Genomic DNA, 72089 nt, shown 5'->3' on the forward strand with positions numbered 1-72089 from the left:
ACACAAGAGATGGCTATTTGTGATTTATAACTCTTTTGAACAAACTGTCCTTTGGGTTCGATCTCCAATTAGACCTATACTAGTTGTGTTCTTGAGTATAAATTATTGTTGATTCGGTGTTGTGACGACCTAGACCCTATCAACAAGCAAGACGGACCGTTAGATTTATGTGTTAATTTGTAATGTACTTGGTTATAATTCTTACATTAAAATTCACATGAATTGCCATAATACGTTTGGTTGTCATGTTCAAGTTGGTTTCCTAGGAGTTTTCAATGACTATAAGGGAGTAGGTAGTTAAGTTTTCTCCATTATGTTGGAGTTGGAAGCTGTTATGGAGTTTGAAACTTAACCAAACAACCTCCAAAAATCCCGAATTCCCATGAATATATTGGGTAAGTTGTTTTTATTACGTAAGTTAAATTAAATTACATCATGTGTTAGAGTTCTGCTCCACAATTTCCTCTAATCCCATTGTGAGACCGTCTCATAGAAAAGTTTGTCAAATTTTTCTAAGCATGAAACTCTCTTTATAATCCTATTTACCATCCCGTTGGAAGATTAAGAAGCTAAGAGCAATGCATTTTTTTATTTTAGTGCGTCCAATAAGTTCCAACTTTCAAGCTAAGTTATCCTATTCACCATTAATTCGATTAGGCCCTAAGATTATTCCCGGCATATATTCAACTTGTGTACGTGGACCAGAAATCACCAATCTCTTCATCAGCCTTCTTCTTATATACTCCGTAGCTTTGTTAATGTCAAATAGTATTGGTGCAAGCTCTTAATTTAATTATTTACCCAGCCTTTAATAAGGTCTCTCTTGACGAATATATGAGCCAGGCCAGGGCCGTCTAATACATGTTTTAAAAGGTTCTCAGAATGAAAATAATATGGTACTGACATGAGATTTTATATGTTGAATGTTTGTGCATGATAAATTAACAACATAGGACATTTGAGGGTGCCGATACACGATAAACGAATCTTGGACAAAAATCAGATACTCTGATAAGATAACAAATTATGTAATTATTCAATAATATATCCTAATCTAACTTAGTATTTATCTTAATTTAACCAGAATGTTCATTCCTTCACAATGAGTTACCTAATAGTACCCAAACAAACCTTCACCCATGCTTATCCGTCTCTCATCTTCACTACATACTCCATTACATATTGTACTTCATTAACGACATCGAGTATACGACTTCTGAGGCATGCTTGTCCATAGTGGATTCCTGTGAAAACAATGTAGACACGATCAACAAAGCTCGGGAATCATGGACATAATGAATTACACAATAACCACTTATGTAATATAATTATAATTTCAAGCATAACATTAAAATATTAGAAAGGCTAAAAAAGATGTTAAATTTGTCGAATCAACTATTAAACTTTCGTAAATTTATAGGCTTAAAATATTGTAGGTTTGTTTCCCATCACCAGTTAAATACTCTACCTAATTAGGCTTAGAAGATAGAGATTTAACCATATTCTTATTTATTACTATATTATTATAATAAAACTTTAGTATTTTTTAAAAGTTGCTAGGCTTAGAAGATAAGATTTAGCTATATTCATGTTACTAGATTAATTAATATAATAAAACTTTAGTATTTCGTAAATGTGACTTTCTGTAATCACTCGAAAAAGTTTCCTTTAATAATATAGATTGATAAATAAGATAAATAGATATAGATATTGAATATTGATGAGTGCTAAGACCTTTATGTAATACTATGGAATTCCTTAGGCTAGTACTCGGCCGAGTAGAGCCTACTCGACCGAGTAGTGTAGTTAATGTAGTCTGCTTTGCTACTGCCGAAGAATACTCGGCCGAGTATGATGAATACTCGACCGAGTATAGGATACTCGGCCGAGTATCCGGTCTGGCAAGTAATATTTCAGCGGTTTGATTCGGGAGTAATTAGGGATTATATATTCGATAATCAGTTTCTAAAACGTCATTTTGCAAACCTAATCAAATTTACGACACTCTAATCACTCCCAAATTTCTCCTCTGTGTGTGTGGACATCGTATCTATTGCATTCAATCTTTCATTCTTCCGTCGGTAAGTCGTTATCCCTATGTTGTTGATGATTAATTCTAGGGTTTGTTTTATCCCTGAATTGGGGGAAAATGGGATTGTGCAATGTGTAATTGTGTTATGTGATTATTGTTTAGGCGAGGACTTCGTAGAGGAGCCATTCTAGTGCTTGATTTCCATCATTGCTGGTTATTGCTAAGGTAGGGTTTCCCTACTCAGTCTCTGTTTGTTGATTTAAGATGTGGTTGTATTATAATTGTTGTTATCTGCTGATCATCGGAGTGTCAGTGTTGTGATGGTTGATGTGATGTTGTGGTGTAGTGACGATTGTGATTGTGATTGTGATTGTGTTGTGATGGTTGTGGTGGAGTCACTTGCGGGAGTGGCTTCACGCCCTAGTTCGCCCTCCGTGGAACCCGTCACGGGAGGGGATGTGCACATTAAGGGACAGGGATATCGCTCGTTGATGAGCGGGATTTAGGTGGGGATTGGCTGTGGTCCCCCACTGGCGGCGAGGATTATGTTGCGATGGGTAATCTGGCAGGGCTACACACTTCGGTGTGTAGTCGGTTACTGTGTGAGATAGAGGATTGGGGTTGGAGGATGATCAGCTGGTTACCTTGTGTATTTGTCTTATCTTGATTGAACAGTACTGACCCCGTTGTTGTTTTGTAAAATCTGTCGTGATCCATTCGAGGATGGTGAGCAGGCTGTGACAGGTATTGCATTTGGTTAGCTTGGGCGGTCATGGGAGAGTCGTCACACCAGTTGTAGTATCACAGTTGCGAGTCTTAGTTATGGCTATGTAGTTGTTAACATTTGGATTCACTTTTGTTGGATTTTGGATTATTGTAACCATTTGTATTTACAGTACTTTTAATAAATGTGTTTGGGACAGACGCTTTTGATATATACTAACCTCGGGTAACCGAGATGGAAACATCCTTTCATGCTAGGGTGGTCCTGGTAAGGCACCTTGGTATAAGGGGGTGTTACAAAGTGGTATCAGAGCCGACGATTCCGGCACCTAAAACAAATGAACCCAATGAACTTAGGGAGTCTAAATAAAATGAACCCGAGGAGAGTTGTTTGGAGCTACCGCAAGGACTCGGGAGACGTCCCGGAGTCGCAATATGGCCCTCACTAACTCAAGCCGGTCACTGGGGAATGTGCTGAGAGTTGCTTAATGCATGTGTATGTATGTTAAAGTCTAATGGTTGGAACATGTGGTAGAAGGTGAATGTGTGTGTGAAATTGGTGAAAGAATATTGAGAATTGGAAACGAAGTGAAAAGAATTGTTATGTGAAATCTTGGAAAACGGTTTTAGCAACTAAATGATTGGCATGATACATGTTTATTATGTGGCATTCAGATTTCTATCGTAATATGTGTGATTGTTGGGATAGAAAGCATGATAGGAGATACTGTGTATTATTTTTAGCTCGTTTTGGCATGACTCGGCCGAGCAGGGCAGGTACTCGACCGAGTAGGGGGTACTCGGCCGAGTAACCAAGCACTCGACCGAGTGTTGTTTGGCAATGAGTAGCAATGGCTACTGGATGTGTTTACTCGACCGAGTACTTAGGTGTACTCGACCGAGTAGGGAATACTCGGCCGAGTGTGGTTTATACTCGATCGAGTATGATTCTTGTGAATTTGACGTTGGCTACTGGAGTGGATTACTCGACTGAGTATCAGTGATACTCGACCGAGTAGTCCTTACTCGACCGAGTATTGCTGGATACTCGGCCGAGTGCTTCTTTGGCGGAGGGTCATTACATTTTGAGCCGTAGGCTTTTGTGCTTACGTTTCCTTGTTTCTTATCAGCTCAAAATGCCGCCTAAAATAACTGTCGCGCAAATTCAAGCTTCTGAGATGACCATTGATGAGATTGCTCGTATGATTGAGCAACAAGAGGCTCTTCTTGAGGCTCTCAAGAATGTGGGGAAGGGGGGGGAGAAGCCCGTGGATGCTACTCAGCTTAGCATCAACATCGCCCGCTTCAACCCACCCACCTATGAGGGCGTTGGGGAACCTAACTTGCTTGAGAAGTGGCACCGTGAGATAGAAAGTCTCATGGAGGTGTTCAAGTGTCCACGGGATATGATCGTCGAATAGGTGGTGTACTACCTGAGAGGTGAGGCCGCCGTGTGGTGGCAAAACGCCAAAGAGGATTCTAGAGCCTACTACCAAGCTGAGGGTTTAGGGGCTATTCCCTGGTCAGGTCTGAAGAGTGCCATGAGGGAGCAGTTTGTGCCGGAGCACATCCGACACAAGATGAGATCAGAGTTCGATTCCTTCACCATGACCGATGATATGACAGTCACCGAGTACTATCACCGGTTCCAAGAGTTGTCTCGTTATGCTGAGGATATGCAGCTGGGGCAGAGGGGTTTGGCTCTTCGATTTGAGAAGGGTTTGTCCGCTAAGATCATGAACCGTCTACCAGCTGGAGTCGTCACTGATCTTAAGGATGTGTACCTGAGAGCTGGTCAAGCTGAGAGAATGGTAGATCTCTCAAAAGAGGTTACAGAGAGGACTGCTGCGGAGAAAAGGAAGGCTGATAGTGGAAACAACAACCAGTCGGGTAACAAGAAGGGAAACTTCAACCATGCTAAGGCTTTTTCCGGTGGGGCTGGTTTCTCTGGGGGTTCTCATGGTTGGGGATGAGGTGGTGGTCGGAGTACGAGCGACATCTCCAACCTTACATGCTTCAACTGTGGTGGTGTAGGCCACAGGAGGCGAGAGTGCACAAGTGCTAAGACTGGGGCAGGTTCGGGAGCTTATCAGGGGAGCTTCTCTTAGGGGCCGAGTCAGAGCTTTGCTAGCAACCGGCCGGGTGGATTATGGGGCAACCGGGGTGGACATAGCAACAATGGCGGTTATAACCGCAATAGTGGTGGATCTTATCAGCGCCAGAACAACAATGCCACCCAGGATTCGACAGCCAAGTCGAGTACTTCCAATGCTTCAGTCCAAGGAGGAGGGCAGAAAAGCAGTGGAAAGCTCTTCATGATGGATAAGCAGGAAGCTCAGGATGATGCACATGTAGTCACCGGTACCTTTCTTGTTCATAATGTACCGTCTTTTGTTTTGTTTGACTCGGGGGCAACACATTCTTTTGTGTCTAGGAGTCATGCTTTATCTATGGGGTTGGGGGAGTTTGAACTTATAAAGGATGATGTGTTCATACCTTCTGGGGAGTCTGTGTCTTGTTTCAAGTTGTATAGGGGAGTGTCTATGATAGTTGGAGGGGTAGATTTACCAGTAGACCTGCTAGAGTTTCCTATGGATGGGTTTGAGGTGATTGTCGGGATGGATTGGTTGGGTAAGTATGATGCCAAGATAGATTGTCGGCAAAAGAAAGCGTCTTTAAGGGGTCCAAAGGGTATGAAGGTGTCTTATAAAGGGTTTGTTGTTAGACCTAAGTGTAAGTTCATAGCTGTGATGACCTTAAAGTCATGTTTGAGGAAGAAGTGCCCCTTGATTCTTTGTCATATGAGAGATAGCCGAGTAGGGTCACAGACAGCTGTTGAGATACCAGTAGTGGGAGAGTTTGATGATGTCTTTCCTGAGGAGATACTGGGGTTACCGCCAAAGAGGGATGTTGATTTCAGCGTGGAGCTCAAACCAGGAACAGGTCCTATATCCAAAGCACCATACCGTATGGCACCTAAAGAACTAGCTGAGTTGAAGAAACAGTTGCATGAGCTGTTAGACAAGGGTTATATTCGGCCAAGTGTGTCACCTTGGGGAGCTCCAGTATTTTTTGTGAAAAAGAAAGATGGGAGCATGAGGTTATGTATCGACTACAGGGAGCTTAACCGTGTCACAGTGAAGAACAAGTATCCTTTGCCTAGGATTGATGACTTGTTTGATCAGCTGAGTGGAGCAGGTGTGTTTTCCAAGATCGATCTGAGGTCAGGTTATCACCAATTGAGGATAGCAGATGAGGATATTCCAAAGACAGCTTTCCAGTCTCGTTATGGTCATTATGAGTACGTGGTGATGCCTTTTGGTTTGACCAATGCACCAGCAACTTTCATAGATTTGATGAATCGGATCTTTACACCGTTCTTGGATAGGTTTGTGGTTGTTTTCATCGACGACATCTTAGTCTATTCCAAGACTAAGGGAGAACATGAGGAGCACTTGAGGATGGTTTTGCAGACTCTGAGAGAAAATCAACTTTATGTCAAGCTATCTAAGTGCGAGTTCTGGTTAGAAGAGGTGGCTTTTCTGGGTCATGTGATATCTAAGAAGGGGGTGTCCATGGATCCTAGCAAGATTGAGGCTGTGACCAAGTGGAAATCACCGAAGAGTGTCGCCGAGATTCGGAGTTTCTTGGGCCTTGCTGGCTACTACAGGAGGTTCGTGAAAAACATTTCTACCATAGCACGGCCTATGACAGCTTTGATGAGAAAAGAGACCAGATTTGTTTGGGATGAGAGTTGTGAGACGGCGTTCCAGACGTTAAAGGAACGTTTGACCACAGCTCCTGTCCTAGCTTTGCCAGAGGGATGTGAGAACTTTGAAGTATATACCGATGCTTCAAAGAATGGTCTGGGTTGTGTTTTGATGCAGGCAGGGAAAGTTATAGCTTATGCTTCAAGGCAGTTGAAGCCATATGAAGAGAATTACCCTACTCATGATTTGGAACTGGGTGCAGTTGTTTTTGCTCTTAAGATTTGGAGGCACTACCTTTATGGGGCAACCTTTAAGGTGTTTTCAGATCATAAGAGTCTAAAGTATATCTACACTCAGAAGGAGCTTAATATGCGGCAGAGGCAATGGATGGAGTTGATCGGAGATTACGATATGGAGATCATCTATCACGAGGGTAAGGCTAACGTTGTTGCAGATGCTTTGAGTAGGAATAGCGTTCATTCGCTATGTACGGCCATGTCCTTGCTGAAGTTGAGGGAGGAGATGTCCAAGATGGGGATCTGTATGATAAGGAAATGGGACACAATCGGGGATTTGACGATTGAGCCAGACCTGTATGAGAACATCAAGAGTAAGTAAGAGCTCGATCCTAAGATCCAAGAGTGGAAGTTAAGGGTGGAGAGCGGCACAGCTTCCAGGTTTTCTATCCACACATATGGGAGTGTTCGTTTTGATGGGAGATGGTGTGTTCCTGAGGATGCAGAGTTGAGGAGAGTGATCCTAACGGAGGCTCATTGCACTCCATATTCGGTTCACCGAGGTGATGGTAAGCTTTACCAAGACCTTAAGAAGAATTTCTGGTGGCCAAACATGAAGAGAGATGTAGCTGAGTTCGTGGCTAGGTGTTTGACCTGTCAGAGGGTCAAGGATGAGCAGCGGAGACCACAAGGTAAAATTCAATCCCTGGAAGTACCTGAGTGGAAGTGGGAGTCGATATCTATGGACTTCGTGGTCGGGTTACCTAAGTCGCATCAAGGTAATAACATGATCTGGGTAATTGTTGATCAGTTGATAAAGTCAGCTCAATTTGTTCATATGAAAGATACCTGGTCTAAGATGCAGCTGGCCTTGGGTTATATGAGGCATGTGGTTAGGCTGCATGGCATACCTAAGGATATAGTGTCTGACCGTGATGCGAGGTTTATATCCAAGTTTTGGCAAGAACTACAAGAGCTGATGGGTACTACCTTGAAGATGAGCACAACTTTTCATCCAGCAACTGATGGTCAGACGGAGAGGACTATCAAGACCTTAGAGGACATGTTGAGAGCATGTGTTATGGAGTTTGGGGGCAGCTTGGAGGACAGGCTAGATCTGATCGAGTTTTCATACAACAACAGTTATCATACGATTATCGGGATGGCACTTTTTGAGGCTTTGTATGGTCGGAAGTGCCGTAGTCCAGTGTGCTGGGATGACAGTTCTTAGGCAGTGGTTTTAGGACCACAACTGATACAGGATATGGTTGAGCAGGTTCGGGTAATTCGGCAAAAGATGAGAGCAGCTCAAGATCGTCAGAATAGTTATGCCGACTTGCACCGCAGGGACATAGAGTTCGCAGTAGGTGACGAAGTCCTTTTGAAAGTGTCACCTATGCGGGGTGTGATGAGATTTGGAAAGAAAGGCAAGCTGAGTCAGAAGTTTATAGGTCCTTACAATATTTTGGACCGCATAGACGAGGTAGCCTACAGACTAGCTTTGCCACCGGCTTTGGATAGAGTCCACAATGTCTTTCATGTTTCACAGCTTCAGAAGTATGTGAGTGACCCGTCACATGTGCTTGAGGTCGAGAACATCGAGCTTGATGAGTCTTTGTCTTATGCTGAGGTTCCTAAGGAGATCCTATATCGCAAGGTACGCAAGACAAGGAATGGTGACACCGTCGTACTCAAGGTACTTTGATCCAATCACAATGTGGAAGAGGCCACATGGGAACCAGAAGAGGCTATGCGAGAGCGTTTTCCTAACCTTTTAGATCAGGTATGGTTGGTTACGGGGACGTAACCGTTGTCTTTTAGGGGGGTAGAAGATGGTCGCATGCGTGTTTTTGTCTTAGTTTGAGTCGGGTTAGTCGAGTTCATGATGTTTTAAATTGGTATAATGTTGGTATATGTGAGTCGGGATGTCGTTTGTTTGTGTTTGTTTTGCGTAGAGTATGAAATTTAGGGACGAAGTTCTTTTTAAGGGGGGAAGACTGTAATACTACGGAATTCCTTAGGCTAGTACTCGACCGAGTAGAGCCTACTCGACTGAGTAGTGTAGTTAGTGTAGTCTGCTTTGCTACTGCCGAGGAATACTCGGCCGAGTATGATGAATACTCGACCGAGTAGAGGATACTCGGCCGAGTATACCCTATACTCGACCGAGTATCCGGTCTGGCGAGTAATATTTCAGCGGTTTGATTCGGGAGTAATTAGGGATTATATATTTGATAATCAGTTTCTAATACGTCATTTTGCAAACCTAATCAAACCTACGACACTCTAATCACTCCCAAATATCTCCTCTGTGTGTGTGGACATCGTAGCTATCGCATTCAATCTTTCATTCTTCCGTCGGTAAGTCTTTATCCCTATGTTGTTGATGATTAATTCTAGGGTTTGTTTTATCCTTGAATTGAAGGAAAATGGGATTGTGCAATGTGTAATTGTGTTATATGATTATTGTTTAGGCGAGGACTTCGTAGAGGAGCCATTCTAGTGCTTGATTTCCATCATTGCTGGTTATTGCTAAGGTAGGGTTTCCCTACTCAGTCTCTGTTTGTTGATTTAAGATATGGTTGTATTGTAATTATTGTTATCTGCTGTCATCGGAGTATCGGTGTTGTGATGGTGGATGTGATGTTGTGGTGACAATTGTGATTGTGATTGTGATTGTGTTGTGATGGTTGTGGTGGAGTCACTTGCGGGAGTGGCTTCACGCCCTAGTTCGCCCTCCGTGAAACCCGTCACAGGAGGGGATGTGCACATTAAGGGACAGGGATATCGCTCGCTGATGAGCAGGATTTAGGTGGGGATTGGCTGCGGTCCCCCTCTGGCGGCGATGATTACCTGTTGCGATGGGTAATCTGGCAGGGCTACACACTTCGGCGTGTAGTCGTTTACTGTGTGCGATAGAGGATTGGGGTTGGAGGATGATCAGCTGGTTACCTTGTGTATTTGTCTTATCTTGATTGAACAGTACTGACCTCGTTGTTGTTTTGTAAAATCTGTCGTGATCCATTCGGGGATGGTGAGCAGGCTGTGACAGGTATTGCATTTGGTGAGCTTGGGCGGTCATGGGAGAGTCGTCACACCAGTTGTAGTATCACAGTTGCGAGTCTTAGTTATGGCTATGTAGTTGTTAACATTTGGATTCACTTTTGTTGGATTTTGGATTATTGTAACCATTTATATTTACAGTACTTTTAATAAATGTATTTGGGACAGACGCTTTTGATATATACTAACCTCGGGTAACCGAGATGGTAACATCCTTTCATGCTAGGGTGGTCCTGGTAAGGCACCTTGGTATGAGGGGGTGTTACACTTTATTTCATTTTTTTATAGTATTTCCCGTTAGTAGTAGACACTTGTAATGTCTATCTTTTTCCAAATTTTAAGTCATGAGGTTGGCTATACGCCTGTACTCGGCCCTGAATTTTGCATGAGGCTTAATTTGGATTGAGCTGCTAGCTTTTTTGGGCCGGGTGGCCATGGGCTTAGGACAGTTTGATGAGCTTTAATTTGGATGAGTTTAAAATGAATGGAGTCGTGTTAAGGGAGCCTATTCTTTTTTGGGGTTTTCCCATCTATACCCCCGTGGTTTTCACTTTTCCCAACTGTATCCTCGCGTATCAGAGATTACTAATTGTACCCCTAAGCTTACCTAATGGTTCCCAACTGTGGCTAATCTCCAATTTTCCGTCAAATGTTGTCGTTAATTGCCAACATGGCACGCTTAATGTGCCAATAAGGCATGACTTGGCTGCCAACATGGCATTACTAAAACCCCTTCTACCATTCACTAGTCATACCCTTAATTTCATTATATTGACGGTTTTTCTTATTTATCGTCTCACTCATGCTTTATCGACTTTTAATTATTTGTAATGTCCCGCCTTATTCATGTAATACCCGTCCGTTTAGGGACCCGTTTGTAACACCCAGGATATTTAAGAACATTGTTGACCGTTAATGTTGACCAAACAGACCTTAGGGATGAATGGGTGAGGGATCAGACTTGTTTCATGAGGTTTATAGGATTACTTACTCGACCTAGCTGAGGCTACTCGGCCGAGTATCACCCATACTCGACCGAGTAGAGCCTACTCGGCCGAGTACTCTTGTACTCGACCGAGTATGGCTGCTGTCGACACGTTAATATAAACGCAAGTTCGCGAGATTCATTTCATTTTCTCATTTCTTCGACAGTTCTTCTTTCTCTAACCCTAGCCTATATCTACCCTATCACCCCATATCTTCACACTTTAATGAAATTAGCCTAAACCTCTACCATGGGAATGACGGGATTCGCCGAGAAAGGATGACGGAAGTGGTGGTCGTCTATGTCACCGTCGATGCGTAATGTAGGTAAGTTTCTGCCTTGTGTTCTTGTGAGTGATTCTTTGAGTATAGTTGTGTAATAGGAGATGGTTATCATTGTTAGGATGCTTATTGGAGTCGTGCGTGGCTATAAATGGGAGTCTTGCATGCTTTGCGATGAGGTAGGGTTTCCCTACTCAGTTTACTGTTAATTGATTTAAGATTGTAATTGTATTATGTATGATTGTCGTTTGCTGATCATCGGAGTATGGGTGTAGTGGTGATGGTGGTGTTGTTGTGGTGTTGTGACAGCTGTAAGGCTGTGTGTGTTGTGATGGTGGTGGAGTCACTTGCGGGAGTGACTTCACACCCTAGTTCACCCTCCGTGGAACCCGCCACGGGAGGGGATGTGCATATTAAGGGACTGGGATTATTAGTCGCTCGTTGATGAGCTGGACTAGGTGGGATGGGCTGCGGTCACCCACTGGCGGCGAGGATTACCTGTTGCGATGGGTAATCTGGGCAGGCTATACCCTTCGGGGTGTAGTCGATTCTTGTCTTCGTGCGAGGTCATGAGACCGGATAGAGGATGATCACTGTTTATATTGTTATACTTGTCTTACATTTGATTAGTCGATCGACCCGGTGTTGTTGTTTTGTGAAACTTGCGGTGATCCATTCGGGGATGGTGAGCGATTGGCGTAAGGGTATTGTTGATGATGGCGGCTAGGATTGGACGGATCGAGTCATCACGCTACCAGTCTAGAGAGGCAGAGTCATGAGTGTTATAGTTGTACCTTTTATTATAAAGACATTGTAATGAGTCGTACTGTATAAGATATATTAATGTTTACAATAGTTCTTTTATTGTCTAATTTGATTTACCTCCTCGGGAAACCGAGATAGTGACACCGTCATACACTGGGATGGTCCTTGGTAAGGCATCCTAGCGTACGAGGGTGTTACAAAGTGGTATCAGAGCCGGCGATTTTGGAACCTGAACCAATGAATCTAATGAATATAGGGTGTCAATTAAAATGAACCTGGTGTATGTACGTTGGGAGCCCCAGCCGATGCTAGATTTTGGGTGAGTAGGCGCCCTCATTCCAAAATCATGGCCCCATCGGACTTAAGCCAGACACGGGAAAAGGGTAGCTAGTGAGAGTCTTTGATTGCTTGATAATGATTGTTGTGTGTATCTATTATTAGAGTGATACGTGTTTTGATGTATGTGTGGAAAAGTTGAAGTGTGTGATGGAATTGTTGCAATGTGCGTTCGGTGATAAGTTAACCTATTTGTTTCACGATGAATGTGTTGTGTGTTGGGTTGCTACATTGCAAATGTGATTATGGTGTATATCTGGTGATTTAACGGAATTAGAGATGATGTGACATAAGAGTTAAACCTTGCAGGTACTGTAATTAGATTGTTGAGTATGCTATAAGGATAGAATATAATAGTTTTATGGCAAAGTGAGGAATGAAGGTAGGAGTGATGATTATTCCGATGATGGATGTGATGTTGTTATGTGTTTATGTGGTAGAAATCGGCTTTAATAAAGGATTTGCGAGCCGATGCACGGAACTCCAAACGATATTATTTGATTTTGCAGGAACAATGAAAAGTTACGACTTCTTCTTTGTTTTCGGAAAAACTCGACCGAGTAGATGAGTGTACTCGACCGAGTAGACCATACTCGGCCGAGTATCAAGCTACACAACCGAGGGCCCGTTTTGTGAGAATAATAATCGCTTCTGTTCTTCAAAACTCGATCGAGTAAGAAAGGTACTCGACCGAGTAGTGGACACTCGGCCGAGTATTCAAAATACTCGACCGAGTAGTCGACACTCGGCCGAGTATTTAGGATACTCGACCGAGTATTGTTGTAGCAGGACGTATACGGGTTATACAAAAACCCTATTTTCGCTCCTTTCTTCCTTATTTCCGCCTCCCACCTTTCTTTTCCTTCTCTCTAAAAACTCCATATCCTACCTCCCTCAAGCTTTTAGGTAAAACTTGGGTATTCTACTTGTTCTTGCTTGCCTCAACCCAGTTTAAGGTAAGGTTTAAACTCAATTTTCTCATTTGTTTCCAAAGTTATGGTATACTAGCATGCTATATTTCGATTTTTTTTCTTGCTAAAACAATTGAAATTTAGTCTTTAACTTGTTGATTCTCGGATTCAACAGTATATCAATCTTGTGTATGCCTTGATTGATTAATTTCATGGTTTAAAACTCAATTTCTGAAATCTAGGGTTAGTAAAAACGAATTGTTTCTGAAATCTTCTGGTTGTTGATGATTATTCCCTAATTTGAAACAAATTAAAGCTTGTAACCATACAAATTGTAAGGTAATTGGTGATTTTCTGATAATTTGTCTTAAAAGGATGGTTCTAAAATCGATATACAATTGAAAATAATCCGTCTTTTCGCTAAGAATTTTGTGTCAAATCCCCGTTAAAGAATTGTTTCCTTGCGGTATGGTGAAAACCAGAGGCTTACCCAACAAAAGAACTCGTGCTAATGTTCACTTGAGACTGTCGTCTAGCATCAACCGGTGGTTCCACCGGTGGAGGCACATCCATCGGTAATATTCTCTGATTTCAATCATCGTAAGGCTTTTGTGGCTCTTATGCGTCGTCCTTTTCGCCCCACCCGTTGTGTTAACCCTGGTATCCTTGAGACTTTGGGGATCAAGGAGGACATATTTCATATCTTCAAGATTTTGGGCATGGAAGGGTTGTATCATCCGAGAAAGAAATCCTACCCCCACTTGACCTTAGAGTTTTTGAGCTCTTTTGTTTATGATAAGAAAGGAAAGACCGTCTCTTTTCGTCTCATGAATGAGGATCATGAGCTTACCCTGGACGAGTTGGTGACCATTTGGGTTTAGAGGCCGAGGAGGATGATTACCTTAGTGATGTGGCCAAGAATAGTGGTGCACCTCTTTACCTTCCTTATTTGATGGTAGACCGCCCTAGTGCCAGTGCCATGCATATTAATGATGTTCAAAGACATTTCCCTTCGTATGTTTCGAGGATGATGACTGTTTGTTATACTCGAGAGATGATGTGAGCAAGCTTAATTCTCACGAGGTCATGTTACTTATGTCTTACCTCAACCTACACCGTCGAAACCATTCTACTACAAAGGCCCCTGGTGTAGTGTGCTCTAGTCCTGGAGCGCATGGCACGATCCGAGACCCGACACATTGCTGCGGGGCCATAGTGACCCGCCTAGCTCGGCGCCCGACGATTTTTGAGGCCCCACCTCCTGAGAGGAATGAGTATGTAGAGATTGTGCCTACCATGGACGCTCAGTACTGGTGTCAGAACCGATGGTTGTGGAAGATGGATGATGGGTCGTATGCTTGGAGAGTGAGGGGAACCATGTGGATGGTGCTTCCGGACCCAGCTCATCTCCCTGTTGTTGATCATTTGGCTGAGCGGATCTCCTCTACTTTGGTACTCCGCAACCTACATGAGATGACCCTTAACCAGGGCATAGGGACACAGCTTGCACAGCCTGTCTAGTGGAGGGGACCGGGGGTGGATACGGGAGTATTTCACAGTTATGGGGTTGACTCGAGTTACTGGAGACCTCCGGAGGAGACTGAGTTTGGCTACCTCGCGGGACCGTGGGGAGCCAACTCGCGCGATCGATTAGGAGGGGACTACTCGGCGGCAGCAGCAGCTTTCCAGAGCGGGGAGTTCAGTGCGGTACTTCTGGCGCAGGTGGTGATGATGACATGGAGGAGGGTCCTCGTTATTGATCTTATGTTGTTAGGTTATTTGGTTTGATTTCTTTGATGTTGGATTTACTTGGTTGTGATGGATTTGTTTTGTTGTGTCGGATTTATTACTTCTTCTTTGGATGTTGCTTTCGGAACTTGGTATCTTCCGTTGGATGACTGTATTTGGCCATAAGGCCGTTATTTACTTAATTATCGTATGGAGACGTGTTGAATGTCGTTTATGTTAGGAATTAGTTGTGCTTAATATTGCTGCGAAGAATTTGATGCAGGTTGATTGTGAATGCGCTAGGTAATGTCGTCAAAACGCTCTCTGGTTGTGATAACTCGACCGAGCATAGTTACTACTCGACCGAGTAGAGCTTACTCGGCCGAGTATACAAATATACTCGACCGAGTATAGCTTACTCGACCGAGTAGCCTTTCATACTCGGCCGAGTATTGCGGAAACAGGGAGCTGATGGGAATTAGCTAGGTGAACTACATAAGTTATATGATAATTGAATGAAAGAGTTGTTAGTACCTTATTTTGTTATTTTATACTATAACATGCTCCACAGATGGATTATGATCGTATCACGGATACGTGATTGTTGGAATAAGCTATGAAATGGTGAATGTTTCGTTGTATAACATTGGTTGGTTACCAGAAACTTAAATTGTTTAGGGGAGGAAGACCCGAATCACTAAATTATATGAAAGATAACACCATACTCAGACAGCGTGGTAATTGTAATAAGTTTTTATACGTATATATGTTGGATTACAGTGATAATTGCCTCAACGAGTTACGCATAAGACTGCTATTTCTCATTAAATATACTTTATTTTATATACTACTTGGTTGCTGAAATATTTTTGTCTTTGTAAGTCACAAGCGTGTAATGTCATAAAATAAGGTATGCTACAAGAGTCTATGAGTAATGTCACCGTCATGAGGTATGTATTGGCTTTGGGCACGAGAAGTGGCTAGTGGTGAACTTCGGGGACGAAGTTCCTTTAAGAGGGGAAGAGTAATGTCGCGGAATTAAGTATTTAATTATGTGAAATATGTATTTAATTATACCCATGATTTTTGGAATCACATGTACGTTAGGCATGTTAGCATTCGGAATTTACATTCATGTTTCCTTTAAGCTGTATCCATGTTTTATTCAAGTCATATGAAGGTTATACTGTGCACGGGTGTCTCAACTCAATTTATGAGGGTGGTTCACGGTTGGGTATGGTTTGCAATTGCATATTGGTATGTTTGTTAGTGATGTTTTGAGTATTGCTTCGCATTATTAGGGTATTGCTTCGCATTTGTGTATGGTTGATAGTAGTTGTGTTGCGTTTGGCAAAAGAATGCATGTGAGTTCATTAATTTCCGTAAGAGTATGTTAAGGTTGGTGATTAGTATTGTTTGGAGGAGTAGCTGTGATAGGTGATTAATTGTTTGAGTAAGATGGTAGGATGGTAATGTCAGGATGATGTAAATTTGTACACCTTGGTGTGGGTGGTTAATGTCACGGTACGTAAACCTGAGGAGAGGGTCGTGCGGGCTGAACTTCGGGGACGAAGTTCTTTTTAAGGGGGAAGATTGTAACACCCAGGATATTTAAGAACATTGTTGACCGTTAATGTTGACCAAACAGACCTTAGGGATGAATGGGTGAGGGATCAGACTTGTTTCATGAGGTTTATAGGATTACTTGCTCGACCTAGCTGAGGCTACTCGGCCGAGTATCACCCATACTCGACCGAGTAGAGCCTACTCGGCCGAGTACTCTTGTACTCGACCGAGTATGGTCTTTGTCGACACGTTAATATAAACGCAAGTTCGCGAGATTCATTTCATTTTCTCATTTCTTCGACAGTTCCTCTTTCTCTAACCCTAGCCTATCTCTACCCTATCACCCCATATCTTCACACTTTAATGAAATTAGCCTAAACCTCTACCATGGGAATGACGGGATTCGCCGAGAAAGGATGACGGAAGTGGTGGTCGTCTATGTCACCGTCGATGCGTAATGTAGGTAAGTTTCTGCCTTGTGTTCTTGTGAGTGATTCTTTGAGTATAGTTGTGTAATAGGAGATGGTTATCATTGTTAGGATGCTTATTGGAGTCGTGCGTGTCTGTAAATGGGAGTCTTGCATGCTTTGCGATGAGGTAGGGTTTCCCTACTCGGTTCTTGTTAATTGATTTAAGATTGTAATTGTATTATGTATGATTGTCGTTTGCTGATCATCGGAGTATGGGTGTAGTGGTGATGGTGGTGTTGTTGTGGTGTTGTGACAGCTGTAAGGCTGTGTGTGTTGTGATGGTGGTGGAGTCACTTGCGGGAGTGACTTCACACCCTAGTTCGCCCTCCGTGGAACCCGCCACGGGAGGGGATGTGCACATTAAGGGACTGGGATTATTAGTCGCTCGTTGATGAGCTGGACTAGGTGGGATGGGCTGCGGTCACCCACTAGCGGCGAGGATTACCTGTTGCGATGGGTAATCTGGCAGGGCTATACCCTTCGGGGTGTAGTCGGTTACTGTGCGAGGTCATGAGACTGGGATAGAGGATGATCAGCTGTTTATATTGTTATATTGTCTTACATTTGATTAGTCAGTACTGACCCCGGTGTTGTTGTTTTGTGAAACCTGCGGTGATCCATTCGGGGATGGTGAGCAGTTGGCGTAGCAGGTATTGTTGATGATGGCGGCTAGGATTGGAGGGATCGAGTCATCACGGTACCAGTCTAGAGAGGCAGAGTCATGAGTGTTATAGTTGTACCTTTTATTTTAAAGACATTGTAATGAGTCGTACTGTATAAGATATATTAATGTTTACAATAGTTCTTTTATTGTCTAATTTGATTTACCTCCTCGGGAAACCGAGATAGTGACACCGTCATACACTGGGATGGTCCTTGGTAAGGCATCCTGGCGTACGGGGGTGTTACACCGTTAACCAACGTTGATTGACCTTAGACACCGATCTTGACATTAGGAAACTTTACGAGTGATGACTTGTGACGTAGTGAGTTTTACTTTGTGTGTTACTCGATCTAGCTAAGGCTACTCGATCGAGTAAATTGGGAACTCGATCGAGTAGAGGTCACTTGATCGAGTAAGTTGGTTACTCGATCGGGTAACGGGTTTGCAGCGGGGAATTATAAATCGATAATCGTGAAACCCCAAATCATTTTCGCACCTTCTTCTTAAACCTAGATGTCGTCACCTCCTTTCTCCTTCACCATAATCCCTTTCCTTGAGGTTCTTGAGGATGCTTACATCATGGGGATGGGATGCTTGAGTCGGGTAGCGTTCTTGACGCCGGAATGCTATGTATAGGAATGTTATCGTCATCATCATCGTCACCGTTGTTTTCAGTTGGGTTTGTAGTGGTAATAATAGGTGGTTGTATTAATTGTGTAGGTGATTCTCATGGCTGGTTGATATCTTGTAATCGGATGCGGAATCGCTGTGGTCTGCTAAAGGTAGGTTCGCCTACCCAGTACTGTTGATTGTTTAGAGCATCTGTTGATGTTGTTTGGTTGGTGTAGAGTCAGTATTGCTAAGTGATTGTGGTAGTTGTTAATGCTGTGTTGGTACAGTAGTTGGTGTTCGTTGTTGTACATCTGATTGTGATTGTTTGTCTATGGTTCTCGAGGTGCGCCGTCGGCTGAGTGGAGTCACTTGCGGGAGTGGCTTCACGCCCGTAATTCGCCTTCCGTGGAACCCGCCAGGGAGGGGATGTGCACATTAAGGGACATGGGTTTATCGCTCAAACAGATGAGCGGGGCTTAGGTGGGAACGGCTGCAGTCCCCCACTGGCAGGACTGGACTTTCGGGCAGTCAAAGATGGTTGATGGAGGAGGTGTGTGTGTGTGTGTGTGTGTGTGTGTGTGTGTGTGTGTGTGTGTGTGTGTGTGTGTTGTACTTGTGGTGTGTCTGCTTTTGTGTGTTTGTTACCTCAGTTACTGACCTTGTGTGGTTTGTCTTGTTGTTTGTTTCCATTGTGTGTCTGCCTTGATCCACTATGGTGAGCAGTCAGTCTTAGCAGGATGTCGTTTGGATCATAGCTGGGTGCTTGGAGGGACGAGTCTATCACGAGTCACGACAGAAGTAGTTCACATAGTAGATAGTGGTTTGAGTTGTATCTTTCGTATCGTCTGTTGTTTGTAATCACTTGTAATATAACTTAACGTTCTTTTATCGACATTTGATTATTACTGTCCTCGGGTGACCGAGATGGTAACGCCCTTATATGCTGGGGAAAGTCTTGTTAAGGCTCCTGAGTATATGGGGGTGTTACAATTCACACTCACCAACCTCTTCACTCTATCTCATTCCTCAACCCAAACCGCCCCCTACCTTGCTCTGATGCCCCCACCTCTGTCAGCCTCCGTGGGTCCGTGCCACACTCGTCGCTCACCGATGTGATGCACATCTCTGCCGGACACCGTTCTTCCGCTGCTGATCTGTACCTCTCCACCCGATGTCGACACCAGCCACTACGTCCCCTGCTGCGACACAATCTACCATCGCGCTCCTTATTCGCTCACTGTTGCGGCGTCTTTCTCAGGTACCCTTGAAACCCTAACCCCCAAATCCATGTTATTTATTGTGTGAAGCTATTGGGGTGCTGGATGCTGCGATTAAGGATTTGGGCTCCATAACGATGTGAAGTCGGGTTTCTGAGTTCGAATAAGATTGAGTTAGAGGGTGGTTTGAAGAGGATTTGGGCGAAATTTTCTGGATTTAATTAGATCGATTTTGATTCGGAATCTGAAAATAATAAGGGTAGTTTGGTCATTGCAAATAATTAAAAGTCGATAAAAAGTAAGTGAGATGATAAATAAGAAAAACCGTCAATATAATGCCATGTAAGCAGCCATGTTGGCATAAGGCGTGCCATGGTAGCACTTAACGGCCAAAACAAACGGAGTAGCCAAGTTTAGTCACGGATGGGAGTCATTAATTAAGTTTAAGGGCACAATTAGTAATCTCTGATACGCAAGGGTACAGTTGGGAAAAGTGAAAACCACGGGGTACAGATGGGAAAAACCCATTTTTTTTTTATTTTTTTTGTGTTGACCAGAGTATCCCCTACCGATAGGTGAGACAATTCCCTTCAGAACATTGAAGACAATTTAATGGGTTGACCCCTTCTAAAGTTGGCTTTTTCATTTGCAAGAATCATGAATCAAATCCAGGCCAAGAATGCTCCACAAGATTTTGCTCTTGTTGAGGCTGGAACCTGAGTCTCCTGGGAATTTCATCCAAGTTTTAACCACTAGACTCCACCTTACGGGCGTGACAATTTCATTTGAACTCGTGTTACTCTCATGCGTATATTGAATTATTGATGGAAGAATTGACAAGAATAATCCCACCTTTGCTTAGTCTTCCCAAAATAGTCCCACCTTTTGATAATCCGAAAATAGTCCCAACTTTGTATAGTATCTTCTCAAAATAAGCCGTTACTTATTAGTAACCTACAATAAAAGGTAATACTTTTAATTTTTGTATTTTTATTAATTATACACAAATTCCTCTACTAACTATTGTTACTTTTCTCCCTTTTCTTTGTTTTCTCAAACTTATACAGTAGTTTGCCACTGTTGCACATTTCATTCTTTATGATATTTCGAAAATTTTGTTTCAGCCGTCTTAAGATAGTATGATAAACATCAAAATTCATACATTTTTTTTAACTTATTTAAAAATACTAATTTTGAAGTGATTTCATAATAACTAAGGCAATTAATAGCTTAAATTTTTGATTTTGATCACAATTATCTGGACTATAGTTATTAATTGCTCAAAAATGAAGCTTTTTTTTTACCACACTTTGTTACTTCTTCTATTATTGCAATTAAGTTTAACAAATTGTAGTTAGGAAAAAAAGTTTAAAGATACGGAGATTTGTATAAGAAACTGGAGGAATGGATATGAACAACAAGAACATGAACAAGCGAGGAAAAGAAGAAAAACGAAAAAAGAATGGAAGTTTTGGTCAGTTTGACAATGCTGAAGAACACAAATAAAGAACAAGAATAATGAGGGAGGGAAAGGTGGGACAATTTTGATTTACTTAATTAGGAAATATAAATAATATAAAAGTGTTACACTATTACCTCCTATTGTGGGTCATTAACAGGTAAGGACTTATTTTGAGAAGATATTCAATAAAGTTGGGATTATTTTCGGATTATCAAAAGGTGGGACTATTTTGGGAAGACTGAGCAAAGGTGTGATTATTCTTGTCAATTCTTCCATTATTGATTGCATAATGCTTTGTTGAGATACGAAATAGACCTACAATTGATGAATTGCTCCTCCCTCCATCTCTCCCTCCGTAACTCCTCCAATGAGATAAAAATGGGATTAAGATCCAAAGGAAAACAATTATCGTTCGAGATCCTCTCTTCCATGGATGACGCCTCCTCTTCTTCACTCATGGACCGCTCTATTTCCGATCCCTTTCCCCTTGATGATAACGACTATCCCTCCACCAATACCCGTAGCCGTAGGCGAAGAAGAAAGAAGAAGAACAACAATTCAAATCAAACGACATCATCGCCCATGTTTCCGATTGCCGAATCCTCTACTTTTGCGCAGAATTACTCTAACACTACTTGTTATACTTCTCTTACTAGTACTAGTACTACTACTACTAGTACTTTGTGCGAGGAGAGTGAGAGTGGGGGTTCGGTGTATATGGTTTCGCAGGGGGAATTACGGCAGAGAAGCGTTGGCGGTGGTAGTAATGGAGAAACGACGACGACGATCCCTGTTTATAAAGAGGAGACGGTAGACAAGGACGATTCCGCCCTGAATTCGAGGCAAACAAATGGAATAAGTGTTGGAATGAATGGAAGGAAGTTGGAGACGTCCGAGTCCTTGGATTGGCGCCAACTTATCCCTGACCATCCTTCTGGTATGTATATACTCGTACATTATATATATTCTCATTTCTAATTGTCAATTACTGTACCACTTATTTGATGCATTTCTTGGTCAATGTAGTTTATGATACAATTCGATCATATGGAAATACAACGCTAAGGTTGTCAAGATCTGACCTTTCCTCTCTAATCAGCTATTGGTTGATGTTGCTTCCTAAAACTTGGGTATCACCATATGTCATAGGAGCCCTACAAGATCTATGTATATGATATTCACTGTCTAACTCTCATACGCTCACTTTATGCACAATTTCAGCTTCCTTCATTTGGCTTTAGCCCAATTGTTGATATAATTTCTTTCTTTGGAGGGTCTTGTAATAGTAGATAAGTTATCTACTAATTTAGTCAACTTTATGGCTTGTTTTGGTGATTATTCATTTCACTGAATTAACTGGAAACCAAAACGTGTCCTCATATGGATGTGCAATCTTAGCTCCTTAGTTTAGGTTTCGTGCACTAGTAAATTTTGGAAATTGATTGATTTCTCTGTGTCTATATACAAACTCTTATAGCTTCTTATAGCTTAGTGATGTCAAAGTGCTCCTCTCGCTGCTTGTAGAATACAACTTGGGCTTCCCTGTAGATAATTGTTGGCTACAATGATCTTATTCAATGTATTGTCTTTAGTAAATCATGATAGGCATCCAATTCTATCTTAATTCACACCTAAGTCTAAGAAAAATTTATATAGATTTCAGTGACCCAACTTTGATCTAGAATATCTCTTACTATTACTATTACAATTACTACTATTGTTGGTGCTGCTGCTGCTGTTGCTATTACTATTACTATTACCATTACTGCTATTATTATTCCAAATTTCTGTGTGTAAAATGTTTAGGATGAAAGTTCAATATCTAAGCTTCTCAACGGGTACTCAAGATTATGGTCCTATATCAGCCAACGCGTTAAAGGTTTCCCTTTTTATGCTTAGCGCGCCATTATTTTGCTATTTCCATAGGGTATTTTTATCTGATGCAACTTATCTATGATCAGTGAGATGACTGATTTTGTTTTTTCAATCTGCGGTGAATTGTACCACTGTATGTGCTATTGCATATTAGTACGCCATCACGACTTACAACTGTTACTGCGATTGAGTTTGCTACAACAGTTTAGTATCATGTGCACGAGCTTCTTTTCATTAAGAAACAACTGAGTATCCATGTTTTGGGAGTCCCAAGTATCTAAACTGACGCAGTATTTCACTGAAATGAAGCAAAGACCAAATTTCTAAACTAAGTTTTATTGTCTTTCTTTCCTAGTTACTTTAGGATTGATGTAATATCATTTTTGTTTTCACTTTTTTTTTTTCCGATTTATTTTAAGGGTGGTTTCCGTAAGAGTTTAGCAGCACTTTATCTCCTAGTTTGCTTTGAGTCGTTACTAGTACGAAAAAAATTGCTCCATATGGTGTTCAGCACAAAGAGGGAGTGAATTGATACATAAATAGAGAAACATTCAAGGTTGATCACTAATCTAGAATTGAGAACTCAAACTTTTTTTTGTTGATCTTCTTGTAAATGGTTGGAAATCAAATGGTTGACACTTAGAGAAGTCGTTTAGGTTGAATCAATCTACTAGTTAGGTGAGCCGGTCAAGTTAGTTCTGATCAATTGTGGGTGAGTGAAGCCCAAAATCTTCCCTACACCTCTAGTTTGTATGAATATTGAATAACACATTTACATGGACCTGATCCATGCATTCATATCTTCGAGCATAATTAATTGTGATTTTAAGTCTTCTGAGGTTTTGTTTGTATTGCAAATCTCTGGTATTAAGAATATGCTTTATTGCATCTTAAAAATGCATGACAATGCTTTTGTCCTTTATATATCTATGGGTGTAAGTGTGTAACTAGAAAATTGCAGGCCATAAGCGGGATGGAAATATTAATTATGAGCTGGTTATTCATCAATCAGCAAGTAGAGGATTTTTCATTCATAAGGAACTATTAATGGGATATTTTTTTAATAGTCCTTGGAAAGATCATGTTTTCTGTACTACTTGAGGCAAATCGTGTAAATCTTGCCAAATACCAGAATGTAATGAAACTTACATTAAATATGTCCAATTTGGCCTTTTTGGATACTAGTTCATACCCAGTATAATCATTCTTGCTGCACAAGATGACATAAGAAAGCTGATTTTGAATCTTTCATTTGAACAAGAATCTGCCAAATTTCTCTCTGTTGGGAGTTTGTACTTTAAATTGGATGTTTATTCTTAGTCTTCCTGCTCCTCCAGGATTTTTCAATTGGAGTTTGGTTCAGGCTGTGATTTTGATTTGGAATGAGGAATATGGTTGAGGAGGCATATGGGAACTGGGGATGACATATGCTAAGCTCAGTAATGAATAAATTCTGATTCCAGTTGGCTGTTTCATTAAGTCTAGTAGGTGTTGGGTTGTCAGTAATTCCTAGAAAACGAAAGGTGTGTGGATTCCGAGCAGCTATCATTTAACTGCACAAGTTACAGTCTGAGATCTCAGCCATCCATTGATATCAACAGTCAAATTTCTCCCTATACCATTATTTCTGAAAAAAATTACCCAATCCCAACTCCTCTCTCGTACATCCTTCATCCCCTACATAATTTTACTAGTGACCCACCTTCTATCATCACCACCCTCAGCTATCAATCACTGCAAATGCACTGCAATTTGGCTTTCACTGACGACAACAACATGGTAACAATGACGCAAGACCCAAATTTTTCTGTAAAAACTTCATCTGAAGAGATGAAGAGTTGGCGGAAAAAGGTTTATGACTAGAATTTGAGGCGATGGTTATTTGCGTAAGGTGGGCACTTGATGGTGTGAGGTTGATGGCTAAGTTAATGCATGGCTACCGTGTTATTATGATCCATTTGGCATACTGCTCAACACCGACGGCATTTGAATGATCGACTACCTTATATGATCAGAGAAAGGCAGTAAAGAGGAGAGACAATCATGAAAATTATCACATACAAACCAAATTCTATCTTATGTTTCGGGTTACTGGTGAACACCGAGGGCAAGTTAATGCACGTTTACCTTGTCTGGCAGAGAAATTTAGGAAAGAGGAGATACAATCATGAAAATTATGGAATACGAGCCAAATCTCTAAGTTATCATGACCCATGAAGGAGTTCGGGTTATTGTTGAATGTCGACAGCTAGTTAATGCACGTCTTCATTTGTGATGGGTATTTGGGCTTTCTTGAGTTTGGGCTTCTTATACTTATTATTCTATTATTATTTTTTGGGTTATCTTTGTTCTCAAATGATTTTTTTTTGGTTTTCAGCAGTGAGATGTCATAATGGGACTCAGATGCTGAAAACTATAACACTGTATTGATACGATGCCAGGTTTTCTTTCCTCTATATGAAATTTTAGTCTTGAGAGTACCTGCCGCTTTGGATCCATACCAGGGTCTAACACCCATATCCGGTCCTAAAAACGTACTAAATATCGTGATATTCTATAATGATAATATACATAGATAGAAATATGTATTTCATCGTATAGATTACGAAGTCATCAGGATAGAACTTTATGTTACCCGAATACATGTATTTTCCGTGTTTACATATCAGGCTATTTTCATTTTGAGCCTTGCTATTTTATGGGACAGTTCTATTCTCGAAGAGCTGATGACAACCAAGTGTTTACTTGGGTAGTAAAAGCATTTCAGTTGCTCAACTCATTAAGTTTTGCACAATCTGTTTCACAGTTTGCTGTTTGGCTTATAATTGTCATTTTGGCAAGTTTAGAAAATCTAGAAATATTTAAACCCTCTAACATGCCAAAATTTGGACTTGGTATTAAATCGTGGCTTGCTTGTACTGAATAAATGATTTGTAAGATGACAACATACTTCTACATGTTTAAACTCTTAAAGATTCTTGGTAAAGACCTGTTTTGTGATGTAAAGGCCAAAGCCCATTCGTCCACATTTAAAGATAAACATGTGTGAATATAAAGGGAAATCAATTCCAAAGTTCTTTATTACTCCCTCCCATTCATTGGAAACACACAACATTTAGTTTAGGCACAAAAATTAAGACTGGTCTTTACCAAATACCCTCCCTTCTATTTACTCATCAACTCATTCCTATCCAGTGTTACTGCAGGTAGGTGGTGTGTCGCATGTCGGACATGACACGTGACATCTTACACGGCCTTACCGGACACGACACTGTGCCGGTGGTGGCCTTGCTGGGATTCTTTTGCGGATCGAATTCGGCCCAATTCATCATGAGTGCGCCCAAAAGGAGTGAACCGAAATACTTCGTTAAAACAATGAAATGCGAAGAAAAAAGGGAGTATATGAAAGATATACTTGCTATTATTTGGAAACTGAAGGGCAATATTTTGACCTTTTGATCCAAAAAATACTCATTTTGATATGAAGTTAGTAGATTTAGCTTTAATTTTTAGGTTTTGATGGTAGAAAGGATTCAAACAAATATTTAGATGAAGGTTCCAACGAAGAAGATGAAGGTTGAAGAAGATGAAGGTTCAACGGAGAAGATGAAGTTGTTTGGTAACCATTGATAAAAGATGAGATGAATGGGTTTGACGTTTGAATGGGTCTTGGGTTTTGATACTAATTTTGATAAAATGAAGATGAGCTGTTAGATTAATTCTATAAGGCAGATAGATATGTGCTATTAACTGGTACAAAGATAAAGTGGTTCTATATTATTTGTGCCTTTTCTAGATAAAATGAATGTGGCTTTTTATTTTTATGCGAACTTTATGTACTGAACTGGAATTTTTTATTTTTATGCAAACTTTATGTTTTATTTTATTTTTCTTTATAAAAAAAATTTTAGGGCTGGAAAGAAATTTTGCGGTGCCGTGCCGTGCCGTGTCTATTATGTTGGTTAAGACACATTGTTGACCGTGTCGGCGAATCCTAAATATTCGGGAATTTCGTTTCCGACACGCCGACGTCGACACGTGTCAGCGTATCTGAGTAACATAGTTCCTATCTTATATTACCTTAAGTCTTAACCCACACCCGAATCACCCCTGCCGGCGGACGGACCGACTCCCTCACGCCTGACCACCACCACGAAGTCCCACCACCATGTCCAGTCCACTCCAGACCATTGCTTCCTTTCCCCTTCCCCATGACCATTTCCGTAACTCTGTTGTTGACATTCTCCAGCAAGCCCCTCATCCCTAAAACACCACTTTCGATTGCTGAAAAACCCTATCCCACCAAGGAAATCGCCTCCCCTCCTCTCTAAAACCCTAGATCTAGGGATTTCGAGGGTGGGTGGGGTTTTTAGGCTGTCGAAAGTGGTGTTTCGGGGGAGTTGGGTTTTGTTTGAGTTGTCGAGGTGGCTTTGGGGGTGGTCGGGAAGGGTTGCTTTGAGTGTGGGGGAAGGTGGAGGGTCCGGCGATGAGAGTGGTGACGACTGGTGAGATGCCCGCGGATCTGGGGGTGGTGAGGACTTGTTTGGGAGTGGTGTTGGTGCTGGAGTGCAGTGGAGGTGTTTGGATGTAGTGGTGTGGGAGAGTGGAAGGTGAAAAGATGATGAGGAAAAGAGTGAATAAAGAGGAGAGATAGTAATATGACAAGGCTATTTGAGTCTTTTGGAGGTTTGGTTTTTGTCATTGAAGGAAGTGGTATGAATCCAGTGAATGAGTTGAAAAAGGAAGGTGGTATGATTCTAGTGAATGGGAGTGAGTACCAATTTACCAGCAAATGTATGCCAAGAGAAATTATGAAGGAATTTGAGATTAGATACAGGCCATCTGCCTCCCTTCTGTGGTCTTTTCGTCTTTTTAGGCAACCTAGTGATGACGACTAGTGTAGCGATTAATTGTGGTTGTAGATGAAGCAGTGGTAACCCGTGGTGGCAAGTTGTTTGCTGCTTTTTTGAAACAGAAATGAAAGAGGAGATTGGCGGAGATCATAAAGCTCAATAATTTGGTGTTGAGGATGCCAAGTATATCAGTTATTGGGGTGATACAAATTGATCAAATATACATGAAAGCGGATTAATTGATTTTGTTTTCTTTATTTTTGAGCTTTTGCTGAACCTGTCGAGTAGCTCAGTGTTAAAAACTGAATGCCATGATATTTTTACTTTTCTAGGTGGATTTGAACTTATTAGTTACACCAAAGGATAGTTCGCTTATTGATGTAGATTGTATGCTTTCACTCACTAGTCAGACAGCCCAATGGAGTTTAACTGACCAGTTTCTCATAGGCTGCATTGATTAAACATTATGTCATCTCACTTTATTGAAAATTTTAACATGCAACTTGAGCTATGTTTTTTGTGCAAGAAAGGCACATCCCATCTTCATTCATCCACTTTGGGGGAATAAATCAAGGGATAGATCTTACAAGAGGAGGTCACTAGTTAATAGATATAAAATTAGCATTTAGATGATCTACTATTTCATCCCTACAAGGATCATGTTTTGCAAGCACACGGACACTCACAGCAAACTGAAGCTGATTAAGTAGTCCAGTAGGAGTGGTGAGTGTGCTAGCAAAAAGCCTACGGTTCCTTTCTATCCATATCATATAAATGGCAGCTGTTAGACAGCTCCTAAACAATCCCATCTTCCAATGCTTTTTCCTGCGTCTGCTGGCACACCATCTGAGTTCTGCCCAAGCATCATAGGAATGTCCATGAAGGTTCAACCAAATCAGTGCATTCTTCCATAGTGCTTGCAGAAAACTTGAGCTAAGTTTGCTGGTATAAAATATTTTTTTTGTTGAGACGGTTAGAAATGCATAGAATTTCAATTTCTTATGAGCTTTGTCAATGAAATTCTCTTGAATCTGATTTTATTTGGTACGGAATATTTTGTTTGTTGAGATGGTTAGACATGCATAGAATTTCAATTTCTGATGAGCTTTGTCAATGAAACTCTCTTGCATCTGTTTTTATTGAATTTGAGAACTGCAACATGAATCTTGTTTGCGGGTTTAGAATAAGTTTTTATTGAGATGGGTTAATGTGTAGCATCTCCGAAACATAATATGAAGGAGATATAAAGATACTTCTAACCTGAAGAGTGGTCCTTTACCTACTCTTTTTGTTATATATCATAGAGTCCTATGTGTTACTATTACTGCCAGAAACATTGCTAAACAGGCTGTGTGAAGGTCTTGCACTCCTGCTTGTAGTTGGTGATTTTATTTGGGATTGCCCGTAGACTGTAGTTAGTGATTTTATTTGAGATTGCTTCAATAAGAACTCTGTTGTGTCAGTTGAAGATATCGATGAGAGACTTTGAGGCACTAGGGTGTTGCTACTACTGCCAGTGACATTATCAATTAGATTCTGCTCAGAGTTAGGTGGTTGTTAATAATCTCATTCAGGTTGCTTTACTGATAAATATTTCACATGAGTTGGGGGACAAGGCAGAAGCCCTCCATGAGCTGATCTGTTGCACTGTTTTCGTTTTAGGTAGTACTAATATTTGACTCTCAGCTGATGCCACAGGACATATTATAACTAGTTACATTGAAGCATATAGGATCCTCTTAAAGTTATTCCTGCACGATTATACACCCAGACAGAATTTCATATCATTGTTCTTTTAGTGAATCTACTGTTGGGGACCGTCACTCCTGTCCTTTAAAAATTTAAAGCTGTTTTAGCTTTCTATTATCATGGCAGATTGCTCTTTCAATAATATATTGTTAGAAGTAGATTCCTCTGCTGGTGGTGATAGTTCATTGAGGGTGTGACAAACTTATGCCGTTAGTTAAAACTCTTCCAAAAATTTCTAGCACATAACCCTCTTTCATGCTTCTTGGAAGAAGAATAGATGGTTTAAAAAATCATGTGCCCAACCTTTTCTGCTAAAATAGTAGGAAGTTGGGACATACCAATGACATTAATTTCGGGTAGTTAATTAGTACTCCTATACTTGGATAACAATAGATCACTCTATTAGTTTTTTCCCTTTGCGTTTCTCATCCCGATATTTAGTGTAGGTTGCCTTTGATATTCTCAAACTTAAATAGTCGAGTACGTTCATCCTGCTGGATGATGTGTTTATTTTCATTCAAACTTGTAGATTTGAGAAAAATATTCTTCGTCTCTTATTTTAGCTGCATCTATGCTTTTTTGTAGATCCATTTCCTGTGGAAAATTCACCGATAAAATACTTCATGGAAGAAATGTCCAGTGGAAACTCGTTAAGGAGCACGACAACACCAGGAGATGATAAAGAAAGAGAGAGAGTGTACGATACTATCTTCCGTTTGCCATGGAGGTGTGAACTGGTATTCATTACTTTTCTCCTTCCTGGCCTACATGTCAAAGGAACTGAGTTTTACCTTTTTGGTCATACTTGTTGATAGGCTGATGCCTGCATTCTTTCGGAAATGTATTGATTTCGGTGTTTAATATTGTGAATTTTAAACATTGTGAATGGCTGCGGGTCCTGCGTTGATCCTTTGGACGTGAGACTTTTGGATGGATTTGGATCTTAACACTATGGGCCTATGGATCTGGTCTGGAGGTCGCCTTTACAGGGAAGCAGATTTGGACACGGATCTCCTCACTGAGATCCGAATCCGCCAAAATAAGCAAATTTCTTTGGAGCTGGTTTGGATCCGTTGGTGTGTATACTAATGGATGTGAATGAATATTTCAGTTATATTCTTTTCCATACTGAACATATCAGTTAGCAACTGTTGTTTCTATCTATGAATCAAGCTGTTTAAGCTTTTCATGGCACTGAGCGTCTGAATTATGCTGAGAGTTAATTTTTTTTTTGGTTGTTCTTGTGTCTTTGATGAATCCATAAATTCTACAAAGTATTTTATCTATATTTCATCATCTCTGGGTTATCTGATACTGCTCAATGGATATGCTACGTTTCTTTTTCCTTTTTCCTTTTTCAGTTCTAATCTGGCTGTTTTGTGACTGACTCAAAAGCATTGCTTTAATGTAACTTTGTTGAATATGTTCTCAAGATCACATATTTTAATGCAGCTTATTGATGTGGGCTTCTTCGTCTGTCTGAATTCATTTTTGTCTTTGCTGACCATTATACCTTCAAGAGCTGCAATTATATTGTGGAGGTCCATTACTAGAAGGTCTGTATTTTGCTATTGCTTTAATTTTTAAGTCTTAAAGTTCTGGTACTATCGGCTAGCCAATAATTATATGCCGAGTAGCTGTTGTCATTAATAGGTGGTTGACCTTGGGTTCGCTAGTCATCTTTTGAGTCCCTTAGTATAGCTTTCACCAAGTCTATGGGATCCTTGTTAGCAAAGTAGATAAAGGATCTGATGAATATTGCTTATCAACGTCGTCGTGCTGATGTTATCCTGAATAATCAATAGATATGTTAATTCTCGTGCTGCGAGACTCCAAAGGAACAATGCTCAATTTTTAAGTTTCAACTAGTATGTCTTATCATTGTCTCCCCTTGAGAGCTTCCTCTTTACTGGTATTGTTACTTCAGGACTTTTTAAGCCGTCATCTATGAATAATTTTCTTTTGATCTTCTGACAATTGGAAGGTGGCCAGTATCATGTATGGCAGGAAGCCAGTAGACCAAGAGTCGAATCATGGAGTAAAAATGAAGTTTCCCATTGGTTTCATTGTTGGTAACAAACTCATGCAGACTTGTAGAAGTGCTGCACACTCGTGCAATTTATTAGGACTATGTTTTTGACCTAATGAAATCATAGGCTGCTAGTATCTACTGCAAAATTGGTTTTTATTTCCCCGAAATTTTCTTGGTTTTTTATTGTCTTTTCCTGGGGCACATCTCCCTGACTTGCTATTTGATTGGGTAGTGGGTCATATGACAGTAACTTTCACATCATTTAGAGAAATCAGGTTAGGTCTGAGTATGAATATAAATATAAATATAAATATAAATATAAATATAAATATAAATATAAATATAAATATATCTGTAAGGATTGGGAAGGCTCTAGAGAAGACTTTAAGGAACAATTTAGAATACTTGAAGAAAGACACAGGATAAGGCAGAATTTTGTTAAGTTAGTCATCAATAGATAAGGGCATCTGATTTTAGTTTGAGAAATTCTGGCAATAACTAAGCCAGGGTGAATTTGGAAGTTCTCAATCTTATTGTACTGTTCAAGATGGGTGTATTTGATACATCATGCATCTTGGTATATTTATATTAAGCAAAAACCACTGTAATGTTATACTTTTTTGTTTGGACTTGTGCTGTAAGTCTGTAACCATTGTAATTGAGATAGTTTCTTACCTTACTGTTATTAACTTCCCTTTGTTGGACTTTTATACTAAGAGTGACATTTAACCTAACCCTGGTTTTTTCAGGCAGCTCAAAAAACTTTCTGCAGCAGAGCTCTCAGATTTTGGTTGCATTCTTGTACTGGCTGGAGGAATTGTTCTCTTGGGACGAACAGGTATTGTAATGGTTAGTTTATTGAACTATTTTATTGGCTTACGACTCTTTTACATTATTTTCTCCCTCCCCACACAGCAGTAGATTTGTCCTTTGGACTTAGTAGGGCGACTTGGATTATTTGGTTACAATTAGGCATTTTTCTTACAACTTATTTCTATTGTTACAATCCTTCAGATATCAGCCTTATATACCACATGATCCGTGGGCAAGGAATTATAAAGCTCTATGTTGTCTATAATGTTCTAGAGGTAAGCTGGTGCCTTCTTCAATTAAGGAAATTATTAATTCGGACGTAAAGGTTTTTTGTTTTGTTTTTGTTTGCTGAAAGATAAGTAGTATATTAATCATCAACCAAACATACAGATTACATCATTCAACTAGTTGATAGCCAAAGCAAAGAAAAACAATGGCCTATCAAACCATACATTAATTTAAAGAATCAAGCCACTCCGTTTGATTTAGCTAAAATAGCAGGCTGAATACTAGTCTTCATATGAGCTTTCACCCCATCCCACAACTTTTTACAAATACTCTGTTTTTACATAAGCTCATTGCTGTTGAACTGTTGCTCGTCATTGCAGAGGCCTTTTCCATTAGTTAGTGCTGGTTTGATTGATGTGGTTTAGGTTTTCTATAAATGGCAAACATAGCCCAATTGTTGTTTTAATCAGCTCTTCATAATTGGATTTGAGTACTCTCTCTCTTTTCCCCCTGCGTGTTGGGGCATATGGTATATGAGTTTTAGTATATGTGTTTCCGTGTCTGCTTTTTTTCATGCCTGGTTCGCCGCTACAATGTCTATTTTTCTGTTGATTGATATTGTTCTGTAAAGCCTAGGGGCTGATTTGAAAACTCCATGTGCACAGTTCCTAATGTTCCTTTTATATTATTAGAGACTGTAGAATGAACCTTGTATCACCGCCTTCAAGCATAAGAATTATTTTTTCTTTTTTTTTTTTCCCTATTTTTTTGTCCAGTAATTCTCGGTAGTTTCTTTGACTCTGGCTGGGGAGAGTGAGAGACCTCTTATAATGAGCAGAGGTGAATGCAGTAAGCTCTTTTGTTTCTGAAGCAAGTATGGTGGATTGTTGGGCGTATAATTACTTATGGGATGATATTGATATTTCTGCTCTGAAGCAAGACTCAACTCTTTTGTAGGAGGCTCAGAGAAGGTCGGTTCTGGATGTTGTAATTAGGAATCTTTTGGGTTTATCTTTTGCTTTTTAACATATATTAGAAAGACCTCTTATGATGAATAGAAGCCAATGCAGTTTAAGCTCTTTCATTTCTTTTGTGGCTAATATGGTGGACTTTCACTACTTATTGGTTGAGATGTTTCTCCTTTGGATCAAGGAGTTGCTCTCTCAACTCTTTTTATGGGAGGCGGAGAGATTGGGCGGAGGAAATGGATTAGTAGATGCATATCTAACTGAAGTGATTCAGTACCAACTGGACCCTCTGAAAAGAATGAGAGGATCTGGAGGGCATAATCAGGAATATATAGGGTTTATCCTTTCTGTTTATATGCAGGAACCTTTGAGAGAGCGCTGCATTCTTTGACTTTTTTAAGTTACCAATTTTTTTATTCTTCTCTTCTACTTCCTTTCGTCAGAAGGGAGAATGGGTTAGAACTAAGTAGTCATAAACTAGGTTTCTAAGCATTTATTCTTCTTGTTGCCCGTGCAATTGTGTTGTGGAGGGTGGTGGTTCTTGTTTCCAATGATTCACGACGTTTGGGATTGACGTTTTCTTCTTGCCAAACCGAAAGTATTGTGAGACCTAGGCTTTGTCATTGTTGTATAATATCCGATTATTCATAAAAGATTTTATAGCCATTGGTGATATTTGCAAGATTTTCTGTGGAGCTTATAAACTTAGCATGTACTTTGAAACCTTACATGGTCTGGCTGTAACTTGTGGTCAGAATGTCAGAATATTCTACTTAGGTATTTGTCTTTTGAAATTTACAAACACATGGACGGTTCACCATGAAAGCAGACCTTGATATTGTTTTTTCCTTTTCTGTTTCTTGGTTTTCTGATGGACGCTGTCTAAAAATTCAACTTTTGCCTATCTGTTCTTTTTTCTTTATTTTTCAGTTTTCTTAAAAGGTTTGGCTATATGCATTTGATCTCAATGGCCCATTTGCCTATTGATTTCTTAAGTCTGCCTGAAACTAAAACATCCGTTAAAAGAAAAAAAATTCTTACACAACTACTTTTGATATGCTCTCTTTCTATTTATAAGAGGGGGGCAGGGTGCTGTCTGTAAATATCATATCAGTTTATGTAACTGCAATTGTCGCTTGACATTATTGACAGATGCAAGTTGAGTGGATTTTTCCTTCTTTTTTCTTTTGCGTATTTGTGACAGATCTTTGATAAACTATGGCAAAGTTTCGGAGGTGATGTATTTCAGACATTTTTTAATTCTGCTGAAGGTCTTGCTTGCTGCTCACCAGAATCATCAAGATATTGGATTGAAAGATATTCCATTGATTTATTGCTGGCAGCAGCTTCTTCTAATATCCTTTATAGAATCTACCCATTTTGATCTTGTTTCAGTTCTAAGTTCTCTTATCTTGTTGATTCCTTGACTCTGGTCTTACTTATTCATTCATTTATATTATTAGTCCAGGCAATTACCTTGTCGACCTGTATTGTAGCACACAATAATGCTTTATTTGCTTTGCTGGTCTCAAATAACTTTGCTGAGATAAAAAGCAACGTCTTCAAAAGATTCAGTAAGGATAATGTTCACAGCATTGTATATTCGGGTAAGCTATCTGTCTGTCAGCGGACTGTCTGTTTTTCTTTTATGTAGCTGTGTTAAGTTGTCTTTTATATTCGACTACAAGAAAATCTCATGTTACATTGTCAATTACTGTGTCGGCCTTTCTCTAAATGCTACTTGTGTGTCGTCTTTGTTGGGGAAGTTGATGTTGTGTTGTTCTTGCACAATGTAGATTTGCATGACTGCCCATACAGTGAATGCTGAATAATATGGTGAATTAATTGTAAATCCTATTTTACTCCTACATTTTATTCTGTACCTACCACTTTGAGACTTCCACTCGATTCTTTAGATTTCCTATTTCGGCAAGTTTGAGTAGATAAAGCTACAAGTATACCCTTACTCAGTGAGGTCCACTTAAATGGAAGGCTAAACATGGGATATAGTCTATTTGTCGTACTCTCTGTCAATACCTTGGCTTATGTGCATAATAAGAGTGTAAAAAACAAGTGATGTAGCGTGACTTGTACAGCTGCTATTCTCTTAAACTGTGTGTCAATAATCTCATGGTATTTAGAAGTTCCTGATTACATCTCTTTTTGACTTTTTATGTGTTCAGATTCAATTGAGAGGTTCCATATTACGGCATTTGTCATATTCGTTTTAGCTCAAAATATTCAGGAAGCAGAGGGTTCTTGGTTTGGAAATTTCATTTCTGTGAGTGACATATATCTTAAGCATAATGATTTGCAAACGAACAACTCAGTTCTGTTGTGACTCCTTCAGTCTTACTGTACGTGTTCCTGTTGACAGAATGCTCTCTTGGTTTATCTCTCGGAAATGGCAATCGATATTATTAAGCATTCATTTATCGCTAAATTCAACGATATAAAACCCATTACATACTCTGAGTTCCTTGAAGACCTCTGCAAACAGGTAATGCAGCATTTTCTTGTAAAGTTCAATCTTTGATACATACCAGGATGGAAATGACTGTATTATTTGTATACATGTCACCAAATTGTTCATGAAATTTGCCTTTTCTGCAACTTGTGCCATTGACTTACTTACATGTCCGTTTTTAATTTTATTTTTCCTTTTTTATTTGCTTTGAGGGTATAGTAGTGGTTCATTCAGGTAATAGTTTGATGCATAATTACCTAATAGTGAAGCAGCTTAATATAATATTAAGAGCCTGTTTGGCCTAATTTTAAGAAAACTGTTTTTGTTTTTAAAAATGAGTTTTTTTAATAAGTTATTTCTTGATAAAATTGTAGGTGTTTGCCTGTTTGGCTATAGTTTTTCGAAACTGTTATTCAAACAGACCCTTCTTTCTTAGGCGAATGAAAAATGAAAAAAAAATATGCTTCAAGTATATCAGGACGGGTCTCTATTTGTAGAGAATGATAAAATATGAATATTTATTTTAATTTTTGGAACTAATTGATAGGACATTCATGTTGCTTGTACTTTATTCTTCAATCTATGTTATGAAATCAACAATTCAACTCTTTTAATAGCGTTAATAAATCCTTGAGCTTCAATGATTCAATTCATGATCCTGTACTGAATTCTAGTTTTCTTGCATCTTTTCTGTACGTTGTTTTTTGGGGGATTGAGGCCTTGAGGGTGGACTGATGGTGGTCTTGCTTTCTATGGTCATGGAGCTGTTACTCATTCTTTGATTTTCATATTCAGACTCTGAACATTCAAACCGATGTTTCCAAGAGGACACTCACTTTTGTTCCCTTGGCCCCAGCTTGTGTGGTAAGGCCGTGTTTTGTTATTACTACTGCCATTTTCCTTGTCTGCGTCTGTTAGTTTTGTTATTACTACTGCCATGCTGGCAGAGGCTCTCTCTTTTCTGACTATGACAAAATATTGTGAATCTCTCACGAGATGTCCATTAATCTTATAATCAAATGAAGAATATATAAGGATTTTTTCCAAGACTAACCGTCTTATACAACGCTCAATGTTTGACTAGATTGATTTGCCACGACCCACGATTGCTCACCTTTTATAATGCATGTCAGGTCATCAGAGTGCTGACCCCTGTATACGCTGCTCGTTTACCCTGTAATCCTATACACTGGAGATTCTTCTGGATATTTTGTCTGATAGCGTTGACATATGTTATGCTTGTCACCCTGAAGGTGATGGTAGGGATGGGGTTGCAAAAACATGCTGCTTGGTATGTCAAACGATGCCAAAATCGAAAACTTCATTCTGATTAAGTTTTCGTACATTCCAAAATTGCAAGTTGTGTCAGTCAAGATGCTCTTTGACTGACTTGCTGATGACTTTCACGGTTCCTTGCATCTAAGTTTGGATTTAGTTTGTGAGATGAAGTAATGTCCAGGTTAGCATTGCCCTGAAACTATGATGATGATTCACGGTTAAGATGTGGCCCTGGAAAAATAGCATGCATATATTGTGTAAAGGAGATGCAAATAAAAATTGGGCGCTGTATGAAGTTTTGGGGTCAGGAATGGGGGGAAGGGTTGTACTCGTAATTGCCACCTATTGAAGTTGTCTCTAATCGTATTTCTAGTTCGACACCATTTTGAAAAATGTGGTATGGTGTTCCCATATTTTAAGTTGATACATTGAAACCCTATTTCTGTTCGGGCAACCGTTGCATATGAGGGAACTAGCATAGAGACGAATGAGATTTAATTATGAGGCTACTATTAGCTCAATGATTTTTGATCACATGGAGAATGATAACATTTTTTTTTTTTTTTTCTGGCATTTACAATTTGTTGCCATTTCTATAATTAGGTGCCTGTATTGTGAAATAGTCGTAGTTGAAAACTTGTGAAAGAGTATAAATTAGATGCTTTATCTTGGTATAAATCAGGAGGGGATTGCATAAACATTGGTCTATGCTCTTTCTCAAGAGTCGCTTGAAAGAACATAATTTTAGTAAAATTCGTGTATGAAGAATTAAATACACAAGACTTGAATGCATTTTTTTCTCTTTACAATAAAGGATTTGAACTTTGGTAGTTTATAGTGATGCATATTTTGGTTTACACAAATTGTTTGTTGAGACGGTCTAATACCATAGACCACCCCAATTAAAATAAAAGTCCAGTAAGATGGAACTTAATCAAAGTGACTAACTAGTTCCTCTCTTTCTTTCCAACACTTGCCTCCCTCTTATGTGTCCTATCACAATTTACATATTTACTCTATATTGACGTAGTAACTCTTAAACTATAGCATTTCACATAGATACTATTATGGGATATTTATGTTATTTCTCAAGTTGTCCTTTTACTTATTCATTCATAATTCCTTTAGTATCATTTAGTTGACATCTACCATGAACAATAATACAAACTTCTCGTTTTAATAAGATAACTTATGATATTGTGTTGTACACTTTGGATTTTAGATTTTAAATAAGGACTTTTATTAAAACCTAAGTTTTAACTTGAATGTTTAAGTTTAAGTTAAATAGTTGGGCTGTTGTGAAATAAAAGAAGAGATGATTATAGAGAAAAGGTAGAGAGAACAAAAGAGAGTCAGAACCGTATTCTTATTCTATTATGAGAGATTGAGAGGTATATATGTACACATACAATAAGGTAGAATTTTCATAATATAATAACTCTAGAATATCCTAACATATGGACATCGATATAGTATTACATAATTATTTCATGCCTTGTTAAAACTTTCCTAAAACTGCCTCGTTAAAGCCTTTCCATGGAAAATCTAGTCGGGCAAAACCATGGATAAGGAAAAAGAGTACCACGCGTGTTTACTCCCGCTGATGATTACCTAATTTGATATATTTTGAAATGATCCATGCTTTGACCTAACTTTTCGATCATTGAAGTATTACCCATTGTAGTTGATAAACGTTAAATCATCGGTCAATAGAAATCCATGATGGTTTCGATATCATATTTCTTTGAGAACTCGCAGTTTGGATATAATCATTTCATAATAAACTTTGGATCTTCATTTCAAATAATATTAGAACAATGGTGATAGAACTTCTCAATAGGTGACAATATTATATGTCAAGAATAACTGTCATCTCAATAAATAGCGTATCAATGCGCTTACAGTGTTAGCTCGTTAAAAACCTTGCTAGGAAAAAACGTTAAGACAAAAACCTAGTTGAAGGCAAAAAAAGTGTAGATATCATTCCTGAATTCATTCTCTTCAGGACAATCAATCCGATAATTATTGAATAATTCATCTAATATCTTTGAGCTATTTTCTTTGTTAAACCATATATGTATGGATTGACATTTTTCATTGTAGATTTCTAGTACATTATTCTAATAGTTATGTTACTTCTGGAACATAAACTAATTTCACATGTTTAGCAAAAATCTCATTCAAATCTATATTCCAATATGCTCAAACTTCAGGTTGAGACATCAAGTAAACTCCACATGAGTTTAAGTATTTCATTTTGGAACTAATTACGATATCTTTCAATCGCATTAAAGAGGTTTATATATTTCATCATGAATTTTCAAATTCAATTAATCAACCATTAACTTTGATGATCATTTATAAGAGATCATCTAAGTCCATTACATCTTTTTGAGTCCATAAGTCCTAATAAGGGCCATTGGATCAAGCAAATGGATGTCTTAGATTTGTTGCAAAAAGCATATAACCTCCATTTAATTAATCATTCTTATTTACCTCTCTCCTCTACTCACTACTCCAACTGTTCAATTAAATCAGACGTTCTTCATTTTGCTCATCACTTCCCACCTAGGTAGCACGGTCACTTCTCTTAATCAGTCGTCCCGTGTCCGACACCGTGTCGGACACCGACACTCCTCGGACACAGGCCGAAAGGTGTCAGGCGCCTATAAAGCCGTGTCTAACTTTCAACATTTATTTGGGCATGTGTCCGACGCATGTCCATGGTATTTGGGTCGTGTCCGACGCGTGTCCATAACATTTGGACATCATTTGGGGTGAATGATGTTCTTTAGACAGGAAATGAGCTGTTGAAATATCTTGATTAGAAGATGGGTTTTGATGGGAAATTAAAATGAGTTATAATCATGAACAAGTTTGACCTTTACTTGTTTAAATTTAATATCAAATACTTTTATAAAAAATAAAATCGAATGTTTATAACTATAAAATATATATTTTATTAAATTAATATAACGTGTCCCGTGTCCTAAATTTCATGGGATTTCATGTCACGTGTCTGTGTCGTGTTCGTGTCCTTGTCCGTTTTGGTGCTACCTAGCTTCCCACACAATTTCAAAACATTAACCAACCAAGTTGCGCTCATTTCCCCCTCATTTTCCTGTCCTTTCATCTGCCCTTTTATTTTTTCATCTTTTTTTTGTAAGTTTCCTTCATCCTTCATCTACACCAATTCATTCAACTCGCCATTTACTTCAACTCGCCGGCAACTCGCCATTTCATATCAAATTATTCATCCAACTCGCCATTTTCTGATAAGGTATTTTTGCTTCTCTGATATATTTATCTTCATATATGCTCCAAATTATCGCCCTTGTTTAGAAGTTGTTCTTTGGTAATTTTTTTCTTGCTAAATTATCAGAACCTAGATTATTTGCTTTTTCCAATTCGCAATTAGGGTTTTATGAATTATCTTTTTTTTTTAATTGATTTCCCTTGTTAAGTTGATTTCGGTAGTTAACTTGCAACATTGTAAAATTGTATTCCTTGTTGAATTAATTTCTTCAGTGATACTGCTATTCCTTGTTTCTATAACATTTCTTAAGCTTATTTTATGAAACTTCAGTCCTATTTTATGAAACTTTTATTTCAGAATGGAGTGCCTTCACTTCAATATTGTTAAAAATTAATAGCTTGGTGTGTAATCCTGTTCTTCATCCTTTTTTTCTCGAGATGGTTGATGCCAAGGCTAGTCTAGAGAAACCCGATACCACGGTAAAATTTTCACCCTTTTTTTGTAACTTCAACTAACATTATGTGTACTTTAGTCATATTTTGTGAAACTTCTAATTCAGAATGGAATGCCTTCGGTTGAATTCTTTTTTTCAAAGTTATTCTTGTGTAACTTCAATGACCATTGTGTGTAACTTCACCAATGGACTATGAAACTTCAGTTGTTGATTTATAAATAAAACTCTAATGCTTTGTTTGTGTAACTTTTAGGCCTTTCTGTATAACTTTTGTCATACTTTGTGAAACTTCTATTTCAGAATGGAATGCCTTCAGTCCAATTCTTTTCTTTTTAAAGTTTTTATTGTTTAACCTCAATGACTAGTGTGTCTAACTTCACCAATAGACTATGAAACTTCAGTTTGTGATTTACAATATAAAACTGCAATTCTTTATTTGTGTAACTTTTAGACCATTATCTACAGCTTTTGTGTAACTACTCTAAAGTTTATTACAATTTTTATGTTTATTTGTCCATTTAATGGGTCAACTGTAACTGCTATTCACTAGTTGGGTAACTTATGTAGCATTTGTATAAAACTTTATGTGAATATTCTATAATTTCAACGCCCATTATGTGTAACTTCAGTCCCAATTTGTCAAACTTCTATTTCAAAATAGAGTGCTTTCAGTTCAATACTTATTTTTGTTTAGTAAATGTTGTAATACTACGGTTTTCTGTACTGTTGGGTACTCTATCGAGTAGGTCTTACTCTGTCGAGTAAGTGAATTTTTGTTTCGAAACAGTGTACTGCTGATGGGTACTCGATCGAGTAAGCAGGTTACTCGATCGAGTAAGCGGCACTCGATCGATTAAGTCGGTTTTACGGGTTATTTTGCCGAATTTTGTTAACAATGCGAAAAAGATATATAAACACTTTCGTCAGTTTCTTTTTCACTTTTTGACTTTTCTAAAATCTCACAAAGCTTAAACAAGTATACGTTGTTTTCTTCTTCACATTGCTATCAAATCCTAAGGGCTAGAGTTGTCGGATCGTTGTGTTCTTTACGCCGTTAAGTCCGTCGTATTGTGGGTAAGATCCTTGTACAGTTTTTATGGCTTTTCGTTGATTTTGATTGAAACCCTAATTGGGTATTTTGGGAGTATGGTGTTTATTAGATAGTAATTATATGATTGCGGGGTTATAAGAGGTGATTTCGTAGAGGAGCGGTTTTGAATAACTGATTGTGACGGTCTTGGTGATTTGCTTATTCCAGGTAGGGTTTTCCTACTCGGTTATTGATTACATGGTTGTAATGGTGGATTGTTGTGGTTGTTACTGTTGTTGATCTTTATTGTGTTGGTAATTGTTGTTGTATAATTTGGTTGGTTGTGTTTGTCTGTGTTCACGAGGCGCGTTCTCGGCTGAGTGGAGTCACTTCCGGGAGTGACTTCACGCCCTTGATTCGCCTTTTGTGGAACCCGCCACAGGAGGGGATGTGCACATTAAGGAACTTGAGTTTTCGCTCGGAATAGATGAGCGGGGATTTGGTGGGTACGGCTGTGGTCCCCCACTGGCGGCGTGGAATATCTGTTGCGATAGGTATTCTGGCAGGACTACACACTAAAGTGTGTAGTCAGGTGTGTGTGGATATGTGACGGAGTTAAGTGATCTGCGTGTTGTATCTTGTGTATCTTGTTTTGTGTAATCAGTAACTGACCCCGTTTAAATATTTTGAAAACTGTGGTAATCCATTCGGGGATGGTGAGCAGTTATTGAGCAGGTATGAGATGGCTTGCGCGAAGGATAGCTGGGATGGAGTCACCACGTGTCACTAGAGTCTTCCGCTGTGTCTTTGAACTCGTTTTTCATTTTAGTTGGTTTGGGTTTTGGAACAATTGTATTTACTTTAATAGTTTTGGGATTTTGATGTTTGTAATCACTTACTTATTTAATTGAGTATGTTTCTTTATGGTCAATTTGATATACATTGCCTCGGGTAACCGAGATGGTAGCACTTGTACGCCTATGGTGGTCTTGGTAAGGCACCTTGGTGTATGAGGGTGTTGCAAAGTGGTATCAGAGCGACGATTTTGGAACCTGTAACTAGAGTTGGCAAAAGCTAACCCGACCCGCCCAAAACTCGACCCGATACAACCCGAAAATTGGGTGAACCGAAACTGAACCGACCCGAACCGGACCGACCTGATAACCGATAGCAGCCTTATTTTTTCAACCCGAACCGACCTGACCCGACCCGTGACCCGATACTTTCTCAACCCGATAGATGACCCGATAATGAACTAGCTTAATAATGGTTTAAATAACACCAAATTGACATTCATCTTAATTATTTTCACTTAAAACTACAATCAATACACCTACTCATTATTTAAGCATAAAATTACCATCTAAAACTAAATATATAAGATAAAATATACGCCGATAACCTGACCCGACACTGACCCGCTAACGACCCGACCCGACTTGCCACCCGTTGATGACCCGACCCAAAGATGACTCGACATGAACTGAACCGACCCGAACCCGTCACTAACCCGACATAACCCGAACCCAATATGACCTGACCCGCTTTGACCCGATCCGTAACCGACCCAAGTGACCTGATATGAACCTAATGAATCTAGGGACTCAAAATAAAATGAATCCGATGTGAACCTAATGAATCTAGGGAGTCAAAATAAAATGAACCCGGGTAGGAGTTGTTAGGAGCTAATGAAAAGGCTTGGGAGACGTCCTAAAGTCGCGAACTCGCCCTACAACTTTGAACCAGTCACTATGGGGTGTCATGGATCACTATGTGTTTACTAATGTTCTATGATATATGTTGGATGATGTGTTGTATGAATTCGTTGGATAAGTGTTGTGGAGGGATCGAGAATGTGGTGGAAAGGTGAAATAGTTCATATGATGATATGTTGTTGTGGATAATGAAGTTGCATAATGGATGATTTACAATGTGGCAATATATATATATATATATATATAGAAATAGGATCCTATAAGTCCACCCTTTTAGGGTGAGTCCTTGAGTCCTCATCAAAGCCCTTGGATTTAATAAATGGATGGTTGAGATTAAATCAAAATAAAGGGCTGAGATATAAAAAGCAACAAACCCTAATTCTCACATCACTCCCACTCTCATTTCACTGCCTCCACATCTCTCTCTCACTTCTCTCTCTTCCTCTCATCTTCTCTCCCCTCCAATATTCATCCACCAACTCACCACGCCGCCACCACCACACCCTTCTACTTCTCCTCCCGTCCTCCACTGCCGGAATCCACGCCACGCTGCCCACGCCGCCATCTCGCTGACGCCGTCCCGAGTTGATGCCCGCGCCGCCACCATGGCCAGCCCTCCCTTCTTCTCAAATCTCTTTTTTTGTGCTTTTTTTCAGTTTTCGTTTAATTTTTGGTGGCGGTGGTTGTTTTTAACGGTGGTGAGTATTTTTTTTTTCTTTTTTGATGGTGGTGAAGGGTGTTTGACGGTGGGGTTTGTTTTTTTTTCCTGAGATCTCTTTTTTTTCCACAGATTTCGTTTTTTTTTTTCTTTTTTTTTCTCATATCTCGTTTTTTTTTTTCAGATTTCTTTTTTTTCTTTTTTTTTTGGTGGTGACGGCGGGTGTTTTTTTTCCTCAGATTTTGTTTTTTTTCTTTTTTATTTTTCTCAGATCTCGGTTTTTTAATTCTCAGATTTTTTTTTAATGGTGGTGACGGCGGGTGTTGACGGTGGGAGTAATTGTGTTGTGTTTTTTTCGTCTTCTTCAGTTTTTCGTTTTTTTAAGCGCTGGCTGGTGGTTGTTTGATGGTCGTGGTCAGAGGGTGGCGGTGGTCAAAAGGTGAGAAAGAAGGGTGGTCGTGGTGGTGATGGTCCGGACTAAAGTTACACTCTTATCGAACAAAAGTTACACTCTTACCAAACTGAAGTTACACTCTTATCAGTCTCTTTTTTACACTCATATCGGAGTAAAGTTACACTCTTAACGGATTGCAGTTACACTCATATCGGACTAAAGTTACACTTATTATGACTATAGTTACAATCGTAAATGAGTAAAGTTACATAAAATTGTGTTAAAATTATAAAATTTCAACATAAATTAAAAATTACATAAATTTTACATAAAAAATGACTTAAAAAATTAAAGTTACACCCTTAAAATACTAAAATTACACTTGTAAAACAGTAGAGTTACACTCATAACGGATTGAAGTTACATAAATCGTTAAAATTACATAAATGTAAGTTTATATATTTAAAATAAGATTATATAACATAAATTCAAAATTTTGTATAAAAAATGACTTAAAATGAACAAATTCAAATTTTTTATATTAAAAAATGATTTAAATGATTAAAGTTACACTCGTAAAGGATTAAAGTTACACTTAAAATTACATAAATGTAAGTTTATATATTTAAAATAAGATTATATAACATAATTTCAAATTTTTGTATAAAAAAATGACTTAAAATGAACAAATTCAAATTTTTTATATTAAAAAATGATTTAAATAATTAAAGTTACATTCGTAAAGAATTAAAGTTACACTTATGGACTAAAGTTACACTCATAAAGTACTGAAGTTACATCCAAAAAATGAGTGGCTAAGATTAGGACTTAGGGACTCAACCAAATTTGTGGACTTATAAGAACTCATCTCTATATATATATATATATATATATATATATATATATATATATATATATATATATATATATATAAGAGATCAACTAAGTCCCTTATATCATATTAAGTCCATAAGTCTTAATATGGGCTGTTGGATCAAGAAAACCAATGGCCAAGATTGCACAAAAAAAGCGCAGTAAACCCCACTCAACTTATATTTCATATTTACCTCTCTCCTCTTACCCACTAACCCATGCATGCTACTGTTATGTCCATCAGTCTGTCATCATTTCCCTCCTCATTTCCAATAGAATTCAAAACAACTTGCGGTTTTTTTGCCTCTATTCCCTGTCATTTCATCTTCTTTTTTCTTTCTTCACATTCCTGATAACTCCACTCGCCATTTTCATCTCTACCAATTAATTCCAACACGGCTGCAAACTCGCCTGTCTCCATTTTTTTATAAGGTATTTTTTCCATTCCTTATTTAGTGATTTGTACTTTGTTTTTTTTTGTTAATTATTGCCTTTGTTAAACTATCATAAAACGAGTTCATTTGATTTATCAATTTTCAACTATGGGTTTGCTGCTGTTGATTTGTTCAATAGTTAATTATGGTTTTGCAGATCAAATACGAGTTCATTTGATAATTAACAATGGTTTTTGCCAAGAAAACTTCCAAGAAATCTGAATCAAAGGTAAAAAATCTCGTCTTTTTTGTATAACTCTTATAGAATGATGTATAACTTCAACTAAATATATGCATAATTTTAATCCCAATTGTTTGTCATCTACAGATGGATGTTGTAAAAAGTATTGACAAGGGACTTGATACCTAGGTTAAAAGTTTTGACTTTTATTTATCTGCAGTCAGTCGTTGTATAAATCTTACTACATTTTGAATAACTTTAGTATTCAGTATGTATAACCCTTGGTACTAGATGTATAATTCTACTTTTATTCCGTTGTATAACTCTTCTGATTCTGTGACCAACTCTACTTTCATAATGTATAATTGTTGTTGTTATATGTATAACTCTACTTCTATTTAGTTTCTATGCTTAAAGTTATACAATATATGCCTAGAGTTATACATTTTATACCTGGAGTTATTCATTTTATACCTGGAGTTATACATTATATGCCTAGAGTTATACAGTATATACCTAGAGTTATACCTGGAGTTATACCTAGAGTTATAACTGGAGTTATACATTATACTGTATATGCTTACAGTTATACATTTTATTGTTAGAGTTATACATTCTATGGTTAGAGTTATATGATACGTGCCTAATGTATAGTCTTTTTAGCCTATTTCAGCACGTATTTCTATGCATTTCTATACTGTTTTTATAGTATTTTGCCCCGAATTGGCTACTTTGGTGTATTTTGTCCTTTTTGTAGGAATGATCGCGGAAGTAGCGGAACCATGCTCTTTTCCACCCTTTTTGCATGCATTTAGAGGAGACGGGATTGTCCCAGAGTGAGATGTTGCACTTAGAAGTGTTGTTGCACGCATTACGAGGTATTTTGGTGAAGACGCGAGCTGAATTGAAGACCCAGGTGGTCTATCGAGCTGTCAAGTGGTCTATCGAGTTGTTTTGTGGTCTATCGAATGGCCCCTAAGCTTCCCAAGACTCGATCGAGCTATTCCTTACTCGATCGAGTAAGATGCACATGATCCAGGCCTCGATCGAGTGACCTGTTGCTCGATCGAGGGCCTTCTGTTGAGACATTGGTCGATCGAGTGGTTTTGCTTGCTCGATCGAGAGGATTTTGACTCCGTGGGCTTAATTAGTCCATGTTTTATTTCCGCATAAACACTTAGGGGTTTCGGCTATTTAACCTATGTTTTACTAGGTTATTGGCATTCACTTTTTACTCAATCACTTTTACTATTCCTTTACTAGTTTCCTTACTATCATTCACATTAGAAAACCTCATTATTTTACGTTGCTTTCGCTTTGGGATTATTTCACTCGGATTTCGTTGTTCTTTACGCCGGATTGCTTAGATTGTAATCTCTTCCTTCTCTTAATAATAATTAACCTTTCTTGTTGCCTTTAATTATTGTTTATGCATTTGTTCTTCCTTGCCCTAATTTCATCATCGCATTTTATTATTATTTCGTTATGTCTTCTCACTGAATTTTATGTGTTGTTAGATTAGTTATGAATATGAGTAGCTAAACCTCTTCATGTTGGGATTAGGGGATCTGCGGTAGAATAATGACGACGTAGTGAATGAGTTAGACGAATTGACTAAGAGACCCTGTCACTATAGCAATATAACTGTAATCACCGACCTAGTTGAGTGCACGCTTCTATGTCACCCATTAAATCAAGCACAATTAATCCTGGATCGAAAGATTGGACTAAATAGGCCTGCTATAAACAAGAGACTACCCTAATGAGGACGAAAGTTAAGTTAGTGGTATTTTAGGGTGGGAAGTGGACCGAAAGGACCTTCTAATATCCGTCTCACATTAGTTCGTCTGAGTCATTTTACTGCTAAGTTGTTGTACTACCGTAGTGAACCGAATTCCCGACATGTTCCTCTCTTATTGATAGTTTTAAATCGTTTTATTGCCTTTTTTACGCTATCTCGCTTTATTTCTCTTCCTTTTACTCCGTAGTTAGAACCAAAAATTCAATCAACCCCCATTGTTACCATAGGATTAGAAATAGATAGTCAGTAGTTGCATTACCTCCCGAGGATTCGATACTCGATTGCCTCTACTACATTTTTAGTTGAGACCGTTAGGTTTTATTTTTGACAGTACGCGACGACGTGTCAAATTTTGGCGCCGTTGCCGGGGAGGCAATTGTTCAATTTACTAGCTGTTTTATTTTTAATTCTCCTTTTAGTTTAAGGAACATTGTTCCTTGGACTATTCTTATATCTTGTCTGTAGTTTCTTCTTATGCGCAGGTCGCAAGGTGGGCCACTACTACCTTTTGATCCCGAGATTGAGAGATCTCTACGCGTAAAAAGGAGACTTTTATTCGAACAACAGGCCGAGGAAGAGCCTAGTTCTCGTGGTAACTTTTACGAGAACGAGCTTTTCAAGACAATCCACCGTCTTCTCCAGCCTCCAATTCATCGATTGAGTCTATCACTTTCCCGCATTTTCCCGAAATGGCCGAGGAAGCTACCATTGCTAGTCACTCCGAGCCCACTCGCCGACAATCTTTATAAAGGATTCGAATGCCGGAGATGCTAGGAAGTTCGAGCCCAAGCTCGCATACATCAATATGGTCGAGAAAAATCAGTTCGGGAGCCGCAATCGAAGACGCAGCTCTCAAAGATATGGAGACCTTCATTGATTATCGCTGCTCCATACCTCCTCCACCGGGCGTGACAACCGATCGATCAAAGAAACTATGTTCATCTTCTCACTCCGCGATGCTTTGCAAGGGAGTGGTACAGGATTTAGACAAAGTCGCTCACGGCATAACAGATTGGAATTCGCTAGCATTGGCGTTTTATAAGAAGTATTTCTCGCTTCGAGAACCATCGCCATCGAGCTCGGATAACCGATTTCAAACAGGGCCCGACGAGAACTTCCACGAGGCATGGCTTCGTTTTAAGAAACTAGTGCGTACCATACCACATCACGGTTTCGAAAAATGGAGTTTGTGCAACCATTTTTACAATGGTTTATATGATGATCGGGGGCTATATTAGATGCAGCAGCCAACGGTCGATTTTCTGACAACTTGGGGCCGACGAAGGGATGGAAAATAATAGATGATTTAGCCACTCATAGGGCAATACGGAATTCAAGGGGAAACCAAAGGAGAGTCTGCTGAATCCTCTTCGAGTCCGCATTAGAAGCCCTTCTTTGCTAGGTTCGACAAGTATGAACTAGGGGAGCTCTCAAGCCGAGGATGTACCAGTTAATGCTATGACAGACGGTCCTTTCGTGCATTTAGATGTGGGGTAGATGGACATGTCGCTGATTATTGTCCTAGTCCTTATGAGCAATGTGCTGCCTTTCAACACTACAGGCAAAACAACACTCATTACGAGCCGAATATCCACCCCAATTTGAGGTGGAGTAATCAGAACAACGTACTCAATCCCACCGCTCCTCTAAATCAGCGAAGAGCCCCTATATTCCTCCACACCGGAAAACAAGGCTATCGAAGCCTCCGTCTTTCAACCCTCCTAACCAAGGTGCTTCGTCATCTAGTGGGGTGAGTGAGATAGGTGAGTTGAAGTCCATGATGCAGTCCATTGCAAAGCAATTACAACAGAAGGACACGGCATTCAAGGCACTTGAGACTCAAGTTGCTCAATTGGCGGAAAATCAATCTTCAAGGAAGCCCGGTCATTTGCCAACTCAAAATGACAAGAACCCAAATGAGACGGTACATTTGATAGAGTTGAGAAGCGGTCTCTCTTATGAAGGACCGTATATGCAAATCGGACCCGAGGGAAGTCATCATCGATGATGAACAGTGTTCTGTTAAGAAAAAGGGGCTCACGACGAAGCAGTTACTCGATCGACTGAAATCAGGTGTTCGATCGAGTGAAATTGGTGAGGAAAGCCCTCGATCGAGTAGCCTGTCTGCTCGATCGAGCGAACCGAAGTTGAAGGCTCGGTCGATCGAGTGGTGATGTTGCTCGATCGACTGAAGTTGCTGAAGAAGTAGCTCGATCGAGTGACCACACTGCTCGATCAAGTAACATTGATGACGGGAAGCTTATTCGAGAGCCTGCTAGTGCTCGTTTAAGCGATGAATTACCGTAAAGGCCTCGTTCGAGAGGCAAGAAGCGTCCGAAGGATACTGAACTTGCTCCGGAAGACACTTTGGAAGCGAGAAACAAGGGACTTGAAATTCCAATTACGGTTCCCTTCCCAAGGCGGCCGAGAATACCAAGATTAATCAACAGTTCAAAAAAATTTGTTGAGCTTTTGAAGAGTTTGGAGGTTTCCGTGCCGTTCACTGAATTGCTTACTAAGGTACCTTCTTATTTACGATTTATGAAGGAAATTTTAGGTCGTAAGAGGACCATTAATGATAATGAGACCGTAGCTTTGACGGAGGTGGGGTCACCCCTATCTCAAAATAAGCTACCGCTAAAGCAATCGACCGGGTAGCTTTTCGATCCCTTGTCACATAGGAATGCAATTGATTGATAATGCGCTATGTGATTTAGGCGCTAGTGTAAGTGTCCTACCTTTGTCTCTGGCTAAGAGACTTGGTTTGACAAAACCGAGTTGCACCAACATGACTGTCCAGATGGCCGACCGTAGTTTATCACGGCCACTAGGAGTAGCAGAGGACGTACTGTTCGGATCGGGAAGTTATTTATTCCCGTTGATTTCGTCGTCTTAGACATCCCCGAAGATGTGCACACCCCTATCATTTTAGGGAGACCATTTTTGTCCACTGCCCGTGCAGTGATAGACGTTGGGGGGAAGACTTTGACATTTCAGGTAGGGGATGAGGAGCTGATTTTTCATCAGTCCAAATTCCGGAGGGCCCCCATGCAAGCTCAGCCTTGCAATGCCCTCTCTTCTGTTGACCCTATTATTGACACTCCAGATGAAAGTTTGGAGAATATTGCTATTATTGCTAACCCTCCGCCTCAGATTGAGAGCAACAAGGAGGAAAATTCGTCTGTTGTCCTTACTGCAGTGCAGGATGAAGGCAAGAAAGGAGCAGTCAAAGGACAGGGTGGAACCATTGTCAATCAAACTGGAGCCAAGAAGGCTAAGGAAGCTGACAGAGGGGCGAGAACGAAGACAGTTCGCACCTACATAGATGGGAACTACATTCCTCCTACTGTCACAAACAGTAATTCAAGCTCATGGAAGTCAAAGAGGACGGTCAGTATCGCTGAAGTGACGTCCTCCAGTCAGAAGCCCACGAAGGGGCTACTGAAAGCTAATGGGAATTAAACGGGGAAATGCCCCGTGTAACAAAGTGTAATAGACATATTGTTTGAATTTCCTTTGAATTGACTTTATTACGTTTTTATTAGGACAATTAGTTAGACATTCTTTTTTTAGCGTAGAATAAGACTATAGACTGTGTTGCTGCATATTTGGTATTTTTGGGATGTGTTTGGATATGTTTTACGCAGGTTTGGGGAAGATGCACGCAATTCAAGGAAGAAAGGACGAAAATTCACGAAGAAGTCCTCGATCGAGTACTTTTTGTACTCGATCGAGTGGAAGTTGGTTCGATCGAGCGTGCTTGCTACTCGATCGAGGAAGGCCACAGAGGAAATGGTCGATCGAGAGGCTGACTACTCGATCGAGCAAAGGGACATCCAAAAGACCTCGATCGAGTGACTTAAAATCACTCGATCGAGTGAAATGAACAGTGGACGGGAGTTTTTCCTATACTTAACTCCTTATTTCAGTTTTTCATTTCTAATGTTTTGTCCCTAATTTCTCCTAAACCCTTCCCTAATTGCGATTGATTTTTCCCCAAATCCCCATTTCTTGCCCAAAATACTCAATCCACCACCTACATTCTATTGATTAACCACTTAATCTTCAATAACCCCTTAATTTCCCCCTCCTTCTTGCTCGTTTTTGCGGTTTTTAAAAGGGATTAGGGTTCGCGGTTTTTCTTGATCGAAAATCCGCCTTGCTTGCTTGCTATTTGAAGTTTAATTGCACATTGTAGGTTAATCATCATCAAGTAAGTATTTCTATCACACTCCTTGCAATTTCTCTTGATTTAATTCGAATTTCTTTGAGGTGATTGCATTAGGGTTCGAAAATTCCATGTATAGTCGAATTTATTCGATTAAATTGTATTTATTTGCCCTTGATTAGCTTGTTGATGTTATCTTAGCAATTCCTCACTGTTTTTGCATGTTAAATTCGATTTTTGCGCGATTTCCGCGACTAGGGTCCCTGTAAGTCGAATTCATCGATCGTCTGACGGTTTTTCTATTGCATTGCTTGCTTAACTTCATCCATGCTTACTTAACACTGTTGTTAACTGCCGTTACCGTCCCCTATCGCCTTTATATGATGTGAATTGTTAGGAATCTCGCGTTGTGAGTGGTTATTCTCGACTGCCCAGAGTCATACATGCCCCCATTTCTGGTTTCATGCTGTTTTAGCCCTTTGGCAGTCACTGCTTTATCATTTTATCACCACTCACCTGCTGCTTTTCGAATTTTTCGAGGAATTGTTTGGTCTTGATTGCTGTGCGTCGAATTTTTCGACTAATAGGGCCATTCTTTTTGCTGTCACATGTTGGTTAGCGGTTGTTTTAGCCACGGTTAGCAGCATCCTTTCTTATTCATGCCCTTTGATACTTTGCAGGATGGACGCGAGTTCTCTGTCTTCTACTAGTACGTCCTCCAGCTCGTCAGTGAGCGAGTCAGTGGTTCCTTCTGTTGCCACTAGCTCTGCCTTGGTCACCACTGCAGCACCGGTTCTACTTGTCTCAGCTGCAGGGACGGTTTACTCCGCGGCTAGCTCTGCCGGGAGCTCGGTTCAGGCTACACCAGCCACTACTCCTACCGGGTCTTTCTCTTTGCTGGCCTGTGGACGCACGCCCCGTTTCCAGCAGCCTGGGATGCTGCCACCAAGGCCACACCAGCAGGCTAGTCAGTTAGCCATCACTTCCAGCCCGTCTGAGGCTGTTGCTACGGGAGAGGGCACTCTCGCACTTTGTACATCGAAGATGCCCACGACGTTTCACTTCAGAGGCTCACCGGAAACGGTTAGTTGCTTTACTTCGCTGCCCTCTTCACCCCACCCGTTTCCTTGCGCAGACTGACCTAGAGACCTTAGGCATTTATGAGGAGGTCTGTAGTCTGTTGAACGGGACGGGTATGTCGGGTCTAATTACCATGCAGGAGGCTACTATTCGTACCCTTACATACGAGTTTTTTAGCTCCTACTCTTTTGACACCGACTCTTACACTGCTGACCACTCCAGTTCTTGTATTTACTTTCGACTCCGCAACGAGTCACATCACTGGACTTTGGCTCAGTTTGGGCAGGTTTTAGGCCTAGTTAGTGACGGCCCCACTGCCCCACCTCGAGACCTTCTTCAGCCACTCTGGGCTGCTCTGTCTCACACTCCCTTCCACTCACGGAAGGGAGCTCACATTCACTTACCGGCGCCCCGTTACTACTTGCGTTTGTTAGGTGAGACTATTTTTGGGCGCCGCGAGTCCAATAACATGACCAACACTGAGCTAGCCATTCTCGCGGGGTACCTCAACATCGACTACGGTACCCCGTTCGTTCCGAACATTGCTTATCCGGTAGCTCGGCATTGAATGGGATTGGGACTCGGTCAAGACCGCTATTGTCTCACGGCGGGCTAGTTACTAGGATTGCCCGCCACCTTTACCCCACCGACACTAGGCTCACCGCACCGATGAGATGGCTTACCTTGATTTGGGAGCCATGACCGACTTCGCCTGGTTCCCAAAGGCGAAGGGGAGTGCGAGGACGTGGAAGATCCGTGGTTCCACGTCCATTTACCTTGCCGTGCTCTACCCTTCCACCACTTTTACCGCTCTCTCTCGCTGCCGAGGAGCGAGGCCACCTCCACCTACCTACCACCTCACCTTCACCCCTCCTTCTTCTTCTAGGAAGAGGAAGCGGAGGCCGGAGCATCCTCTAGCTCTCGTGCTCCGACTCTCGGCCCAGCCGGACCGACCCCCACGCCTCGCCCTACGCCTTCACTCACTCCACCTCCACTTGACCCTCCTTCCGCTCGGTTTTTCCGCCAATTTTGTCTCCGCCCACTGTCTTAGAGGCGCCCGAGGTCATGGACCAAGGGCGTCGTGATGCCGTGCTTTCGGATATGTGCGGTACATTACGAGATGAGACGGAATATGGCTTTAGCCGTATTCCCGCTCTACGAGTTCCATATCCGAGCCCAAACCGATTCCGGAGGGTGGCCGCATCCTTCCTTCTACCGATACCCGGCGGACGGGTACCCTCCACTTTCTTCGACTCGGAGGAGGAGGTGGAGGAGACAATGAGCACGAGAGGTGCGGTTACGGGCGGAGCGGGTGGCACAAATGAGCTTCCGAGAGAGGAGGAGAGTGACCCTCCGTTCGTACCCAGTCCGGAGGATCAGCCGGAGATGACGACCGAGTCTCCCCCTTGTTTGTTCTTTGGTTTGGGGAGACTGTTTTGTTGAGTCGGAGTACCTGAGAGACGGCGATGCCGACGACGAGTAGCTACTGGTCTACTCACTTCCCCAGTTTTCTGGCTGGTTTGGGGAAGTTCGTGTTTTGTATGCCTTCTTACTCTTTTCAGTTCGTCTCCTTTATTTATATTCTCGTTGGTTGTATACTCCCATCCCCATTTTTCTCATTGGGTGTATCTTTGGAGGACAACGAGGGCGTTGTCCGTTTTGGTTTGGGGAGGGTATTGCATCCTTTTGAGTCTGCATCTGCATTTGTTTTGCATTCACGTTTAATTTTTCAGTTTGCATTTGTTGTTTATTTTCATAAAAAAATCAAAAATCCAAAAAAATTAGAAATTGTTAAAAATTCAAAAAATTTCACGTTTATTTTTGCATTTAGGTTGAGTCGGAACGGTAGATTCCCGTGATGAAATTGCACTATAACTTGTCACATTACTTGAGCCTTGCACTTTATTGATGGTTTTTAGCCTTGTCATACGCATAGTCTACGAATTTCTGTTCAAATAATAGCTGACTGTTTAGACTTGACCTATAAACCGGCAAACTACTAAAAATTCGAGTTTTAGAGCCATAACTGGTGACATCCATGACCAGTTCATTAGGAATTTTGAGAGTAGTACTCCTTGCATAGCATGTTTGTCTCATTTGCACATTTATGACATTCGATTTCTTGTCAAATGCATACATTCGGGTTTGCGGTTGGTGTCACATGCAGGGAGGGTCTTGCAATTCCCCTTTCTTTACATCTTTCACCCATTTAGCTCCACATTGACCAAAACTTGCCTTTTGACCCATTAGCTACATTCCAAACTAAGCCTGCCTAGTCAAGCTAGTTAGTCTGTCCTTTTGTGGTATGTTTTCCATTGAAGTTTGGTCTGTAATTCCTGTTTGGAGTTGGTGTTTGTGTCGAGGAAGGAGGAAGAAAGAAAAGAAAAAAAAAAGAAAAAGGAAACGTGAAAGAAAGAAAAAAAAAAGAAAAAAAAAATGAAAAATGAAAAAAAAAACAGAAAAAGAGCTGATAAGCAAAAGAAAGAAAGAGAAATTGTGTAAAAAGTTGTCCCCTCTTGTCAGAGTTGAGAAGATGTTCGAAGATGTACAATCGACAAGAGGGTTGGTTGTTCAATTTAGTCTTTTCTGCATTTACGATGCGTTTAAAAAAGGGAACTTTGTGACCGTCTGACTCCTCCACTCTTATTCCATATTTTTGAGGAGATTGTGTTTGAGTCTAGTGAGTTTTGTGCCAAGTGAAGGGCACTAGTACTTAGTCTTTCGGTCGGTTGAGATCCGGATGGTTTATTATGGTCCTGTTAGGAACTAGCTTGACGCTTTTACCTCCACATTTCCATAACTTGTTTTGCCTTTTCTCACCTGAACCTCACTATTCCCATATTATTTGCATACCCTCGGCTGTGACGGACATTGTTGGTTGGAATTTGTGCATTAGTACTTGAATTGTCTTTCATTTTTGTTGCATGCATGCTATGTAGGTCGCAGTTAGGTGAGTGACTGTCTTTTCTTCTCTCTTTTACACATTACATTTGCCCTTTGCTTCATGAGAGAGGAGTGACCACGTGAGAGTCCAGTTTTGTTGGTCTTGCAAGGTCGATAGGTCAGCTTTATTTATGAACAGCTTATAATTCGTTTGCGTATTGACTGCTTGGCTCAACTGTTGATTTTGTTGCATTAAATCGGTTCAAGTAGACAAGTTAAGCTAGCTCTGAGTTATCATTTCCGTTCCATTAGTTTAGTTTTGAGTTTACTCGAGGGCGAGTAAAGGTTTGGTTTGGGGAGATTTGATACGTGCCTAATGTATAGTCTTTTTAGCCTATTTCAGCACGTATTTCTATGCATTTCTATACTGTTTTTATAGTATTTTGCCCCGAATTGGCTACTTTGGTGTATTTTGTCCTTTTTGTAGGAATGATCGCGGAAGTAGCGGAACCATGCTCTTTTCCACCCTTTTTGCATGCATTTAGAGGAGACGGGATTGTCCCAGAGTGAGATGTTGCACTTAGAAGTGTTGTTGCACGCATTACGAGGTATTTTGGTGAAGACGCGAGCTGAATTGAAGACCCAGGTGGTCTATCGAGCTGTCAAGTGGTCTATCGAGTTGTTTTGTGGTCTATCGAATGGCCCCTAAGCTTCCCAAGACTCGATCGAGCTATTCCTTACTCGATCGAGTAAGATGCACATGATCCAGGCCTCGATCGAGTGACCTGTTGCTCGATCGAGGGCCTTCTGTTGAGACATTGGTCGATCGAGTGGTTTTGCTTGCTCGATCGAGAGGATTTTGACTCCGTGGGCTTAATTAGTCCATGTTTTATTTCCGCATAAACACTTAGGGGTTTCGGCTATTTAACCTATGTTTTACTAGGTTATTGGCATTCACTTTTTACTCAATCACTTTTACTATTCCTTTACTAGTTTCCTTACTATCATTCACATTAGAAAACCTACTGTTACTCTTACGTTGCTTTCGCTTTGGGATTATTTCACTCGGATTTCGTTGTTCTTTACGCCGGATTGCTTAGATTGTAATCTCTTCCTTCTCTTAATAATAATTAACCTTTCTTGTTGCCTTTAATTATTGTTTATGCATTTGTTCTTCCTTGCCCTAATTTCTGTCATCGCATTTTATTATTATTTCGTTATGTCTTCTGCTGGAATTTTATGTGCTGTTAGATTAGTTATGAATATGAGTAGCTAAACCTCTTCATGTTGGGATTAGGGGATCTGCGGTAGAATAATGACGACGTAGTGAATGAGTTAGACGAATTGACTAAGAGACCCTGTCACTATAGCAATATAACTGTAATCACCGACCTAGTTGAGTGCACGCTTCTATGTCACCCATTAAACTGGCTACAATTAATCCTGGATCGAAAGATTGGACTAAATAGGCCTGCTATAAACAGTAGACTACCCTAATGAGGACGAAAGTTAAGTTAGTGGTATTTTAGGGTGGGAAGTGGACCGAAAGGACCTTCTAATATCCGTCTCACATTAGTTCGTCTGAGTCATTTTACTGCTAAGTTGTTGTACTACCGTAGTGAACCAAATTCCCGACATGTTCCTCTCTTATTGATAGTTTTAAATCGTTTTATTGCCTTTACTGCTATCTGCTTTATTTCTCTTCCTTTTACTCCGTAGTTAGAACCAAAAATTCAATCAACCCCCATTGTTACCATAGGATTAGAAATAGATAGCTGTAGTTGCATTACCTCCCTGAGGATTCGATACTCGACTGCCTCTACTACATTTTTAGTTGAGACCGTTAGGTTTTATTTTTGACAGGTACGCGACAGACGTGTCATTATACATTCTATAACTTTTGTTTTCAGAATGTCTAACTTTTGTTATTATATGTATAACTCTACTGTTATTTCGTATAAGTCTTCTGATTATCTCTTCTTTTGAATGGTGAAAAGAATTTTGGATTTTACAGAATTTTGATTTTACAGAATTTTGGTTGAAAAGAAGAGATGACAAACCATTCAAAATTCTTTTTTTGTATAACTTTTATAGAATTATGTATAACTTCAACTAAATATATGCATAATTTTAATCCCTATTGTTTGTCATCTACAGATGGATGATGTACCAAGTACTGACAAGGGACCTGATTCCAAGGTTAAAAGTTTGACTTTTTATAACTGCAGTCATTTGTTGTATAACTCTGATTACATTTTGAATAACTTCTACTTTCAGAATGTATAACTCTTGTTATTATATGTATAACTCTTGATATTCTCTGACTAACTCTACTATCAGAATGTACAACTTTACTTATATTTTGTATAACTCTGACTGTTTATTGTATAACATTAATTCACAGTATGTCTATTTCTTTGTTGCAAATATCTCTAATTGCAACTACAGTACGTCTAATTTTGGGTGTTGTCCTTGTTTTTCCCCAGATGGCTGAGGCCAAGCCAAGAGTAAAGAGGGTGCATGAAATCACGGTTTCGTGTCAACCTCAAAGGCTTGTCTCTCTCATTGAAAAGCTTAATGAGGGTCAGGTGGCCGCTGTTAAGAAAATTGGGTTTGGTGGCCTTTTGGAGCTTAAGATTAGCAACTTCCCACTTGCACACGTTCGCCTATTCTTGGAGTCCTTCTCTGATGGGTCATATGTGTTCAGGGATTCTCTGAAGAAGGAGTTTATGACCAGTAAGCATGATGTGCATGACTGTTTTTTTATTCCTTTTGGACCCAACCCTCTCCCGTTGGTACCTACTGGTGCGCAGAAGGGGTCCAATGATGCCGAAAATAAGGCGCTCAAGAACAAATGGCGGCAAGCGTACGGGGTGGATAAAGCTTCTACGTCAATAAGTTTAGGGAAAGTTCACAAGCAACTTATAGAATACGAGGAGGCAGACGATCATTTTTGCCGGCTATTTGTTTTGTTCTCTATGTCTTTATTCCTCGTACCCACCCCAAACAACGGGATAGATTTGAAGCTTTTAAGGGCTGTAGAAGACCCTAAAGCCATTCCGCATTTTGACTAGTGCTCTTATATTTTGGAAATTATGGTGAAAGCGGGGACAAACTGTAAAAAGGGGGTAACGATGTTGGGTGGATGTATCCCCTTCCTCATGATAACCTGCTTTCAGCGATATGATTACAAGGGTAGGCCGTGCCTCCACGATCTACCTTTGATTAAGCATTGGGATGAAACCTCGCTTGTAGAAAGGCTAAAATTTGAGGTGTCTCAAGGGGGATTGGGTTGTTTAACTTTGTCTAAGACCAAGTATCCGAGGTGCCTTCAAGATCCCTCTTATATTAAGAGTTTGGACAGTATCACCCTCAGCGACCTTCGTGAACCCAAACTACTGTTGCTATCAGCCTCCCACCCCCTCTCTCCTACTCAACTTCTGAGAAGAAGTTCATTCAGATTGAACTACCAGCAGGTGTCGAGGATGACCAGGGAAAGAAAGCTAGGGCCGTCGATGTAAGTTCAAACTATTATATATTTTGCAGATTGATTCTGTTTCAACTGAACGAACCCATCTATTATAATATAACTAACTTACTGTACTTCTTCAATGCAACGTACTCACGAGCTTTATCTACAGATGCAAAGGAACGCTATTGTGTTCTATTCATGGTACGCAGATGTAACCGCAAGGATCAAATCTGCAACTAGTGATCCGACTGGCCTAAAGCCTAGTCAGGCCTCTCAAGAATTATTTGAGGGTGAAAAGATTCAAAGGTACGTCGCTGAAGCAGAACATATTGCAGAAAGGCTGAAGGTTTCTGTTGGTAACGCACCTGCATTTGGAGAGGTAGTTCGTGAGTCCCCCAAAAAAGATGACAGAATCGATGCATCTACGCATCAAATAAGTGAAGTTCTGTCTAGTCTGGCCAATGATGGGGGTGGCAGGGGTGGTAAGCCTTGTGTTGAGTCGCGTGGAGAGTCGGACAAAGCTGACGTGCCAACGAAATCAGTTGCAGTTTCATGGTCACATATTATGGAGGAAGTGGGAGGTGTTACAGTAGATTCTAATCCGTTGTCAGATGCTAGCCCAGGGTTAGAGGATCAAGTTGTTCACAACCCCGTCCAAACTGACAGAGAGCTGTTGTTGGAGGCGAAGTACACCGTGGAGGAAATTGACCAAGCTTACGGACGGTCAGAGGACGCTGAAACTCGGCCTGGGGTAGGTGATGAGGTGCATGAGCAAGTTCATGGGGAGGGAATTAAAGAAAATGTTGAAACTCGGCCCGGGGTAGGTCATGAGGTGCATGAGCAAGTTCATGGGGAGGAATGAAAGAAAATGTTGAAACTCGGCCCGGGGTAGGTCATGAGGTGCATGAGCAAGTTCATGGGGAGGGAATGAAAGAAAATGTTGAAATATTGTCAGACCATCAACCGTCAGATAAGGAGATGGAAAAATCTACGGTCCCATCATTACCAATGGATACACAAGAATTGATGGAGTGTATGTTTTTTACTGTTGAAATGAAGGAAGCTTTATGTGGACCTCCAGCGGACGGGAGTGGTCCTGGTGGCGAGGTAAGTTTGTGAATTTGTGCTAAATACTTGTTATACATTCGTTTTTTTTATACACTATTAGTCATATAAATTTCATATAAGGTAACAGTATGCACAACTCCAGGAATTCTGGAGTGAAACTTATAATTACGTATAATAGTTATGTGGATCAGTATAACTCTAACGACCATTTTGTATATGCCTAGAGTTATACATTCTATGCCTAGAGTTATACAGTCTGTGTCTAGAGTTATACATTATATGTTTAGAGTTTTTCATTATATGCTAAGAGTTATACAATATATGCCTAGAGTTATACATTCTATGCCTAGAGTTATACATTCTGTGTCTAGAGTTATACATTATATGTTAGAGTTTTTCATTATATGCTAAGACTTATACAGTATATGCATAGAGTTATACATTATATGCCTAGAGTTATGCATTCTATGCCTAGAGTTATACAGTTTGTGTCTAGAGTTATACATTATATGTTTAGAGTTATACAGTATATGCCTAGAGTTATACAGTCTGTGTCTAGAGTTATACATTATATGTTTAGAGTTATACAGTATTTGCCTAGAGTTATACAGTCTGTGTCTAGAGTTATACAGTATATGCCTAGAGTTATACATTCTATGCTTGGAGTTACAGAGTAAATGCTAAGGGTATACATTCTATGCTTACAGTTATACATTTTATTGTACAGTTTAATTTTATTTATTTTCATTTATTTTTATTTATTTTCATTCAGGCCACTGTACTAAAGGCTGGAATTGAAAATGTGGAATAACATTCTATCCATGGGGGTGAAAAAGTAGTTGTTGTCGATGGTGCGGAGGTCACCCCGGGGGATCTTTCAACGAAATGGAGTGGAAATCACATCCCTCTGACTTTCATGAGCACGGCAGATGTGAATGAGGCATTTGCCGGGGTTGATGAGCGCACGAGTAGTGCGGCCAAAGAAGTTGGGGTAGTTGAAAACACCGGTGCTAGGATGAAGCCGGTTGCACCCCCCATTTATGTGCCACGATGTGACATGATCCACCATCCTTTCTTACTTCATTCAACTGTCCCTCTTCAGTGTATGGACATTGTACCCGAGAACCTTGGTTGTTCTGAGGATTGTGGAGCACCCGAACCTGACCAACACGTATGCTCACAGTTGTTGCGATTTAATAAGAAACGTTTCAGGATGGTTTTCAGGGTGAGGAAGGATGTAATGGATTACGTCTTTGATCAATTCCACGACCATAATAAAGAGTAAGTAAAAGATAAGTTTTACCTAGATTTCAATATGATAGTGAAACAGGTCATGAACAACACTTGCTGCGTGTCTCATTTTACTAATCCTTTGTAGGGAACAATTGGTCACATATAACACCCTAAATTGCATAACGCGTATTGATCTCCAGACGTTGATGCCCGGGTTTTAGATTATGAGCAATGTCATCGACTGCTGGTCTGTACTACTCAATCAGCTTACGCACGCGAACACCGTAGCTGTTGCAAGTTCGCGCTGTTTCTTTGGCCTAGGTCACGCTGTAAGTGTGCTCGAACTCCGCAAGTAATTTTGTGACTAAATGTACGTAACTTGTGATATAGGCTGACTAACCCCCGTCTATCATTTTTATGGGACCTAGCAATTGCAATTTGGAAAGGAAGGAAAAAAACGTGGTTGTTGATCAATCTGAAGGCTTTCGTACCTCGTGGGACATGTGGCAAGAGTCGTGTTCTAGTCCATTCTAACTGGACTCTGATATGGTGAGCTCAGATATCAATATAGAGACATTTCCATACTGGAGTTATACATTATATGCCTAGAGTTATACAGTATATGCTCAGAGTTTTGATGAGTGACTAACTTCACTCCATAACTCTAGGCATAGAATGTATAACTCTAACCATAGAATGTATAACTCACTGCAGATAATGTACAACTGTAAGGCTGTATAACTTTAGGAATATGCTTACAGTTGTACATTATGTGCAGTGAGTTATACATTCTATGGTTAGAGTTATACATTCTATGGTTAGAGTTATACATTCTATGCCTAGAGTTATAGAGTGAAGTCAGTCATTCGTCAAAACCCTGAGCATATACTGTACAACTCTAGGCATATAATGTATAAATCTAGACATAGAATGTACAACTCTAGACATATAATGTATAACTCTAACCATATAATGTTTAATTCCAATTATGCACAAAATGTATACCTGTAAGCTTCTAATTATGTTTTATAACTCTTAGACTTTTCAGTATAATCAACTAATCTTGTGGTGCATGTTTGTAGGTTTTCGTCCCGGTAAGCACTGGCGATCAAGATCACTACTCTTGCATTTGCATAAATTTCCTCTCTGAGCAGATCGAGTACCTTGATAATCGTTCTTACGAGGACGATCTCCTGACATTACCATATGGAGGGATTGCGCGTATTACTGTAAGACTTATAAAACTGGTGACTAGATTAATTTTCAGCTCCATTGTTTTGTTAATTGGTCTTCCCTTTAAACGCCTTGCCTAACTTCTGCCAGGCTGATGAGATGGGAAAGTATATGGTCTCCAAAGGGCTCGACAAAGGGAAGAAAGTTGAAGGGTTTAATTTTGTAAACATTAAGTTCAACTGGCAGGGAGCAGGGTATTCTGACAATGACTGTGGTCTTTACGTCATGGTTCATATGTTGTTATACCGTGGAGAGCCATTCGAGTGTACCATAGGGACAAAGGACAGCAATGCCCTCATGCGCGCGGAATTTGCTGCCACCCTTGTCCTCAGTGACAATAACGTGGAAAGGGAAGTTGTGTTATCTAGGGTAATAGAATTTAAGGAGGTTAAAGACTGTGAATTGGAGTCGATGCGTGAGGCACAGAGGTTAGCCGACAACACAAGTGGGAGGAAGAGAGGTATCGGTATCGCCGGAGAGAACAGTACTGCTAAACTCCCTTGCTCTAAAGTCAATTCAACCTATCGGACTCCACCTTCCAAAATAGCCCTGGGCCGGACGTCGTCTAGTCGGGCCCTCTCAGCTGTTAGTAGCCGCTCCCGGGGTAAGGGCGATGGTCTTGGATGCACCACATATTGCGGGGAACCAGACGCCGACCTTACAGTGGTCGCCAAGATGCTCAAGTTAAACAAGGCATTAATTAAGGATATCCCGGTGTATCGCGGACAAGTGGCAGATTACGTTTTCCTTGATGATTACAAATTTCCAAATGGGTAAGCTGTCTAAAATCAACAGAACCACTTGAGTACTGTTTTATGCTTTGTATAACTTCAACTATGAAATGTATAACTTTACCAACTAAAGTTATACATATTGTTAATGGAGTTACACATTCCTTGTAACACCCCCATACTCCAAGTGCCTTACCAGGACCACTCAGGTATAAGGATGCCACCATCTCGGTTACCCGAGGCATGATATTCATAAGACAATAACGAAACAACTTTAAAAGAAAATAAAGTTTAAAGTGATTACATAGCAATACCAAACTGATAAAAAGAAATACAAGATTCTCGACGGTCTCATTGCTAAAACTATCAAAGCTATAAAACATCGTCTGACACAAATGAAGACTTCTAACTCGCCACGTTATGACTCATCCCACTATCCCATACGCGTCATATCATACCTGCTCAATAACTGCTCACCACCTCCGAATGGATCACCACAGTTTTTAAAACATTTAAACGGGGTCAGTACTAATCACACAACTCAATATATCAACAATAAGATAAACAGACAGCTTAACCGTCACACACACACAATCACGCCAATCCCAACAATCTCAATCACTGACTGTCCACTGGACCAGCCCTGCCAGTGGGGGACCGCATCCGTACCCACCAAATCCCCGCTCCTCATAATGAGCGATAACCCTGTCCATTAATGTGCACATCCCTTCTGTGGCGGGTTCCACAGAAGGCGAAACTAGGGCGTGAAGCCACTCCCGCAAGTGACCTCACTTAGCCGAGGACACGCCTCGAGAACCATAGACAAATATCACAATCACAACCACAATCACAACCGTCACAATACAATTACTATATCAAACAATCAATCTCAACACATCAACAATCATCCCATTATGGGACTAATACTGAGTAGGAAATTCTACCCGAACAAAGAACACAATCCAGACGGTCTCAACAGCTGTATCACAAATCCTTTTCTACGAATCCTCCTCCTAACATATAATCACATAATTACTAACAATCACAAAACTAACACAAAAACCCCCAATCCCAAAATTAGGGTTTAACGAAACTTGACGAAATACTATAAAATTGGTATGTAGATCTTACCCTCGACGCAAGGATCACAAAGGTATAAAGAACGATGGAATCCGACCTCTCAAGCTCCGGGATTTGTCAACAACACGGATGAATGCGAAGAACGTAACTTGAATCTCCCTTTTAATGTTATTAGGTTTGTAAAAGTGTATTATGAAAGTGACGGAAAGATTTATATATTAATCCGTATTATTAACAAAACCCGTCGAATTATCACTCGCTAACCGAGCTACTCGATCGAGTAGCTAAGGTACTCGATCGAGTGCCCCCTTACTCGATCGAGTATCCTAGTTACTCGATCGAGTACCCAACAGTCGAAACTATTTTAAAACGCAACTCACCCTTACTCGACAGAGTAAGGCCTACTCGATAGAGTACCCAAAGACTCATAAATACGGAGTATTACAGTCTTCCCTCCTTAAAAAGAACTTCGTCCCCGAAGTTCAACCCATACATAAAAACAAACATACTAACTCGGTCAAGACGCAACAAAGCTACTAAGAACTCAAAATAAAACCCCAACTTACAGAACATGAAACCATGAACTCTTAACACCAACTCTACCAACTATTCCTACCTCCACACCTCGCTCACGATGTCGTATCAACTACATCATAAACTCTCCCGACACTAACTCCATACATAACCAACTACATAAACATCAAACGGAATGTTATATTCTACCACCCTTAAAAGGAACTTCGTCCTCGAAGTTTACTCACACTCATAACCTCATCATCCAACTGTCAACACTATCGAAGTATTCTCGCATTCCTAATATAGAACTACTACAAGCACGTCCATGACCTTTTAACACTATCAACCACAACATATACAAATCCATACCTTATGCTACACCAACACTCTACTTCCAAATATACTTCCATATGTACAACCATCAAAATCTCTTTTATCGCATCCTACTCCACTTAAGATAAATGTTACGTCCTCGTAACTCACTAATACTAAATCCTTAGTTAAATCATCTCATCATCCTCATCACCACCATATGTCAAAGATAACCGCCTAGAACCTCATTTCTATAACCGTTCCTATTTCCATGGCTTTCTTACTTAAACAGTTCTCCTACTTCAATTCACTCTGCACTCCATCTAACTAATACTGCAAAACCCTTAGCATAACCAATACTCCAACTCTTCCACATTACCGCAACATGACATACCTCTCTATATAGACTATATAAAACTTCTATCGCCAAAAGCATAACTCACGATCCACACATGTTACGTACACTCACACAAGATCCTCAAGTTCTTTTCTTTCATTACTGCAAAACTCATACATGACTTAACAAGACACTAAATCCAAATACCCTTCCCTCACTGGCCCAACGAAAGATTAAAACCACCTGCAGCTTTCAGATCATTACCACACATGTTCTACGAATCACTTGCCATGACTATGTGCACCGATGTTTCATCTACAACAAGGTCAAAAATTATGTACAACCTCTTACAACTGTGCCCTATCAACAGAAAATCACTATACCATCACAACAACAAAACATACACAACGTTCTCCCATATCATACTCTACCCTCACACCCAAGTTGAAACTGGTAAGAAACATCAACAAACAAAACAACAGTCTACATGTTCAACCAAAACTCACAAAGAACGACAACAAACAAAACAACAATCTATGTATAACTGGTATGCACTTTCGAAAACTCGTATCATAATCATCCCGCCTACTCCACCACAACCGGTGACGGCATCACAACACCGTCACCAACAACCGCACCGCAGTGCGAAAATACCCGCATCACAACACGAAGTACCGTGCCCGGATCACCACCCGAGGCACCATAACCGCACCGATAGACATCACAACTTACTCAAACCCATAAACACTGACTCAGCATAACTTCTCAGGCAAGAAAAACTTACTCAAATCAACTTTATTAAATCACAACGCAACATATTATATGGATAAACAGATAAGCACCTCATGAACATCATCTCTACCATTTCACGGAATACGCATGTGTTATCAATACACATAAAATTATAACTAGCCATGCCAAATCAATTAAATTATTACCTTTTTAGCCTCATTCCATCAGATTGTCGTACCCTACATATATCACAAACATTCATATAACATCTTTATAACTATCACACCATACCGCTTCTCGTGAGGTCAGAACCTCACACAAACATTTATACACATCATAGACCCATAATCACATCCAACTAGTCAATCCTGATCACGTAAGTTACCACTCGGTAAAGGTTACCTGTCGCCCGAGCTTAACTCATATGCCCCTCATAACATATTTTCCCATTCGCATAACCATCACCTCATGCCATACCATTAATATTCAACCACTAGCGTTCGCCTCATATAACCACATCTTATACTCCCTTACAACCATACATATCAATCCGGCTTTTGTAAAATCAACCTCTCTAGGACTGTTGTCTTTCTTATCTATCATCACCCTTAACCACTAGTGACAACACCACAATACCACCACTGCTCGTATATCAAACCTCTTACACTCATATCAAAATAACACGGTTTTTCTCCTATCTTTGGTTAACATCCCCAAATAAAGAACATCAAACCCATCAACAAAATTACCTCAACATTATTCCCAATACTATCTTAATTGTATCGTCATCTAACTTTCCACCAAAAATCTCATATCGTGTAAATACTCCACCAACTCTTACTCCCTTAATTCCTCGAAACTCATTATTAATCATATTGTCCTGAAGCTCCCATATAACCATTAACTAACATCCTCATGACAATATCACACATTTCGATGATTCCTTACCTTTATATCACATAACTCCGGTGAAAATTTTCCTTAGCTTACTTTTTACTCTTCTTTTCTCTTCACATTCAACAATACCATTTAATAGCTCAACTCCTTATTACTTCTATCTAATTCTTTAGTGCTCCGGTTACCTTCTCATTCCGCCAAAGCTCAAGTCTCATTATTTCATGTCGATATCATCTCACTCTTTCTTACCATGGATCTTCTCTTATTATGCTATCGCTCACACTTGTCACTAACCTATCCATAAAATCAACGTTCGCTGTTTAAACAACTTCATTTCATGCCGTTAAATGCCCAAAGAAATCACACGTAGTTTCACCTCTTAATAAACCAAATCTTCCAAACTCACTCACTGTCTACAAATCCACCTCGCAACATGTCTCCATAAAGTTCACTATATACTACTCTTCTCAACCCCTTTAAAACGAACTTTCACTGTGTATATTCTTAACCCACACGACTCCTAACCATCTCACTCCATAATTCTTTACACATCTAAAGTTGCCGCTATTCAAACCTTCCTTTCAATCTTTTCATTCTCACGTTCCTTAGACCCACATCATCCCTTACCCACTTTCACTTACTTTTACATCACTCAATTTCGCGAATAAATCACTCACCACGTCTCACCAAAACTTGCACCATGCCTCAATCACTCATCAATATTCTTTTTCTTTTTCCACTTCTCAAAGACAACCACATATAGCTCATCTCCTCCCACCAAACTCATACTCACCATAAGGTGCCACTCACCACCCCATAAGATTGGGTAACTTACGTATCAAGACCAACTTACATGTAAAACAATGCATAAAGAAGTAAAATAACAACTTTGAATTAAACATAATATACAACGAATGTCAAAAGATAAGCATATGACCCAAAACAGGGGTCACTAGATCGAGTACAGGCCACTCGATCGAGTAAGGGACTTACTCGATCGAGTAGGTGAAGATCAGAAGCACGTAAAACAAATCACCAGAGCTACTCGATCGAGTAGCTAAGGTACTCGATCGAGTGCCCCCTTACTCGATCGAGTATCCTAGTTACTCGATCGAGTACCCCAATTCTCAGCACTGTCCAGTTTTCGTAAAACAGTCATAACTCACTCATTACTTGGTCGTTTTGGGCGTGTGACCTATCGTTAGAATCGTAAAAGGACAAGCTATCACCTCCAATTGGAATCACATCAAAATCATTTATGCATCTCAAGTTATAACAGTTTAAAGACAACCTCTTTATAATCGAAGAAAATACAACTACTTGATTTTACTTCCAAACAACTTAAACAACAACCAAGCAAACAAAACCAGTCCAAAACTCATAAAACCAGTATTCATAATCATATGTTACTATTTTCAAAAATCAAGCAACAACATCCATCATGCACATATATTATTTAACTCATTAGTCATGTACTAACCGCATACTTTAAATTTTATAACTTTTCGTAACACAACATTCTCATACATTACAAATCCTATTTCCATGTTACTAATACAACAACATTACCCATACACTTCGTCACTTAAACATATTCATAATCACAAAATTCATATTCTCATGCAATTGCTACCCCATCTTTTCCAATCAATTCATCCATTTCCAACACATTACTCATCATTCTCATACACTTTTCTAACAATTCCAACCAACATTGTAAACCAACTATCATGCAACATGCTTTCAATCAACAACATACGAAATCACATCATCACCATCTTTTCTACACATTCCCCATTCTCCACATACATACATCCACTGATTCATGCCACACATCACTATATAGATACACAATTCACAAGATAAACACATAGCGATCCCGACTCATATCCCATGGTGACCGGTTCAAAATTGTAGGGCGAGTTCGCGACTTTAGGACGTCTCCCAAGTCTTTGCATTAGCTCTTACAACCTTTACCCCGGGTTCATTTTAATTGACTCCCTATATTCATTGGATTCATTGGTTACAGGTTTCAGGATCGTCGCTCTGATACCATTTGTAACACCCCATACTCCAACTGCCTTACCAGGACCACTCAGGTATAAGGATGCCACCATCTCGGTTACCCGAGGCATGATATTCATAAGACAATAACGAAACAACTTTAAAAGAAAATAAAGTTTAAAGTGATTACATAGCAATACCAAACGATAAAAAGAAATACAAGATTCTCGACGGTCTCATCGCTAAAACTATCAAAGCTATAAAACACCGTCGACACAAATGGAAGACTTCTAACTGCCACGTGATGACTCTTCCCAGCTATCCCATACGCGTCATATCATACCTGCTCAATAACCGCTCACCACCCCCGAATGGATCACCACAGTTTTAAAACATTTAAACGGGTCGATTAATCACACAACTCAATATATCAACAATAAGATAAACAGACAGCTTAACCGTCACACACACACAATCACGCCAATCCCAACAATCTCAATCACTGACTGTCCACTGTACCAACCATGCCAGTGGGGGACCGCAGCCGTACCCACCAAATCCCCGCTCCTCATAATGAGCGATAACCCTGTCCATTAATGTGCACATCCCTTCTGTGGCGGGTTCCACAGAAGGCGAAACTAGGGCGTGAAGCCACTCCCGCAAGTGACCTCACTCAGCCGAGGACACGCCTCGAGAACCATAGACAACAATCACAATCACAACCACAATCACAACCGTCAAAATACAATTACTATATCAAACAATCAATCTCAACACATCAACAATCATCCCATTATGGGACTAATACTGAGTAGGAAATCCTACCTGGAACAGCAACACAATCAGACGGTCTCAACAGCTGTATCACAAATCCTTTTCTACGAATCCTCCTCCTAACATATAATCACATAATTACTAACAATCACAAAACTAACACAAAACCCCCAATCCCAAAATTAGGGTTTAACGAAACTTGACGAAATACTATAAAATTGGTATGTAGATCTTACCCTCGACGCAAGGATCACAAAGGTATAAAGAACGATGGAATCCGACCTCTCAAGCTCCGGGATTTGTCAACAACACGGATGAATGCGAAGAACGTAACTTGAATCTCCCTTTTAATGTTATTAGGTTTGTAAAAGTGTATTATGAAAGTGATGGAAAGATTTATATATTAATCCGTATTATTAACAAAACCCGTCGAATTATCACTCGCTAACCGAGCTACTCGATCGAGTAGCTAAGGTACTCGATCGAGTGCCCCCTTACTCGATCGAGTATCCTAGTTACTCGATCGAGTACCCAACAGGTCAGAAACTATTTTAAAACGCAACTCACCCTTACTCGACAGAGTAAGGCCTACTCGATAGAGTACCCAAAGACTCATAAATACGGAGTATTACAGTCTTCCCTCCTTAAAAAGAACTTCGTCCCCGAAGTTCAACCCATACATAAAAACAAACATACTAACTCGGTCAAGACGCAACAAAGCTACTAAGAACTCAAAACAAAACCCCAACTTACAGAACATGAAATCATGAACTCTTAACACCAACTCTACCAACTATTCCTACCTCCACACCTCGCTCACGATGTCGTATCAACTACATCATAAACTCTCCCGACACTAACTCCATACATAACCAACTACATAAACATCAAACGGAATGTTACATTCCTAATCTGCAGTTATACGTTTCATCACTGAAGTTATGCAGTCATTTTAATAGCAGTTACCTTCCCATTTAGTAGACGTTATAGCCTGATTAACACCCGCTGTCTGAACCACACTGAACCACTTGTGAACTATGCCCGACACGCAACAATGAATAGGTTGCAAATGTTGTCCATGCTCCCTGAGACGCCAATGGATGATTCGGTAATTGAGTGTTGGTCCTTGTTGCTTAATCGTTTGGAGGCAGAGGAGTGCGCGTTTTCTCGTTCGTATTTCTTCGGTATCCGTCATATGGTATGGTTGTAATCAATCCTTTAATAGGCTATAAGAGTTTCACATACCCTCTATGGAGTTATACATAGAGGGTATGATATTTAAAATTTTCACAGTGGAAAATATGACTAAAGTTATACATACCCTCTATGGAGTTACACATATTGTTTTGAGAAGTTATTAACAGCCAGTATGAAGTTAGTCATACTTCAATATGAAATAAGAGTTACTGTGCAACTCCATTGCACAACCCCTATAACTCCTCTGCTATTCTCATACATATACTTCTACCTGAGCAGGAAATTATCTTGGACTTTGTACGAAACCCTGTCCAACAAACACAGAACACCGAAAAGTTGTACAATGTGTGAGACGTATTCAGAATCGACAGTGGATCTGATTTCAGCTTGAAGGCTGATTTAATCTTCGTACCCATTAAGATTGAAGCTCATTATGCATGTGCGTGTATCAACTTCACGTACGATTGATCTTCTTGACAATAAGTACTACTCAAATCCGGGCCAGTCGGAGATATGCAAAGCGTGTCACATAATTGTAAGTGGAGGTGACAT

The 72089-nt window shown here is 40.0% G+C and overlaps 1 protein-coding gene and 1 long non-coding RNA gene across 3 annotated transcripts; both read left to right on the top strand.

Annotated features, from left to right (window-relative positions):
* The first annotated feature begins 21052 nt into the window (after positions 1-21052).
* LOC141605650 (protein POLLEN DEFECTIVE IN GUIDANCE 1) lies at positions 21053-37837 on the top strand. The gene is made up of 11 exons (XM_074424528.1): positions 21053-21698; positions 29824-29975; positions 30691-30794; positions 32020-32108; positions 32285-32358; positions 34484-34634; positions 34719-34886; positions 35463-35560; positions 35657-35779; positions 36542-36610; positions 36880-37837. The coding sequence occupies exons 1-11, from the start codon at positions 21086-21088 to the stop codon at positions 37078-37080; spliced, it is 1842 nt and encodes a 613-aa protein (XP_074280629.1). The 5' UTR covers positions 21053-21085; the 3' UTR covers positions 37081-37837.
* On the top strand, positions 24820-25918 carry LOC141605651 (uncharacterized). 2 transcript variants are annotated; one of them, XR_012526410.1, is made up of 3 exons: positions 24820-24914; positions 25014-25077; positions 25832-25918. It is a non-coding gene; the product is annotated as an uncharacterized LOC141605651 (long non-coding RNA). The 2 variants fall into 2 exon arrangements; XR_012526411.1 differs by having other exon boundaries at positions 25843-25916.
* Positions 37838-72089: the final 34252 nt, after the last annotated feature.

This window comes from Silene latifolia, chromosome 10, assembly GCF_048544455.1.
Source record: "Silene latifolia isolate original U9 population chromosome 10, ASM4854445v1, whole genome shotgun sequence".
Lineage (NCBI taxonomy): Eukaryota > Viridiplantae > Streptophyta > Magnoliopsida > Caryophyllales > Caryophyllaceae > Silene > Silene latifolia.

Bases quoted from the DNA above. Each gene is read 5' to 3' on its own strand.
- LOC141605650 (XM_074424528.1), top strand. From the start codon at position 21,086: ATGAATTGCTCCTCCCTCCATCTCTCCCTCCGTAACTCCTCCAATGAG. The intron at 32,359-34,483 runs GTAAGCTGGTGC...TATTTGTGACAG, and splicing joins TTGTCTATAATGTTCTAGAG to ATCTTTGATAAACTATGGCA. The intron at 35,561-35,656 runs GTGAGTGACATA...TCCTGTTGACAG, and splicing joins GGTTTGGAAATTTCATTTCT to AATGCTCTCTTGGTTTATCT.